This window comes from Sabethes cyaneus, chromosome 3, assembly GCF_943734655.1.
Source record: "Sabethes cyaneus chromosome 3, idSabCyanKW18_F2, whole genome shotgun sequence".
Lineage (NCBI taxonomy): Eukaryota > Metazoa > Arthropoda > Insecta > Diptera > Culicidae > Sabethes > Sabethes cyaneus.
Genome location: NC_071355.1, coordinates 17,471,857 through 17,542,750, shown reverse-complemented (window position 1 = coordinate 17,542,750; position 70,894 = coordinate 17,471,857). Strand labels below are relative to the sequence as shown.

Here is a 70,894-nt window from a genome sequence, read left to right as displayed (position 1 = left end):
GTTTTCTTGTATATCAGCACTGTTAATTTTTATAACTTTTTATTCTTGTCTGTTTTTTTTTGTATTGTAGATTGTTTGCTTTTAGCTATTTTTGTGGTTCAATTGTTTGGCACTAGAATACTATAAAATTTTTTACAATACTATCATTTCTCACAATGCACTTTTTCTTTTTAAACTAGACAATTACCTAATATTTCCTTTTAATTAAACACAAACAACATAGTCAACATTTTATCTCACCGACAATAAATTATTTTTTAAAAAATCACAATACGATACGCGCACTGATATCGTTCAGTTTTCCACACAACGAATGATCTCCTGTTTATCGAGCCTAGCCCTTTTATAATTTCGGTCAGTTAAAAATTGGAATTTTTTAAAGACTTCCAATTTTTAACGATCTTTTGTCCTGGCAACAATTATTTATTGGATAATACCCTAGGTTTTGAATACCTTGGTTGTATTCCTAGTGGTATCTGTGAGCAACCCTGTAGGGGGGATCCCTCCGTCTAACGTGGACGTGGAGGGTTATCACACTTGCAGAGGAATCTTCTGATTGTATTAGAAAAGGCTTTCCCGAGCGAATTGCCCCTCCGTCCCAGACGTGAGACGCCAGACGTGGAGGGATATAACTCACTCAGTCGATCGCATCACCGTTTCTCTTGCAGATTAGTGAGAAAGCTTTCCGCCGTGAGCGACTCGTCCGTCCCAATCGCAATGCGACAGACTTGGAGGAATATCGCTCACCTCGTTGACAGCTTTCTCAAACCTGTTTAGTTATGCCCGAGAGAGTTTTCCCAAGTGAGTGACTCGTCCGTCCCGGTCGCAAAGCGAGAGACTTGGAGGAATATCACCCACTCAGTAGACAGCTTCCTCAGGTTGTTTTAGATATGACCGAACAAGCTTTCCCGTGTGATTGACCGCTCCACCCGAAGGTTTGGAGCGCTATCAATCAAACAGTCGACAGCTTGCTCAGAGATGGACTTAGGGAATTTGGATTGGGAATTATGAGCAGATTGAACAAAAGCATTTTAAATTGGCAGAGCTAATTTTATATAAAATATGTAACCAACGGTTACAAGTTGCTTCCTATGGCAGGAAAACCGATGGATAACAACTTTCTTTTTGCAAAACACAAAATACTGAATTATGGCAATATGACCTCGCATATAAATAATAGCAGCAATAAATCTGTTTGGACGGCGTGTTGTCGTTGTAATAACTCTACCAAACTAACAGATTTCTCGCGGTTTGACAAGCATTTCAAGCATGACTAGATCCATTTGGATTGGTGCGCCATTTTGTATTGCTTATCCCGTATTTGTATTATACTTATGATAATTTTATAAGAAAAGTGGTACAGCCAACTAGTTTTATCGTGGTAGTATAAGCAACCACAATAAATTGGCTTTATTAACAGTTTTATTATGGTTTTATAGCTAGCTATAAGTGTGTTTTGGCTCGTATCCTCTTGGTACTGGTTAATACCACATTAAAACCAGAGCTAATGATTAATATCGCAATAAAACCTTTATAAAATTCAAGTAAAACGAATTGGCCTTAGAATTGTTACTTGGGGTTGTCTCTTTTGTTCTGGCATTCTTGTGACAGTTCGGAACGGAATTTCTATCTGCAAGCAAGCTACCAATTCTTTTTTACTGCTGCCAATGTTTGAATCTGAGAGAGCACAATAGTTCAGTGAGCTAGTGAATACTAGCGTGCTCAGAGCAGGGCAAATTTGTCGCTCCAAGCAAATCCTCAAAATGGCATCCTCAGAATTTAGTCGTAAAACTAAGGTAGATTTATTCGGATAGATATTGCATTTATAACGAAGTCAAGATTGTTTATTTAACACTTTCTATGTCTTTAGAATTAATTTTTGCGACCCATCTAATCAATTTTACTTTTTATTCCAGACTAATCGCTCATAAACGTAAAATAAATTTACCTAAAATTCTTTTTTTAATTTTAGGTTTCGTATTCTACTAAGACGCTCCAAAAACTTCAGTCAATAAAATAAATTGTAAAAATATCGCAATTAGCTGAATGCTTAGCATTTGTCAAAACATGTTTAAGCCTCCTGCAGGTATTTTAACGATTATTTTCATGCTTCCAATGTCACAGAGAAAACTGAAAGCATTATCTGATGCTTCTTTAACTGTTCGAATCTAAATTTGAAGCATTCAACATGTAAATGTTAATTTCTAGTACAGCTAACAATTTAAAAAATGTTTTCGTAAAATTGATAACAGTATCTAAAGCCTTCTACTCTAAATTTCAGAGTGAAATCGGTTTGTCATTTGCTTTATATGAAAAAAGTATCTTCTTGTGGCAGGAGCGGATCCAATCCTCGAAAATAAGTGACACATCAAAGTCACAGTTAACCGCCATTTCTCTTGCATAATGGTCAGAGTTTCGAAACCCATTATCCGAATGACAATTGAAATAATTTAATAGCGTCAATGCAACCATTCTACCCCACTTATCTGAGTATTTTAATTGTTAAGTATTGTTGCAAGTAGGTTTTTATCTGAATATTCAAGGCTGTAATTTTGTAGATCTGACGAGATCACGAAGATGCCGGACGATTGTGCAGTAAAATCTGTTCTCTTCAAGACCTCCATCGGCATTAGGAATAGAGGCACTCAACATGCTAGATGGCTCGACCGGATTGAAACCGATTTGCTTCTGTCGAGACGCTCAACGAATTGGCGACAAGCAGCCCAGGACCAGATACAGCGGAAAGTAACTCTAGATTTATCTCCCGGCTCTATGTTGCTATAGAAGAAAGAGGAGAGTTTTATTTTAACCACTTATTTATTTAATGCTCCAGTTTTTTTAAATTAGCCGAAATAGCGCGCCCTCAAAGCGGCGCGCTCCAAGCAGCTGCTTTTTTGCAAGAGAAGCGCCGGCCCTGCTCAAAACACAAACAAAACAAAATAAACAAAAGGTGAGGCCGGCGACCTTTCAGATGAATGTTTTGGCCTGGAAAATCGAGTACCGTGAACCCCCGTTCGTTTGACCGTTTTTAATATAAACACTTTTTAATTTGAACCCCGTTGGTTTGCACGTCGCGACGTGCAAATTAAAAATGGTTCAAATGTCATTCTCAAGTTCCAAGGGTTAGGAATAGAAATGAAATTGGACTTGGAATCAGTCTTGACATAGAACATTAAATTAGACGAGGATTTGGACAAACTTGGTTTTGAAGCTATATTTCAAATTGAACTAGAAATTGGACGTAAAATTTGAATTTGGACTTTGGACTTGAATTTGGGGAAATTTAAACTGGAAGTTTCACATGAAATCGAACTTAAAAGAGAATTCAAAGTTTTTACTTGAGTTTTGGATTTGAAATTGGAATTGAAATCAGATTTAGACTTTGGACAGATTGCACTTTTTCTTTTTTTCTGTATCGTTTTCTTGATTTTTGCTTTCACTTTTTTTATTTCGAACCGTTTTCACTCTTTTTTCTGTCCCATGTTTTCTGTCTAATGACTCCGTTTTTCTTTTTTTCTTGTTTCAGTTTTGCTTATTTCAAGTCCTGTTTTTCTTTTTGTTTTTCACTAATTTTTTTGGCAATTTTCATTCCCATCCCGTTTTCCGTACTTTCTCTTCCCTTTTACCTTTTACCTTTTTTCGTTTCCAGTTTTCGTCTCTTTCTAACTCTCCTCCTTCTTGTTTTTCTTTTTTGTCTGTTTTTCTTTGAGATGTCCCGTCTCTCTCTCTCTCTCTCTCTTGTTTTTACACCTTTTTGTCATGTTTTTTTACTTTTTCTTTTCTGTCTTCTCCAGTGTTGAAAAATTCATAGCAGCAGCAAACTCAATGAGATTTCAAGCACCATGAAATTTCAGGCTTGATCAGAAACGCCGAACTCACATATGAATTTCTCTCGCTATTATATGCGATGATTCTGTTGCTATGCGATGTGAAACAAATTCAGCTGTGAGCATTTTGCTTACTTCTTCCACAGCTGGCATTCCATACAACGAACCAGAGAGCGAAAGAGAGTTAACCACCAGAGCAAACATCAGCTGCGAAAAAAGCTAGCACACATTCATGAATTAAGATGGCAAACAAATTGGCAGAATTTACATTTTTCCTTCGTGGGAATCGACATTTTCTTAACTAGAAAGTAAAAAGCCTAATAAGAATTAGATAAACATGTAGTTTAAATGTGTGTTTTAGTTTAACTTTACGATTTATTTAGAGATTCATTCTCTTACGCTCAGTCACAGTTACGCATCGCACGAGAGAATGCCGATGCTGTTCAACAACCAATTTGTATGCATATGTGCATAGCTCCAGGTAGCAGTTGAAGCAAAGAAGAATTTGATCAAGCGGGAAGAAATATGTGTGAGTTTTGTTCTTTTTGCTATGAAAACAGAAAAACTCACGCGTGAGTTTTTTCTGCATAGGACCGTTTTTTCCCTTTTTCTTCCATTTTCAGACCCATTTTTGCTCTTTTCCAGTTTCGTTTTTCGTGATCTCTCTCATAAGCTCCTTTTCTTTTTATCTGTTTTCATGTGTTCCACTCTTCTTCCTATTTTGTTCTGCTTTTTCACCTTTTTTACCACGTTCAGTTTTTCGTTTGATCCCATTTGTCTTCCCTCTTCATTTTTTCCTTCATGTTCCTCTTGATCTGTTCTCATTTCTCAATTTTCCTGCTCTCGTATTTTCTCCTTTTCTTTTCGTCTCTTGCAATTCAGATTTTCCCTCATTTGTTCCGATTTTTTCCACTTTGCCGTCCAGTTTTTCCTCATTTTGTTTCTCGTTTTCCACGTTCTTCATCGTTTTTCCTTCTTTTCTCTCATTTTACATTATTTCTCTTCTGCTCGTCCTACTTTTTGGTTCAATCTATTCTTTGTTTTTCATTATTTCTCACGTTTCTTTTCTTTTCCGTTTTTTTTCTCTTTTTACATCACGTCTTCCCCCCCGGTTTATATTTTTTCTTGGCAGTTTGGAGAAAGTACCGTAAATGGGTTCATACCCGTTACCAAATTACCAAAAAATGGGTGAAAACAAGAGAAAAACAGGACTTAAAATAAGACAGGAAAAAACAAAACAGGAGTCAAAAAAACAGAAAACATGGGACAGAAAAAAAAGAAAAAACGGTTTGAATTAAAGAAAAGTGAAAGCAAAAACCAAGAAAACGGTAAAGAACAGAAGAAAAAGTCTGATTCTAAATCTGATTTCAACTCCAATTTCAAAACCAAAACTCAAGTTAAAACTTTAAATTCTCTTTTAAATTCGATTTCATGTCTAATTCTAAGTAAAACTTCCAGTTTAAATTTCTCCAAATTCAAGTCCAATTTCCAGTTCAATTTTAAGTCCAATTTCCAGTTTAATTTGAAATAAAGCTTCAAAACCAAGTTTGTCCAAATTCAGGTCTAATTTAATGTTCTATGTCAAGATCGATTTCAAGTCCAATTTCATTTCTATTTCTAAACCAGTTCCAGTCCAGTCAAGTCTAATTTCGAGTCTAATTTCAATTTTAAATCCAATTGCACTCGAAATTCCGGAGTTCGGATATGTAATAATGGATTCGCCAACTTACGATTACTCGATTTTCCAGACCAAAACTTACATCTGAAAGTTCGCGGCCCCACCTTTTGGTTATCTCTAAGGACGCTAGTGTTCACTAGCTCACTGAACTATTACGCTCTCTCAGCTTTAAACATTTGGCAGCAGTAAGAGATTTGGATTTGGTACGGCGATTTCTCAGTTGTCCGTTAATCAATAAATTTGATTTTTGGTACATTGTTAGTATGTAGTATAACCTAGTCAACCACCAAAAATCAACTTTAAGCCATTGCACATTGCAAATCATTTTCAAAGTTTTCGTCACCTCCCCCCTGGAAATTGGCTTGAAAAATCGGGGGGCAAAAAAATAATTTGTTGGATATGAGTTAAATTTTTTTAAAAAAATCTATTCTCTTTGGGCTCCACAGCCTGAAGAAAACGAAAAATGAGTGTACGAGTTGAGTTAACGCTTCTAGCATGAAATAGAAATGGAAATTCAAACAGCGGAATTTCCGAAACGCGGCCAAAAAAATTTTCTTTCGTTTTTGTCTTTTTTTGCCTGAAAAATAACAACGTATTTATTAAAAGCAAGAATAGATTTGGTTTTCACGTTTAAACTTTAAGTAAAAATGACTAAAATCCATATTTTTTTGCTCGATTTAAAAATTCCGTTTGTTTTTTATCGCCCCCTCCCCTTCAGTGGCCCAACACCGGAGGGACAAAAACTTTTTTAAATATTTGTAATGGCCTTATTGGTTAATGGACAACTAAGATATCGCGATGTGCGTACAGTACCACCCATCGCGTTATTCGGGGGATTCCTGTAATACCTACGGTTGAGAATCCATGGACAATCGGCTCTCGTCCTGAGGATATCAGCTAAAAGGATTACTCAACACAAATTTCTCCTGGCTGCACCACCTTCAAAGGGGCACTGGTTGTGAGTTCCAAATGCCAAATAATTTATGAAAAATTTAGTTGAAAAAATGAATCTCCAAGATCCTTACAAACTAAGCAACGGCCCTACGCGGATACAGTTTCGGCAAAGTTGCGGAAATTCAACAAATCACCCGAGCAAAAGGCGGAAAGTGGAGGTTTAAATAATTTTCTATGCGATAATGAATTATCTCAAGGTTGTCAAAACAGCAGGTGTGGGTATCTGTGCAAAACTGCTGTATGCTTCAAACGAGCGTATTATATTAACAGCATCGCACGGATACCTGATCCACCAACCACGGCGACGGCGGCGGTCGTTGGTGCCAGAGCTCTAGAGACGTTGATTCGTGGATTCGTTTGTTTAATAAGACAACAATGTGTACGGTTAACGTGCCGCACACGCTTATTACTACAGATTATTACGATTGCAACAGCAGCCGGCTGGCGCACCAAATGCTCCGTAGCCTCGGGAGAATTACATTCGTTCCGTAGCGTAGCACGAACGTTTGATGGCATCAAACTGACGCGAACGTGTTGTATACGTACCTACTGCTGCTGCAGTACTGCCATACTGATACACCCTGGGGACATGTTATGATGGGCATACATCATTTTGCTAATTAAAAGTGCTTCAGTGCAAAAACAAATGCTCAATTTCATAACAAGCCGATGTTTTGTGTTTTAAAATTCCTAAAGAACAGGTTTATTTAGCCGATTGTGCAGCAAATTTTTACTCGTTCTAATCTTAGTAATGTTGATGGCGTTATGAACAAACTTCCGGATGTTCTTTACATAAATTTAAAGTAATTACATAAATCAAAAACAGCTACAAACATATGTGAAAGGAACATGACGATTCAGCCATCAAACTCAATTTTCATAATTTTATTATGCCTTCTCTTATATTCCACATTTATACACAGTCAGTTCACAATCATGGGTCACTCACCATTATGGGTCATTTTAACTTTAACTGCCGATTAGTGCATGATTGTTATACTAATTGATTGACAAAATTTTCACACACAAGTAGCACTAATAATTTGATCAATTATTAGGTGATATTTAAACGGAAATTAGCTGCTAAAGCTGACCCACGACCCACAATTGTGTGTGACCTACGACTTATTTAAATTTGTAACAATTAACAGTTAACTTAATAATTGACCATGTATTAAAGTCTATTATACGCTGAGAACTAATGTAGCGTACATGATCTTTAAATGTCAAAGCGTCACTTTAGACTACTATATAAGCAATAGTTCTACATCCATTTTGGAATTATCATCATATAACAGGGAATCAAGTGATCAATTATTCCAAGTTTTTTTTTTGTATCCTCTATTAATATAATTAACTAGCTGAGTGCCCGTTCCTACTCGGGGAGCCTTTGTCTCACAGCCATTTGTACATCGGTTATTGTATCCGAAATGCTTATAATGCAAAAATACAACGTTTGTTCCTCTATCGGACGTTCCTCCCCATTTGTCAGTTCCCCCTCTTTTCTTTACAGAAATCCCTATAAAACCTTATAAAGAAAGAAAAACAAAATCATTTTTCCTATTTGCACCTTCCGCTTTCAACAATGCACTATGGTCCAGAAAGCCAAATTAGGTGTAAAAAATTGTTTACTCAGTAATCGTTGATTTTAGACTATTTACGTCTTAGCAAAAAAATCTTGTTTAAGGATGCCGCTTTTTTTGGCAAGAACTATTTTAGGGTGACCCTTAAATTAACCAAGATCCAGAAATTATCTTCAAAACAAAACAAGATAGAGCGATATTTACTTCGACAATTTTATAGCTTGAAGTATTTTGAGTAATATTGCAGAAGACAAAATCCTTCTATCTCGAACCGTTTCCATATTAGAGCGATTTTCCTGAGTCAAGTTAGGGTGACCCTGCTATTTTGCGATTTTTCTCCATAACTTTTTTATTTTGCATTTCTCGCAAAACACTTCCTCAGATGACTTTTGAGACTCACTAAGACGCAACTCTTGGTGAAAAAAGAAATTGGCTATCTAATTTACTTCTACACTTATATTAAATTTTATGATAAAAATAGGCCGTTTTCAAATGTTAGTATCTCAGAAAGGTGCAAGCAGAATTAAAATCGGTTAATTGCGTTTGAAAGATCGTGATTTTTTGTGCATAATATCAAAAAATTGGAGAGTGGATTTTTGTCTATCTCAAATAAATCAACTTTGAATATGTGTGGTTTTAACATATTTAAGTATATAAAAGTAAACGAGTTGCGCCATAACTCCGGAAGGCCTTGACTGTTCTTGATTAAACTTAGCGTACACTCTTCTTGACAGAAGTAAATCAGCACAGGGGGTTGACAAAAGCGGGGTGGTCGCTAAAAAGGGGAGGGGGAGGTACAAATAAGTAAAAGTGGCTGTAATTATCTTGCATTTAAACCGTTATAAGTTGTGTGAGTGGTCCAAATCTAAAAGAGAATGTATAAACTTAACCTCATGTTTGTTGACTTAAACTTCATAATGAGGTTAGACATTAAAAACGGTAGACTATCCAATAAACAGAGGGAATGGTAGACAAAGTAATGAAATCATATGTGTTTCATAGTATCATGGAGTGAAACTACCGAATGAGAAGTTTAAATAGTTTTCTACCCGCGACGGGGATTTCCGTGATTCGCCCCTCCCCTTTCATCAGAGGCCACCATTTTTTTGTCTTTCAGCCACTTGTACATCTGTTTTCGATAAGATTGAAAATCTCAGGCGAGCGAGTGTGAAAAGCATAGCATCCGAAGCTTACTCCACTGACGCAAGCCTACGCCAAACAACTGCTGGCACTGTGTGCATACATTCTGCTACCTACACACTCGCGAGTGTACAGCCTCATATCAACTTTCTACACATCCCGCCCGCGAATCCAACGAGCTGTCCATAGGACGTGAGCACGAGCGGCACACTTGGATGTATGGGTACGCATTTTACTTTTCTTCTTCATTTTACACCCTCGCTTACACACGCAGGTAAGTGTGCGGGCCAATGCGAGCGATGATAGGTATCAACTACTGGGTTGTAATGACGAGCGTAAGCAACGAACGTGGCTGATAACTAAATAGCAAAGCATTGCAAAGCCTAGGTGCTACATTCCGTTATCGAAACTTGACCTTCTGTTTTTTTATACGACAGACTTTGCAGCCAGCTGTTACAGTGCAGGACAATTGCAGGGCCAGTTGCTACGATCCTATTAACTCTATCAGCCTCTCCCAGTCGGGATTCGAACATATGACGACTGGCTTATTAGACCAGAATCATACCTCGAGGCCAACTGGGAGGTGATAACTAAATACGCTATGGCAAAAACTTGTCGCAGTGTATGAGAATATCAGAAAAGAAATCCGAGAGAAATGCTCATGCATATGTGTTCGTTAGAAGAAAATCGTGAGACAAAATTGGACCACACGAATGCGGGCTTCACAACACTACGTTTCAGTTTGCAAATTCTCATAATACAAAAAACAAAGCTTTTTTCCTCATTTAGACATATCTACCCCTCCCCTTGATTAGCTCTCCTCGGTCAGCGGCCCTTTTGTCTAAAGCAACTTGTACGTCTCTCCGAAGATAATGAAAGAGAAACAAAGCCTTCCTTATATTGTTCTACTTCCGTAGTTGTGACCCTCCCATCTTTTCACACGTTCTTCATCTTATCTCCCAGCCACTTGTACAACTTCTAACAGACCAAATGCAAGATATTATTATTATTATTATTCTATGTTTGAGAGGTTTTCAGCCTGTGGCTGGTTCGCCCCTTAATGCAAGATGATCGCAGCCACTTTTACTTATTTGGACCTCTTCTCCCCCTTTTTAGCGACCACCCCCTTTTTGTCAGCCCCCTGCGCTGATTCACTTGTATCAAGAAACTTGTACGCCAAGTTTGCTGAAGAGCAGTCAAGGCGTCCCGTAGTTATGGCGCAACTCGTTTACTTTTATATACTTAAATATGTTAAAACCACACATATTCAAAGTTGATTTATTTGAGATAGACAAAAATCCACCCTCCAATTTTTTGATATTATACACAAAAAATCACGATCTTTCAAACGCAATTAACCGATTTTAATTCTGCTTGCACCTTTCTGAGATACTAATATTTGAAAACGGCCTATTTTCATCATAAAAATTAATATAAGTGTAGAAGTAAAGTAGATAGCCAATTTCTGTTTTCACCAAAAGTTGCATCTTATTGAGCCTCACAAGTCATCCGAGCAAGTGTTTTGCGAGAAATGTAAAATAAAAAAGTTATGGAGAAAAATCGCAAAATAGCAGTTTTACCCTAACTTGACTCAGGAAAATCGCTCTAATATGGAAACGGTTCGAGATAGAAGGATTTCGTCTTCTACAATATTACTCAAAATACTTCAAGCTATAAAATTGCTGAAGTGAATATCGCTCTATCTTGTTTCGTTTTGAAGATAATTTCTGGATCTTGGTTAATTTAAGGGTCACCCTAAAATAGCTTATGCCAAAAAAAGCGGCATCCTAAATCAAGATTTTGTTGCTAAGACGTAAATAGTCTAAAATCAACGACTACTGAGTAAACAATTTTTTCCACTTAATTTGGCTTTCTGGACCACAGTGCAATGGCCACCCCACCCATAGGAAATGAATAATTTTGTTATTGTACTTTTTTAAACACAGCTTTTTATTTATTTATTAGTTTAGTCTTACATGCTATTCTAATAAAAAAAAGTATAAGGTGCAAGTGTTTCTTCCATGGATACAACAAACCTGTCATTCCTTTCATCTCACTTCAAGACAAAACTTGTTGGTAAACAATGTTTTTCGTGTCACCACCAGGAGCAAGTATGTACAAATTATTGGCTGATCACACTTTGGAGCATGCCACATAAAGTTTATCATGGGAAAAACATGATGTTCTCAGATGAACTCCACGCTATTTGAATGATTGCCCCTGTGACTCAAACAGAGTCGGCCAACAATAATTAGCACTAATGATCGAACACTTTTTATACAGGGCACTTTGATTCGGTGCATATTTACACTTGACAATTGTACAGCTGCGAGCGTTGCAGTTTAGTGTTTCGTATTCTGATTTTTTCTATTGTACGGATAAATTGTTACAGTCACATGGGCGTTACTCCCCCCTTCTCGTCAGCAACCTCCGGTTATCTCCTCCTTTTGTCCTACCGTCACTTATGGGAGAATAGTCCAAACATTTCGGTCCCCCTGTTGTCAACCCCTTCAGTTCTGATTCCCTTATGTCAAGGAACATGTGTGCCGAGTTTGATGAAGAACGATCAAGCCGTTTCGGAGGTATGGCCTCCCCCTCTATAAGGGACCCTCCCCCACCTATTAGAGAACCTTCCCCCTCCTTTTTGTTGACCCCTCATTGCTGTTTCTCTTATGTCAATGACTATATCTGCCAAGTTTGATGAAGAACGGTCAAGGCGTTTCGGAGTTATGGCCACTCCCCCTATTAGGGACCCTCCCCCACCTATTAAGAAACCTCTCACCCCCCATTTTTGTTGAACCCTCAGTTCTGATTCCCTTATGTCATGGAACATGTGTACCAAGTTTGATGAAGAACGGTCAAGACTTTTCAGAGTCATGGCCTCCCCCTATTAGGGACCCTCCCCCACCTATTACGGAACCTCCCCCCATTTTTGTTGACCACCCAGTGTTGATTCTCTTATGTCAAGGAACATGTGTGTCAAGTTTGATGAATAACGGTCAAGGCGTTTCGGAGTTATGGCCTCCCCTATTAGGGACCCTCCCCCACCTATTAGAGAACCTCTCCCCCCCTTTTTGTTGATCCCCCAGTGCTGATTCTCTTATGTCAAGGAACATGTGTGTCAAGTTTGATGAATAACGGTCAAGGCGTTTCGGAGTTATGGCCTCCCCTATTAGGGACCCTCCCCCACCTATTAGAGAACCTCTCCCCCCCATTTTTGTTGAACCCTCAGTTCTGATTCCCTTATGTCATGGAACATGTGTACCAAGTTTGATGAAGAACGGTCAAGACTTTTCAGAGTCATGGCCTCCCCCTATTAGGGACCCTCCCCCACCTATTACGGAACCTCCCCCCATTTTTGTTGACCACCCAGTGTTGATTCTCTTATGTCAAGGAACATGTGTGCCAAGTTTGATGAATAACGGTCAAGGCGTTTCGGGATTATGGCCTCCCCCACTATTAGGGACCCTCCCTCACCTATTAGAGAACCTTCCCCCCCCGTCATTTTTGTTGACCCCCCAGTGCTGATTCTCTTATGTCAAGCAATATTTTTGCCAAGTTTAATAAAGAACGGTCAAGACGTTTCGGAGTTGTGGCCTCCCCCCTATTAGGGACCCTCCTCAACCTATTAGAGAACCTCCCCCCCTTTTTGTTGACCCCCCAGTGCTGATTCTCTTATGTCAAGGAACATTTTTGCCAAGTTTGATGAATAACGGTCAAGGCGTTTCGGGATTATAGCCTCCCCCACTATTAGGGACCCTCCCTCACCTATTAGAGAACCTTCCCCCCCCGTCATTTTTGTTGACCCCCCAGTGCTGATTCTCTTATGTCAAGCAATATTTTTGCCAAGTTTAATAAAGAACGGTCAAGACGTTTCGGAGTTGTGGCCTCCCCCCTATTAGGGACCCTCCCCCACCTATTACGGAACCTCCCCCCATTTTTGTTGACCACCCAGTGTTGATTCTCTTATGTCAAGGAACATGTGTGTCAAGTTTGATGAATAACGGTCAAGGCGTTTCGGAGTTATGGCCTCCCTCTATTAGGGACCCTCCCCCACCTATTAGAGAACCTCTCCCCCCCTTTTTGTTGATCCCCCAGTGCTGATTCTCTTATGTCAAGGAACATGTGTGCCAAGTTTGATGAATAACGGTCAAGGCGTTTCGGGATTATGGCCTCCCCCACTATTAGGGACCCTCCCTCACCTATTAGAGAACCTTCCCCCCCGTCATTTTTGTTGACCCCTCAGTGCTGATTCTCTTATGTCAAGCAATATTTTTGCCAAGTTTGATGAAGAACGGTCAAGACGTTTCGGAGTTGTGGCCTCCCCCCTATTAGGGACCCTCCCCAACCTATTTGAGAACCGCCCACTCTCCTCATTTTTGTTGACCCCCCAGTGTTGATTCTCTTATGTCAAGCCACATGTGTGTCAAGTTGGATGAATAACGGTCAAGGCGTTTCGGAGTTATGGCCTCCCCTATTAGGGACCCTCCCCCACCTATTAGAGAACCTCTCCCCCCCTTTTTGTTGATCCCCCAGTGCTGATTCTCTTATGTCAAGGAACATGTGTGCCAAGTTTGATGAATAACGGTCAAGGCGTTTCGGGATTATGGCCTCCCCCACTATTAGGGACCCTCCCCCACCTATTAGAGAACCTTCCCCCCCCGTCATTTTTGTTGACCCCCCAGTGCTGATTCTCTTATGTCAAGCAATATTTTTGCCAAGTTTAATAAAGAACGGTCAAGACGTTTCGGAGTTGTGGCCTCCCCCCTATTAGGGACCCTCCCCAACCTATTAGAGAACCTCCCCCCCTTTTTGTTGACCCCCCAGTGCTGATTCTCTTATGTCAAGGAACATTTTTGCCAAGTTTGATGAATAACGGTCAAGGCGTTTCGGGATTATGGCCTCCCCCACTATTAGGGACCCTCCCTCACCTATTAGAGAACCTCCCCCCCTCATTTTTGTTGACCCTCCAGTGCTGATTCTCTTATGTCAAGGAACCCCCCTCCCCCCTCCTTTTGTCAACGCCCCAGTACTGATTCTCTTATATCAAAGAGCATGTGTGCCAAGTTTGATGGAGATCGGTCAAGGCGTTCTGGAGTTATGGTGGAACATACAAACATACTCACGCTCACTTTTATATATATATATATAGATTATAATAATTATTGAAAATAAGGATATTAGTAGCCAGTTGGTGTTTAGTTTAAATTACGGCTTATTTAGCCACTATATTTTCGGAAAACATACCTCTGTCAACGGTGTTTGGTTCGAAAATCTAGGATTCAACCGCTACATCAGAATTTCGGATAGTCCTGCTGGAGCAACCAGTGCACCAGTGCACATTAAACAATGTGAATGTCAAAGTAACCGAAGTAATTGTTTTTTTCTTTTTGATGAAAAGTCATTAATTTTTTTGTAAAGGACCATAATGTTTGCTAAATTCAATAAATCCCTTATTTTCTTGATTTTCTCTTAAGCCCATTGGGTTACGACCCTGACTTACACATTTCAGAATAATCTTAAATATCGACGCAAACTGTGATTGGTACAGAAGAATGCAGCCATATTTTATATAACGATGGTCTTTACTATAGACGAAGGAAACGGTGGAAGAAAGTAATAAAATCAAAGGTTGTTTATAGTATTCAAACAGAGTGGAACAAGGCGTGAACGGGAAAGAGCGGAAAATTAGCTAAGAGGGTCATTGAAGCAATGTTTACGTAGGTCCGTCTTTACTAGGCCCACCGTAGTCTTCAAACTTTCGCTAAGTGTACGTTGGGAGTCCCTCCAAGTAGTGTCTTATAGTAATGGTTCATACGTCTACGCCACTCTTCGCTATCCGCTTGTACTCCACCAAAAATAGTCCGCAACACCTTTCGATTAAATTAAATATGGCAAGTAAGTGCATGTATGTCTTCCGTAAGCAAAGTTACTGTCTTAAGTGCATAGAGGACTACCGGTTTGATTGGCGTTTTGTACATCGTCAGCTTTGTGCGACGGCGTATGCTCTTTGATCGAAGCGCATTGCGGATGGAAAAATAGGCTCGAATTCCAGCTGGAATGCGTCGTTGAATCTTCTTATTCGTATTATTGTCGGCGGTGACCAGAGATCTCAAATATATGATTTCATCAAACACTTCCAGTTCATCGCCGTCAATAGTCACTGTCCCTGGGAAACAAACGTTGCCTTCTCTGGAGCCTCTTCCTACCCTATATTTGGTTTTCGACGCATTGTTTTGTTACCCTATCCTCCTAGCCTCATTTTTTAGTCTGGCGTAGATTGCCTCCGCCGTCCCGGGGTTTCCAGTCGAGGTCGCTTGCGAAGGCTAAGAGATGTCTACTCTTGCTGAAGATCGTACCTCTCGTTTCGATGCCCGCTCGCCGGATCACGCCTTTAATTAAAATCAAAATCAATCAAAATCAAAATCAACGATATTGGTGCAAACAGTTCTTCAGATGAACATCCATCCACTATAGAACCTTTTGTTACATCTAAATGGTCCTGTACTTCAAATGCATCTTTATCCGAGAATCGGAAGCTCGGGATGTTCACATCGTATGGCGGTATCAGACGAAATACTACCGACTTAGATGCGGGTGAACTTGTTTGGGGAACACGCTTTTAAAAAAGTCAACAAACAGATTGGTAGCTTTGATGGCGGAACTGGAAATACATCCTTTGTATTCCACATTACTCGGTTTACGTTTTGATGACCTTTGGGTCCTTATGAAAGCCCAAAAGGTATATGAATTCCTTAACTACTTCATATCGTTCCTCATCCAGCTCATCCTCGGCAACAACATCGTTTGGACCTTCACGTTCCCTGCCTGTAACTTCGTTTTGCGGTGCTAATGGTAAGTCCCAATCTCGGTGCTTTCACGGCCAGTTACAATGCTCTACGGTTGATTCCGACGATATCGATGTCATCCGCAAAACCAAGAAGCATGTAAGATTCGTGATAATGGTCCCGTTCCTTCCACGTTTGCTCCTCGTATTGCATCTTCCAAGGTAATGTTGACCTAGCAGGTTGGAGAATGCATCCCCTGGCTTCAGTTCATCCAACGTTACGAAAGCGACTGAGGTCTCACTCGCTATTCTGACGCATGATTTTGACTCATCCAGCGTCGCACAAATCAACGTAACTACTAGGTCCTATTACTTTTTGGGGCATAAATTACACTAAATATTGAGATTTCTGCCCAATTAAAATTCATTAAAATTCACTTTTTCGCCGTCGATTTCTCATTATTTTTTTCGGCCATTCCATTCGTCACATCACTCGCGAGACTTAACTTGAGGCACAGAAAACTTTACCTTAGCACCCGAACAGTTATTTGGTAAGATATTGTAATGATTTTGCCCAATCTGTTCACTTGAATTGATAGGAAAAAGTTCACTTCGTTTCGATTGCAATTCCTAATCCGCGACCGTCGTTGTTGTACGTTGCTAAGGGAACGGACGTTTATGTATATGGAGTGATGCCAACGTAAACATTTGAGCATGAAATTGACCAATTATTTTCGCTATTAAATTAAGGGTCGTAGAGTGTCTTATAAAATTCACTGATAATAAATTTCGCCTTAAACAACATTTTATATGAGAATTACTGTCGGATCTAGTTCAACAGCAAAAATAGATACGCGATTCTACGTTTCATAATTGTTGATAACAGATCATTACCTACTACTAACAACTCTATTCTCAACAAAACGATAGTGGCAACAAGTACCTACTGAAATCAGTGAAAAAGCAGCTGGACTCTGACGATCTTCACCTTAAAGTCCAGAAGTCAAACAGTCCAAAAAATAAAAAGTCGAATGAAGAAGAGTACGAAAGATGGTAAAGATGCTTTAAGAAGAAAGGAGAAAAGTGAAAGAGGCTGGGGATAAGCATTAAGTTAGATTATTAAGGTGTTGTCTAAGAAAGAATAAAATGCAACTGCCAAAATCGTAAACTGTGCCTGAAGTAGTGCAGAGAGCTGTCTCCGAATTGCTGTGCTGTGATGTTCTACCTATCAACTAAAGCAGTAATGAAATTGAAAGAAACAAAAAAGCCTTGACTTTGATCACGCACAATTTTATCACAATTTAATTAAGAATTGCATAATTCAATGAGACTCAGAAGCAAGAAATACATTTTTTGTTCGTGCTGGATGTTTTCTAACTCCAATGTTGGTTTAATTTAAGTTTAGATGTCTTTAGATTTGTTAAAAGTTCGTTTAAATTTTGTCTTGATTTTTTTTTGAATATTGTTTGCCTATTTCTGGTTTTATTTGAACTTTTTTTTATATCTCAATTTCGTTTAAATGATTTGCTAGTTGCAAAAACATTTACTACACAGCATCAAAATTTGGTATTTTTCATTCTCTGATGAAAAACAAAATTGGTACGAGTTTTCTTACGGCCACAGAAAATGGACAAGAGGTGTGTCTAGTCGCTCTGACCGTTTCCAACCAATCGCAGATCGTTTCGAACGTAATTGTAATCGTAAAACATTTTGTGTTGTAACATAACCACTAATAGAATCCACAGAAATTTGCCCCATACCCATCGCTCACGCTTCTCACGTCAAACAAAGTATGTGAGTTATTCCGAACAGGTGGTCCTGAAGGCAGGCGATAATAACAATCAAATATTATGCAGCAGCCAGCGGTCTAAATACACGACGCTTTGCGGTTCGTTCCTTCGGAACATTAACCTACGTCAGGCAGTAAAAAGTGATCCGAAAGGGACAAAACCCGTTGTCAACCCGTTAACTATTGTCAATAATTAACTCGTCTGTTTTGCCCACTGCAGCTCCCAATCATAATTTTAAATCACGTATCCGTGGCCAAATCGTAAAACACAATCCCTGGAAAGACGGACTAGAAACGAAACCGTCGCGTCGGCGATGCTGAATAGAGTTAAAAATAGGCCGCATCAACCCACATAGCGAACCGTCATCGGTAGAGGATCAACATGAAGCAGACGTCGCGTCGGCTGGCAACCCGGCCAAGCCAACGGCCGGCCACTGCACGGTCCGGTGGTCTGCATTTAGGCGGCCAGTGAGTACCATCCGGGTGCCAGGACGCATGCGTAACCATTGGATCGTCCACCCTGAGATGCATTTCGGGACCAGAACGTTGCGTACGAGATTTTTCCGTGTCAGTTTTTCGTAACTCGTCTCTCTTTTCGGAACCAATTCGGTAGGAAAATCTGCGTGTCGTTCCAACGGTGTGGAAAATCGTGGCGAAGAAGAAAAAATTCCTACTGAGGCGTAAACTATTTTGCCTCAGTTTGGCAAAGCTGGTGGTTACTTAATTGATCCGGCGGAAAGGACACCAGACGGAGTAGAAAGGAAAATCAATCGATTCTAGCTGGTAGCGACTGTGACGGAGGGCGGAAGTGACAGAGGGATTGTGCTCTGGAAGGGCTGTGGTTCGTGAAAAGTTTAATGGAAAGGTGAAATTTGCACCATACCTCCATAGTGAGCGGAAAATGTTCTTCTCAGTGGAAAAAAGCGTGGGCGAAAAATGAATTAGTGGCTGAAAATTAGATCATTTTTTGCCTGTTGATCACAGTGGTAAAGCAAAGGAAAAATAAAAAGAACGAAGCAATAGTGGGTTAAAAATATTTTTCCTCTTTGAACTCCGTCCTCCGTCGCTGAAAACGACTAAAAGAAAGAAGAAAATCGAGTGGCTCGTCAGTGGATAAATCAGTGAAGAAAAATCGAAGAGAGCGTAACAAATCGTGAGATCGAGTGGATTCGTGCGACGCAAGAGCGAATATTTTGCACTTGCGCAAGTCTCCGTGAGCTGCAGTAACAGTGCTGGTGAGTGAGTGGTTTGGCGAGGAAAACCACCCGCTAATCGTGAAAACGTGTGAAAATCGCACAATTGTACACTTTGTAATTGGATATGCACGTCACCGGGCCATCTCGCTGCCAGCGATTCGTGCCTGTCAGTGTCATCTTTATGTTGTAAAGTTAGTTGTTTGTCAAGCAAACATGCACGCAGGGGGATTTAACGGCACGAAACGATACATTCAGTGATATGCACAGGTGGTACACCGTTTACCGACGTTCTTTGTTAGTGTGAGAAGTTTGCACATCATCACGGTGTAAATCGTGCATGAAATTCTCGGAAAGTCGGGAGATTTTATGCCACCCACCTGAGATCTGATACTGAAACCAAGTGCAAACAGGAAATTTTGGTGCATGAATGTGTTCTTGAATTAGGCGTTCTAGTAATTAGGCGTCCACCGATGATGTGATGCAGTTTTGCTACCCACCGACCGGTTCAAGGGTGGTAAATATTCACTCAGTTCAACAGCACTCGCAGTGTTCTGAACAGGAAATAAGAGAAAAAACTACTGATCTGTTTACTTTTGAGTTCTCACTCTGCTAATCGTATTAGTGACAATTATCCGTTCATCAGTGCATATTTCATGTTTTTAGGATTCTACCGGCTACAAAGCGTAGAGAAAGAGCAGCGTCGAATAACACGTCCGTTGCAGAGGATAGCAAAATTATGTGCTAAAGTAATCAGAATATGTGTAAATATTCGACTGTAATGCGAAGTTGAAGGGATTGCAGCAATAAGAACAAACGTGAAAGTGTAATCGAAAGAATACCGTGGATCGGCAGATTAAGATTAAAAGAGAATAAGCGAATACTTTCATTATATACTTTTCATTTCAATGGAATCCTATTGTGTGCACACTTGGAATTGCAAAAGGAAAATTAAATGAATCCTATAACCAGTGCGATCTATACCAACAAAAATTGCATTCCATCAATTATGTTTGTACAGTATATGCGGTGACTCTCTCTTCACTCTAGGTTTGGGAGTTCCTTTGAAGGTTTTCAACAGACCTCAGGAGAATGTTTGTCTTTATATAAAAAGAAATGAGTAGATGTCGGTATGTCACCTATGAACTCGACAATAGGTTAACGGACCTAAAAGATTTTTTTTAAATTTGATTGTATTTTTTGAGACACTTTACCATTACTATGACATTCATGCCTTTGTAAAGATATGGGCGTCTTTCAAAAAATTAAGCGCTTTTATTTCGTTCGTACCGATTTTGTCTGCCCCATTGAGTTTTCAAAAAGTTGAAAATTTTGCGCAACTTTTCTGCGGTTTGCAAAAGAAAAAAAGGGCCGATTATCATAACTCCAGTTTGCAATAAACTTGCGCTAACGCACTTAACGTAATTTTCTTTTCGGTAAATTGGAGATAACTGCAAATCAGGCAAGGCTTGTTGCAACGGACCAACCGGAAAGCCTCAGCAGCTATGCAATCGACGAAGCCGTTCGTGTAAGGAGGTCATGAGTCACGATGAAATACCAGTCCAGGTGGCCAGCTGCAAGTGACGTGGGATAATCCTGGTCGTTTTGTTGTCGCGAACAGCATATTTCCTGCCAATTCTAGAACTTCAGCAGCCGGATATTCCGTCACGGCAGCGAGCCGAGTGCTCCAGCTCCAACATGCTCAGCATACTTTCCTTTCCTTAGCAGCCGATGAACATGTCCGACCGGGAACTGCAGACGTGCAGGACTCGAGCGTAACTTTTGTTTGCCTTCGATGCTTCCTCCTTTGTAGCGTCCAGACAGGCCAATGAGATGTTGGCAGTAGCTCAGCTAGCGTTTGAATAATGCTGTTCGCCGGCTTACGTCGTGTTATATACCAGAGCAAGCGACAAGAATCGGTTCCACCTATTTTTCATGGTCCATCATTCCATCATATACGTTGAACAAACTGGAGCATTTCAATTTCAGCCTGAACAAAAAAGCAAAGTTGCCAGTGAGCCATTCACCTTTTGCTGTCTAAGAAAAGTTACGCTACGTATTGCTGTAGCATTGGTGATGGAGAGATTTGTGTTGCTAAAGAAAACCGAGTGAAAAGCCCTAAGTTCCAAGCTTCCTAAGTTTCATCAATTACCGAAAACCGTTCTTTTAAGATACTAAAACTTCTTCTTCTACTTCAGCGGTGTAGAGCCGGGGTGGCTCGTGCTGTTTCAAGCACTCGTCTCGTTTCAACTCGGTCTTGGGCCACTCGTCGCCAATTTCCTAGTCGTCTCAGAAGTCTCAAATCGCTTTCGACCTGGTCGGGCCATCGTGCACGTTGGACTCCCTGTTACTGGTGCCGGTAGGGTTGTTGAAGAGGACTATTTTCGTCGCACTGTCGTTCGGCATCCTTACGACGTGTCCGGCCCACCGTAGCCTGCTTCGAAACTTTCGCTAGATGTACGATGGGAGTCTCCCCGAGCAGTGCCTGTAGCTCGTGATTCATACGCCTCCGCCACTCTCCGCTTTCAGTTTGTACTCCGCCAAATATCGTCCGCAGCACTTTCCGCTCGAACACGGCTAGGGCGCGTGTGTCCTCCGTGAGCAGCGTCACGGCTTCAAGTCCATAAAGAACTATCGGTCTAATAAGAGTTTTGTACATTGTTGGCTTCGTGCGGCGGCGTACGCCTCCTGATCGTAGTGTTTTACGAAGGGCAAAATAGGCTCGATTTCCCGCTTAGATGCGCCGCTGGATCTCCTTACTAGTGTTGTTGTCCGCGGTTACCAGCGATCCCAAATACACGAACTCCTCTACCACTTCTAGTTCGTCGCCGTCAACGGTTACCGTCCGTGGGAGGCGCGCGTTTGTTTCCTTTGAGCCTCTTCCTTTCATGTATTTGGTCCTCGATGCATTTATTTTCAGTCTGGCGTAGATTGCCTCCGCCGTAGCAAAGTTCCTGGCTATGATATCGAAGTCATCTGCAAAGCCTAGAAGTTGGCTACCCTTGGCAAAAATCGTGCCTCTCGTTTCGATTTTGTCACTAAAACTGCTAATACTAATACTGCTTATATGAAGATATAAAAGATTGCTGTTCTCCGCTGATCACAATAAAGTTTATTGGGCCAGCAATATTCTTAAAATAAAACATTCGGCTAAGTTTTAATGCGTTTTCATGCGCATTTGTTACGGTGGATTAGTGTTTCATTTGGTGTTAGCTTGGTTTTAATCGCTATTATTTGTTCACGGCAGGCAATCTTTTAATGTGACGATTATTGAAATTAAAATGTCTGCGGCACCGCTCGTGTTGCCGTTGGTGGTACAGCACAATAAGGAATTATCAATGCAAATAGCAATCAACGAGAAATGGTTTAGTTTCATTTAGTTCTCTTGTAACTTTGTTATAGTAGAATTAAACGGAATTTTTCATCGACATCACGTTGATTCCTGAATCCCAAGACTTGTTCGAAAATAATTGGAAATTATTTCAACCAATCACGAAGTGACAATTTGTAGTTAGACCGAGTTAGAGTTATTTTCAATTTTTCATTGACGCGCAATAGTTTTCTATATTTTCCAATTCGATTTTCCGAACGATTGGTGTAAATATTTTGGAAATCTATTGAAAATTGACTGAATTATAAACCGAAGTGTAAAAACGCGTTACCGCTTTTGATGACGTCATTTGCCACGACCAATCACGAAGTGAAGATTTCTAGGTGGACAGTGCTCCATTATATCCAATGTTTCAATAATACGCACTTGAAAATCAATAGTTTTCTTTGTTGGTGTGGATGCGTAGAAGATTTTCCGATCGATTGGTGCAAAATATTGAAAATCGATCGGAAAACTGTTGAGCCTTTAGCGTTCAAAACCTATTATTTTTCGAGACGCTCGCATTTTTCGATTTTTTGGAATGACACCCTATCTCAAAAAGCTTACCGAAAGACGTAGTCCTACGTCAAAGGACCAGCTTGCTTTGACCTAAAGTCTGGCATACAAAAGTTACCAACGTTACCTTGGTAACTACCAAACACTGCCGCTGTCGGCACAGTGTAATATGATTAGGATTGCTTTTGTCGCGTACAATACGTATTGTATACAGCAGTGTGTCTTTTTCACAGGCAACAACATAGTTGTCATTAACATCTGTATCCACGATAACTTGTCTTTATCCTAGCTTTCATGCAATAGTGACAAACTTTCATCATACATTAGGCCGTATGAATAAAAGAGTTAGAGCAAATGCTGTTTATAACTGTTTTATTCATACCTACGGCCTATTGTCGCAACATTTTGAAGTAGGGACAATATCTTTATCTCTTGTGCGTTCGTGATTTTTGATTCCCTGATCCCAAATATTACATTTTATAACTTGTGCTTGAGTGGAATTGAAATAGTGGTTGACGATTCTCGCGTAACTCTTCAAAAGGTCCAATCTAACATTGAGTGATTCTCTTCAATTTGCCTCTCTTCTGATCATCACGACGACATAAACGTATTTCAGTAAGGGTAAGCGGGGCAAGACCGCCCACTTAAGCAAAACCACCTGTGTAAAAAAAAGTTGTGGCTCAATTTCTAATTTATCCGCTTTAAATGAACAATTGATCTATTACTTACATATAAAAAATAAAAATATAAATATTTGTAACGATTTTCTATTTTTTATCGCAGTTTGGAAACACATCCAAAAAATAGAGCTTTTTTTCCAGGCGGGGTGAAACACGCCCACCAACGGGGTAAAACCGCCCGCAGCGGGGTAAAACCGCCATAGCGTTTTTAGAAAATAGATTATAGATGATTCCTTAATGAAATTGAATAATTTTTCACATTGATAGGTTGCGAATAGAGTAAATTTTGGTTCGCAGTTCATTTTCTTGTAAATCATTAACTAATTTGTTTATAAATAAGTAATAAACCGTTAGGTGCATAGCAAGAAAAATATTTTAAATATGGCGACAAGGGTACACAGCTGTTGCTAAATTGATATTGCTATAAATTCAGAATTTGTGAACCGATTTGGATGGATCCGATGGCATTTGATTCGTGAGTTATTCTAATTTAAACAGAATAAATTACTTGGCCATCAAATGGCATACGGTCCTTACAATCCGTAATTCCGTAGAAGTGTCTAATGTGAGAAATAAAACTGCTGACAAAAAAGCAAAAAAAGCAAAGTCTAGGTGCAACATTCCGTTATCGAAACTTGACCTTCTGTTTTTTTATACGACAGACTTCGCAGCCAGCTGTTAGAGTGCAGGACAATTGCAGGGCCAGTGACTACGATCCTATTGACTCTAAAAACCTCTCCCAGTCGAGATTCGAACATACGACGACTGGCTTATTAGGCTAACGTAATACCTCAAAGCCAACTGGGAGGCCTTGTGAGTGACAATAATCTTGAAATTGATGCACTGGAGTATTTTCATTTAACGAGATTAATCGGGTTGGCCTATCTGCAGTAAATTTTTGTAGGTGCAAGCCTGGCCAGAAGGATCTAGTATTTTTTCTTACGAAATATGGGTATCAAAGCTCTTAGAATTTGTTCAGCGGGTCATTTTTTTGACAAGTGCTCTAATTGATCATTTTAGAACTGGGTGCTATAAGATCACGGATGTTAATTGACGATTATAGATAAAGCCTAGCGATACGGCCATGTCATTATGCCATAGCTGCAAGTTTCAAAATAGCCATTTAGAACTAATCTGTCCATATCGGTTCGAAATGACAAAAAGATTCACTTGACCCATTCTTATTTAGCCTAGGGTCCTCGACTGACTGTATCTGACCCACAGGAACAGATTGCGGAATTGCCAATTCGATTTATTTCACATAAAAAAATCACAGTCAGAATTTGATAGCCGTAGAGCGTGACATTCTTCCAAAATAAATAGTGCAGTAAAGGTGCTAAGTTTCAATCTTTTTAATTAATTATTTATTCATTAGTGCGAAAAATATTTATTGCGTCTTTGATCCCCGAATCAGTCTTATCTTAGCACCCGCAGAAACCATCACCTTGTTGAGCGCAGCTTTCATGAAACCATCGTCCACATTTAAAACATGTCGTCCAATTCTTTCCATCGTTTGAATCAGAAAATACATACCCACATTGGAAGCATAGTGAATCTAGTTCCGCCGGTAATGTCTTCGTGGGTTTTGATCTTTTTGTTTTTGGCTTTTGTGTTTTCTTTATTTCTTTTATAACTTTCGTTGCTTTCGCTGTCCTCAACGTCTCCCTGTAATTATCCGTAGTAATATCAGCTGCTTTTTGTGTAACTCGCTTTCGCTTGATAACTTGGGGACGAACCATTTTCGGCAACGGTAGAATATTCGCCGGAGAAACGCCAAATGAGTCCGAAAATCCTGCATCGATATTTTCTGCGATGGTTGGGTCCAATCTATTCAGCTCGTTCGTGCCTTCAACAATATCTTGTAAAGTTGCATCATCAATTTCGCATCGTTGGCCTGACGTTGGGTTCTCTGGATCTGGTGGTTGGTATGATACTGCTGCCGGTGCAAACATGTTTTCGTCGAATACGCTGGGATCTAATGGTACTAGGCCCGTCTTCCTGAAACCATTAATGGCAACTTCAACAGTGGCCGCTCTACTGAAAGCTGTTCTTACCAGACCAGAAACATCGTTTAAGCTTATAGTTTTTCCTGGTCTTTCTTGCATTAGCTTTTCTGCAGCATCGCTATAATAAACTTTGAAAGGCGCCATAAATGCGACGTCCAACGGTTGCAGCCTGTGTGTACAATGAGGGGGAAATACTACCACCGTGACGTAATTGGCCCGTGCTTTTTCTGTGAACGCGAGATTTTTGGTGTGGGAGGAATGTCCATCGATGAGAAGCAGCGCTGGGCAATCTTCCTTAGGACTTACATTTTTTAAGAAGTGGTCAAACCACATATTAAAAATTTCAGTGGTCATGTATCCATTTTTCGAAGCCACAAGCTCGGAACCAGGTAAAGCGCCATTTTTCCAGTGGTCACGCATCCGCTCCCGCGGAAATATCAAAAAAGGAGGAATGTATTGTCCTGTTGCGGACATACACAACGTTGCAGTGGCCGTTTCTCCACGCTCAGCGGAAGTAATTGCTCCGACCTGCCTTTTTCCCTTTAGTGCTGCGATATTCCTCTTTTTTGGTGGTACCTGCCAATAAGTCCTTGGAATTAATTTTTGCAATGGTAGAATATATGGTAGATTACTACTCACTGTTGTGATCCATGTTTCATCCGCATTCCAAATTTGCGATGGAGTAAATCCTTTCTGTCCGAAGATATTTTCAAGCATAGTGAAGAAATTGTTTACAGCTGGCTTATTAAAAGCATGCGCTCTTGCAATCGAAATAGCCTCTGGCTTCCGGAATGTGATAGAGGGATTGCGCTTAAGAAAACCTTTAAGCCAATCTTGACCAGCTTGTTTTTTGTCAACATTGAATGGGTGAGGGATTCGATTTCTTTCCGCCAGTTCAAACGCCAGGCTTCGAACATCACGCATATTAATGCCATAATACCTGCTTTCCATTTCCAGTAGATGGCGGGTTATTTCTTCTTCCTGCTTCGGAGAGAACACAGGACGGATTGAACCCAGTTTGTCAATCGGCGTTGGCTCGTTAGGCGTGCTCCAAGACTTCATACGGTCACGGAGAGTTCTTCTCGGTATACTTTAGTCAATAGAAGCCTTTCGTACAGACATCCCATTGGTGATAGCAGTCACCGCAGATGTCAAATTATTTTGCGACCACTGTAGTCTACCGGTTTTGCGTTTGTAGTGTCGAGGCATCTACAAAAGTGGAAACGGAACTAAATTGCGAGGGTTCTTACACGTGTTAAGGAAACAAAACTCACCTCGATGGCTGCCAGCGTACGAAAGAGGACGATTCTTTACACGCAGCACGATTGCTGCGATCGACAAGGACGGTTGCTATGGTTATGAGCATGTTACTACGATTGTAACTAAACTAAACTATTTTAAGAATTTAAATTTCATAAATTTTCGGATTTTCTCGGATATCTCTTATTTCAAAAACTCATTCGTCATCGTTAGCTTTTTAACCATAACTAAAGATAAAAAATCATGAAGGATTTATCGATAGAAGCATGGTGAACCAGAAAAAAGACGGAAAATGCAGTTTTTCTGCAGTGTTGTGTCCCGTTCACTAAGTTATACAGTTTTTCTAATTTTTTATTTGAGTTCTCTACCCCCGCAGACATTTTTTGGAAACAAATACTCCAGACACATAATTTTGTTGGATAGCTGGGAAAATGTTTCTTACATATACATAAAAAATATTTATTGTATGATGCTTGGTTCAACAGTGATGAATTTTATAAAAGGCATTGTCCGAAAAAATTACAATATTATTAATGGAGTTTTCTAAGGAAAATTACAGACTTCGATTCTATAAAATATTTTTTCGTCCCCAGGTTGATACACTCCTTTGGCCTAAACCGTGAAACTATTCTGAAAAATCTCACACAAAAATTAGGTATGGCGGTTTTACCCCGTTCCTTGCGGGCGTTTTTACCCCCAAATGGGCCATCAGCATATTTCACTATTTAAGTCAACAAAACTGTATGAAAACTCGTCTTTCTTTGACACAGTCAAATGAAGACAGGAACAGAGATACGATATGCGTTAGATTTTTTAAAAAAATTTGCTTTTTAAATGTAATAAACCCTAAGTTCTGCTCGCGCAAAGTTATAAAAAACTGCACGATTATAATGAAAAATGTGTTTTTATTTATTTCAGCGATAGTTTACGCATTACCGCAGTACAAAGTATTGCAAAATACTCCGAAGGGATTATGTAATTTGTCTGTTATCACAGTTTAACATCAATTTGAATAAAACACTGTAAAATCAAGGTGGGCGGTCTTACCCCGCCGGGCGGTGTTACCCCGTTTACCCTTACAGGATTCCTTAACCGTCCGTTACTCGCGCTGTTGTATTTTGTACAACGCCTGTGAACCGTTTACTTTATCTCGGTATATCTCGGGATTTCAGCAATAAAGAAAATTACTGTCTTCAGCAAATGATCCGCAGACTAAGATCTTTTAAACGTTGGAAAAAGTTTCATAAGTTTTTCAACATGTGGCATTAGTATTCGAGTGAATTCGGTTAGATTTTAGCGTGCCTATAAATCGAAGTTGGCGCGAGTAACGAAAGGTTAAGGATTAGCTAGCTAAAGCTAATGATGGCAGCAACCGATACTTATAAGGCAAATGCAATCAACTGCATTTGTATCTCCGTAACAATGCCAAGAGAACAACGACGAGGAGAATGAGAGCATTGTTAGGGTATTGTCGTTATCGTCGGGCCACTGTTATGGTCGGGTCATCACGATTTTACAGTTTTAGTAACTCATGATATCTATGATACAACCATTGTAAAACTTCTTACTGTGATAGCTAACTTTTCACAATATTGGGAGTTTCAATCGTGTATTCATAATACCCGTACTGAGTTCAGTGACTAAATCTTACCAAAAAAGTTTTCCAGGTGCAGTGAATTTTTCTTCAAGAAATGATTCATGACATGCAATTATCGAGATAAATTTTGAAAATGTATGAAGTGTGTTGTGCTGCACAACATGGCCCGACTATGACAACATTTTTTGTCTTCACGTAAATCCCTATAACTTTTTTATTTTTCAAGCAATCAGTTCAAAACTTTCCGGCAATACCTTATTCTTAGGCCTATGCAACGACGTATTTAGATTTCCAAACTCCCTTTTGAAACAAAAGTTATGGGCGAATTCCAAAACGTGGCCCAACCACGACGCCACTCCCCTACTCCTCTCGCTCGAAGTATCCACTCTGCTCGAGAAATACCCCCCCCCCCCCCCTCTTCAGTAAGGTGCTTGGGAAGGCTAGGGTGAAATACTAGAAAAGCGCTATTTGTAAAGGTCGGGCCACTTGAGTAGTCATAGTTGGGCCACCATAATTTTAAGCGTAGAAGCGCAATAATCGCTAGAGAATGTCAGTCACGTAAACTGTGATGAAATAAAGCAAAATTAATACGATAAAAACCTAGATTTATGTTGTTTTTTTCATTGTAGTTGTACACTTCGGAAAAGACGATTGTAGCAATATTGATTTTAGAAGATCGCCAAAATTTCGCAAAATGCAATTAAAAATACGGTGTTTATACCTATATGAGCCGTTGTTCACGGAATTCATTCTTTTCATGTCTTTATATAGAATTTCAATTAGTATGTCTTAGATTTTCTGCGGTGGCCCAACCTGTACAACATGGCCCGACTATGACAACATTTTTTGTCTTCACGTAAATGCCTATAACTTTTTTATTTTTCGAGCAACCAGTTCAACCACTTTCCGGAAATATAGCTTATTCTTAGACCTTTGCAACGATATATTTAGATTTCCAAAATTCCTTTTGAAACGAAAGTTATGGGCGAATTCCAAAACGTGGCCCAACCACGACGACACTCCCCTACACTGGACCTTTGGAAAGGTTAGCGAGAATTGTTTACGTCCCAAGTTTCCATCCACCCAGGGCTGCCCTGGTATCCAGCAGTATGTAACATTGCCCCATTACGAAAACTATTTTTTTTTTCATCAACGGATGGTTCGGTCGAACGATCTCCTTTAATAGCATTCTATCGCTGGCAGAGTCGGTGCACCAAATTTGGACTATTCTCTTTTACAGTAGCTTTCCCTATAGCGAAAGTTTCAGCCTACATGCGGTTAGGATTGGCACGCACACTTTGATTTGATTTTACTCATTTGACTGTGATACTCTATTAACCCTTTATAAGGCCGTGGCAATTATTTTGACACCAACGAAAAATATTTGCTTTGCGTCTATAATGACATCAATATAATTATAGAAGCAAAATAAAAAATTTTTGTTGGTGGCAATATAGTTGCCACTGCCTGCAATATAGTTGCACTGGTTAAAGCATTAGAGCTGGGTAGAATCCGTTTCTTGAAGATACGTAAAAAAGCACCAAAGTCGACAAAATTTTGCCGACATTTAGACAACCGAGCATTTGGTAAAATTTTTTATGATACTAAACGTTAGTAAAAATCCGTAAACGTCGATATGCACCACCGAAATTTTCACTGAACGCTTGGCTGTCCAAATCTCGGCAAATTTTGCCTATATTTACAATATAGTTTTCGGTCTACTACCCATATAAGTCACTACAGTTTCACAAGCGATCTATTTTACAAACCAGTGATGACCCAAGCAACACAGCTTGTTATAGAACAGTATAACATTACATATATCAGAACTTCTCTCTTACCAGAAAAGCGCAAGAAATTGAAGTCTACTGAAACAACAATCGGAAAGAAGTTTGTATCAGGTTATTTCATACCAATTTAAAACGTTATTATAGCGTAGGCTACAACTTGTTCTTCCAGTAGTTTAAATTTAGTAATAGTGACATAATAAACACTTCGTGTTGACATGTTGACAAAAACAAACATTATTCTTTTGATATGAGCTGTCAAATAAATTCATGTCATCACAAAACATCTCAAAACCTTAATAATAACGCCATATGTTTTTAAAGTACGTTTATAATACTCTTGAACAACTACTTTCCATGAATATTATTTTCTAACTTGTTTTGTGTGTTACTTGGGGAGCCCTTAGTGTCCTGGTCTACTCGTCGCCAATTCGTTGCGCGTCTCGACACATGCTAGTCGGGTTCAACCTGGTCGAGCCATCTGACACGTAGGGCCCCTCTATTCTTGGAGCAGGTGGAGTTCTTGAAAAGAACGGATTTCACTGCTTGGTCGTCCGGCATCCTTGGAACGTGGTCGGCCCACCGTACACCGTGGTCTCCCAACTTTCACCAGGTGTACGATGGGAATCTCTCCAAGTAGTGCCTGCAACTCGTAGTTCACACGCATACGCCACTCTCCGCTATCCATTTATACTCCGCCAAAAATAGTCCGCAACACCTTTCGTTCAAATACGGCAAGAGCATGTTTTTTACGAGTAGAGAAACCTGCTAAGCACTTGAGAAGATACGGTGCTATCAGACACCTGGGAAGACAACTCAGGTAGTGTGGGGTTGGGTATCCCGACCTCTCTAATGGAGCGTGAGGATCCCGGCCCACTAAAACCCAATCGTGTCTCCAGCCTTAATCCTCCCTGGTGCCATCTTATCGGTATTACTTCAGGGAGGGGTTATAGCGCTTAACTCACCCTCTTAGATAACTTCAGGAGTTAGGCTGTTCACCCGGCTCTCCAGCAGCGGTTTTGTAGCTCAATTACAATCTGGGTAACAGCCGCATTGTCCAATCCCCAGATCTCTGAGCTAGAACACATCCTTTGGACTAAGTTATCCGAAGTAGTGTCCTGTCCGCTCACTGCCATCAAGTTGCTTCTCGCGCCAGCGAAACGAGGGCATATGAAGAGAGCATGTTCTGCAGTTTCCTCTACATCCACGCATTCGAGACACGCGGGGGACTCCGCAGGTTCGAACTTATGCAGATACTGTTTAAAACAACCATGCCTCGACAGAATCTGTATCAGGTGGAAGCTGACTTCGCCGTGGCGCCTGTCGACCCACCCGGATACTTCCGGGATAAGCCGATGTGTCCACCGGCCTTTTGCGGAATCAAACCATGCCCGTTGCCACGTGGTCATCGAGGCCGATCTTGTGGTACTCCGCATGCCTCTTGTTCTACGTTGGTTTAAGCATTCTACGTCCTCGCTGATGATGATAACAATAGACATCATACCCGCTAAGACACAAATTGTGTCCCGTGAAACTGTACGATACGCACTAGCCACTCTCAAGCACATGAGACGATAGGTACTGTCTAGGTTAGCTGGGTAGCTTTCTGATAGATTCACCGTAGACTTCCAAGGTGATGTCCTCTGCAAAGCCGACTGTCGCAACCCCTACTGGGAACTTTAGCTTCAACACCTCGTCGTACATGATATTCCACAACACCGGGCCCAATATGAAACCTTGCGGAACCCCTGCGGTGATTGGAACGCAGTTCTGACCCTCCTCCGTGTTGTAGCATAGCACACGATTCTGGAAATAATTTCCCAGAATTCTGTACAGCGACCCCGGCACTTGGACGTTCTGAAGCGAGTTGGCTATGGAGTCCCAACTAGCGCTATTAAACGTATTTCTCACGTCGAGCGTGACAACTGCGCAATAGCGGATATCTGTCCTCTTGCGGTGGATTACCACCTCGGCTGTCTTAGTGACAGACAAGATGGCATCCACCGTATATTTGCCTTTTCGGAAGCCGAGGCTGTTAAGGATAACCCTCTCCAGCACCTTGCCGGCAGTATCGAGCAGACAGATCGGGCTATATGACGAGGGGACACCCGGAGGTTTTCCCGGCTTCGACAATAAGACCAGGTTCTGTCGCTTCCATCTGTCCGTGAAGTGACCATCTTCCAGGCGTCTACTTATTACTGCCCTGAAAAATTCGGGAGCCTCCAAAATAGCCGCTTTAATGGATAAATCTGGGGTTCCATCTGGTCCCGGTGCCTTGCTCACCTTAAGGGATTTAGCGATCTCAATGAGTTTCTCGTTCGTAACCGTCGCTTCCTCCCTAAACCGCCGTCGCCCACGTTACTTTGCATGTTCAGCAGGAGGCCGACCATCTTACGCTATGTTCTAAGATACTGGAACGTCGGCAGTGGGACGACTCAGCGGCCTGGGGTGGCGTGGCGCGGAAAGAGGCCCTCGATGATCCGCTCCAGCATCTCTGGCGATTGCTCTGCGGTCTTTGCCATTACGACCCTGCAGGCATCACCCCACGGGCTCGCATTGGCACTAGCACATAACCTTTCAAAGCAGGCTCGTTTACTAGCTTTAATCCCCCTCTTAAGCGCTGCGCGTGCAGCACCAAGTGCTATTCGACTTTCAGCCCTGCCTTCGTCCGAACGAGTGCTTTGCATAATTCTCCTCGCACGAAAGCACACTCCGTGGAGTTTCGCAATTTCATGCGCGTCGTTATAAAAGGGGTTTATATTGAGCCCGTGATCATAACATGATGGTGTTGCGAGCTTCTAACAAATAACTTGACAGTACTGCGTTAAACTTTCCTCTAACGATAAGTTCTACGTTGACGGCCTGAGCAATACTCTCACAACAGCTTGGCTATCAGAGAGAGAACTCCTTGTGGACATCCTTTGATCACCGATATCTTGACCGACGTATCTTCTAATGATGTTGTGATTTCTTAGCTCGAAAGCATTGCTTGAATCTAGCTCATTGAGGGTGGTGAATTCCGTTTTGAAAAAGAGCCGTAATAATTGAAATGAAGGACGTGTTATAGAAAGCTCCTTCAATATCAAGTAAAGCACAAAGTGCCATCTCCTGATATTTTGAAGATTTTCTGTAAAAAAAATGGGTAGAATGCCATCTGGACAGCGATCTAGTCGATCGCCCTGTTTGTGGATGGGACAGACTGCACCTTCCATCTACTCGTCCGGTAGTTTCTTCTTCTCCCAATTCCTTGAAATTATCCAGTGATGTTATCCAGTGAAGTGCCGATGCTAGCGGTTCTTGGACATTTTTATAGAGTTCTGCCGGGAGTTCGGTTTTTTCCGGCGGCTTTATTACTCTTTAGCTGATCGACTTTTCGCCGGATCTCTTCAAGATCGCGAGCCACGCTCGCTCTTGTCGTTTGTAGGCACTACGAGGTTAACTTCCGTTGCATCTCCTTCTGCTATATCGCCGTTGAGGTGCTCATCGAAGAACGGCAACGGTCGTAACCTTCCTGCACCAAAATTTTTGATAAGCTTGAATTTTTTTAAAATGCTTAGATTCATAGAAAAAATATTGTCTCAGCACAAAGTACTGGCATAGTTTGTTTATTTATGAAAATTCCTCGCCCGCCAAATGGCAGGGTTGAGAACTAGAGGGTTAAAAACCAAGCTCGTCGTTTTGATGCTCTCCAATCGTGTTTTGTTCCATCTGAAAGTGTTGTGTCCTGTCTGCTCTCTTATATAGCTGCAACCGCCAAGCCAAGAAAAAATAATTATAGGCTTTTTTGCTCGCTTGTTATTCACCTCCGTAGCTAGTTTATATGTGCGTGGTGAATGACCAATTGTTTAAAATCACATTATAATCAAAATAACAAAAAGTTTATAAATATGTGCATATGCTTTCTCTGTTTGGAAAGTTTAAAGATCGCGCAGAAACTGTATGGAGAATGTACACCTTCTCAACTATCATTCATTTTCACTATTTTGCCATTGAAATGTGATATTTTCTTTCAATGCCAAATAAATTGGCAGAAAATTATCTAGGAATAACGAATAGTGAATTTTTTTAAACCTTCAGGTGATGAAAACCTGACTTTTAAATTTTTATTTTATACCATTACCTTACTATAAGAGTTCTTCGTCAAAACTATATAAACCAAAGTTATTCGCTCAAAAATTATTTTTGGACAATTTGCTAAGACCCGTTATTTTTGTTAACATGCGAAAAATTTATGTACTTGTATTCAATTTATTAAAGCTTTGCCTTAGCTATTAATTTTGAAGGTGGTAAATGGTAATGGAAATGGCAAAGTGTATATACTTTTCCATTTTTATATTTTTTGTATCCCAGTTTGAGTTCCACGTGTACACATTAGATTCCATGAAAAATATTCCTCACCGTTTGATTAATACAAATTTATAGCCGTTTCCACGGCAACAATTGTTTCTCTGCAACAGTAGCCCGCACCGAACATATGCACTCGAGACCGGTGTTGTGCGTATGATGGAAAATCGTAATGGCCGCGATCGGAACAACAACAACCTAGCAACTGTCCTACCGAATGGAACGATCCTCCGTAAGCTGAAGACGAAATATAACGGCGAGTGTCTGCTGTGCTGGAAGGAAGCTCGCAGTCCCAAATGTCTGTGCCCTAAGTGCTCCAAGCAGTACTGCTTTCAGTGCATACGTAAGTGGCTGACAGATAATAAAATCAAATCCTGCGAGTGCCCAAACTGCAAGTGCCGATTGCCAATCGACGATCTTGTCCGTTGTGCTACCGATCTTCTGGTGAACGGAAGTGGTTCGGAAACCACCGCTGCGGAGAACTGTGAGAAACTGTATCGCACGAACGGAATCGAATCCGGCTCCATAAGACTTGTGGTGAAAGTGATCGAAAATGATTCTCTGGGTGATCGGTTAGTAAACGGAAACACCGATCAAATGGTTAATGGTGCGATACCGGGTAAAATGCTCGCCATTAACGGGCGCCAAACAAACAAGAAATCCAAGGAACCAAAAGCAAAACAAAACCATAATCTAAACCAATCAAAGCACAATGTAAAGAATGATACAACTAGCATTAAATCAAATATTTTAAGCAATGGTACTGTGAATGCCGATGAAGCGGCAGAGAAAAAAATCTCCAATGGTTTTATCGAAAATGAACAAATCAGAAAGGATGTCAACCAGCGTGTCAAAAATGGTTATAAGAAGCCCATTTTGGCTGCTCCAACGACTGAAACAACCGTACCGGAACCGGTAACACAAATCGAAACTAAACCTAGCGCTAATGAATTAAGTCCCGCACGCCGCACTGCTCTGCTACCGCTAGTCAAGGATCAGGACAGCTGCCAAAGCTTTTGTATGCTACATTCACTGCCACTTCTTTTGTTTTGCTTGTCCTGCAATCGCTGCATCTGTGAGACCTGTGCTTTCCGGGATGAATCACACACCGCGCACAATTTCCAGCAAATTACCACAATTTATGATGTCAAATTGGAAAGGATTCGCCAAGAGCTTGCAGCAGTCACAGCCTATCTGGAACGAAACGGAAAGGTGATTCAAAGTGTCGAACGTAACATCGAATGGGTAAAAACAGCGAAGGCTCGTAAGCTGCAGGAGCTCAGCCGGCTACTGCACAGCGAAGCTGAATGTATTGAGCGGCAAATTAATAGAAAGTTGACACTGCTGCAAGATCAGAAGGATGCCGTAGCTAATGAAATTTTTCGAGTGACTTCTGCTTACAACAAGCTAGAAACCGAACTGAAAGCCTGCTCAAAGGCAGAATTATTAACCAAAGATAGCGAATTTCTTAGAAGATGTAGCCTGCTGGTGGAGAATACCGATGGTCCATTCGGTCACCAGGCTGTGCCGACTGATTTGGAATGGTAATAAAAAAAAGTACATAAAATGTAAGATAAATTTAAATCAATTCTTCCCCCTGCAGCGACTTCATTCCTGAGTTTCGATCCGAAGTCTTCATCGTGAAAGATTACCGAGCAATCGAACCGATCGAAGAATGTCGAACGTCGGACGTTCTCTACGACGTGGTCGGTTTCGGTTGGCGGTTGCACGCGTGGAAAAGCGATCACCTATCGGTCACTTTGATGATGACCGAAGGTGTCACTGGAAGGTTAGTTGACCTCGAAAGTTAAGCCCTTCACGCGGCCGGGCGTGTGACTGATCGATCTTGTTCTGTACTTTCAGATACGAATACTGCATCGAGCTGTTGCACGAAACGGACCCCAGCAAATCGATCAAGCTCACCCAGATCGATCATTTCGAGTGGCACCAGACCGGACCGGTGCACGATCTGATCGAAAACGAGCGGCTAGTCAGCGAGGGCTTTCTGAGCGCCGGCAACGACACGCTCAAGATAAAGTTTTCCGTCCGACCGCCGACGATAGTGATGAAGAGTCGCTATCAGCAGGAGTACATCGACCGTACGCGAAAGGATAATGTTAAGTGAGTATTACCCGATCTATTTTCAGTGTATTTTGAACGTAATATGATTCACAGCTCTGGAAATAGGTTGGTTGACAACGAACAAGGGGTGCAGTGACCTTAGGACATTTTTTCGAACAATGAATGATACGCACTGGCTCGACGAGCTGACATACCTTTCAAGTTATGTAGAAACCACATTTCGCTGAGTGATGTTTGATATGTATTTTTCCGTTTTCACGGCCAAACTGCTGCTGCCGTGTCGCCACCACCGTGTCAAAGAGATGACAGAGACAACCTGTTGCCGCTCACGGGTTGCAGCGTATAGATAAATCAGTTGAAGCTGTGATTTGTGATTAGTTTAAAGAGGTTTTTTTGAAGCGCGTCGTAAAAAGTTAGGTATTTTAAAATGCCAGTAGAGTGTTTACTTCGAAATAGTTTTGCTATAAAAGCATTGATTAGTAAATCTCGATTCATCCAACTTATTTCGACATAAATAAGACAACTTCTTATTGAAAGTTTTCTTCGTTTGATATGATGGAAAAGGTTAACATTAATGTGTGGTTGGTTAACCCTCTAACGGGTAAGACCGTCTGTAGACGGCCTTCGCTTTTGGAGCTCCAGAGCCGCATACGAAATTTGTTTTTAATTGGCAATATGCAAAATGTGTTCAGAACAGATTTCTTGACATTTTGATACTAATATCATAACATTCTGACCATGCGTTCTAAAGTTGTCATCTTTCAAAAACAAAAATTTCAAAAAATTCTGAAAATAATTATTGGGCGAATATTCCCTTTTTTACTTTTGAAGGAAAACGACATCTAAAACAAAATGATTGACCTAAAAAATTTTTCTATGAGTAAATTTCATGTATTATTTTAATTTTGTAATATATTTGAATTGAAAAAATATCTGGGCAGAGCGTTAGGCATGAAAAAAGAAAAAGAGAAATTGGACATTTTCTTACCTGGCGCTCTTGCAGATAATTATTTTTGCATGAAAATCAGAACTTAAGGTTTTTTTGTGTGTATTTTCATGACAGAATAGTCATTAGCTTGATCGCATCGTGTTTACGGTGTTGCCCGTTAGAGGGTTAACCAATTTGGTGACTTCTAAATTGTTGTTATGAAACATTACTAATCGTTCCGACATAATTTGGTTGGTCATTGGGTTAGGAATTGGAACCACCAATCTCGTTCTCACTTTTGCCGAAGCGAAATTTTCTGTGACAAGTTGTCAGTTTTATCACTAGTGTTAATTGGTACTACGAGATATGAGAGCTCCTCCCTTTTAATCGAAAATCAGCAGCCGTCGCAGATAGAGATATCCATTAATCGTTCGATTAATTTAAAAATCGAATAACAAAAAAATATTCAAATTATTTTTAACCGAATACTACTTCCACGAATAGTTGAATTATTCAAATAGTTTAAAAGGAAATAACATGAATAATTGGTGTCTTGACACTTTAAGATGGTTGCCCCATCACGAGACTCGGTGCGTAGGCCTTGGTACGGCTACCTATCTAAACCCTAAAGCTAAAAAGAGTCAAGAAAATTCTACTCAGAACATTCGGCATGGACAAAGACGACGAATTAAGGACATGGAATGGAAACTCGCTACCTGGAACTGCCAATCGTTGAATCTCGTTGGTGGCGACAGGGCCACCATGGGCCAGAAATTAAAATTTCGGGACAAAAATGTTTACGGTTAAATGGCATGTCTCAGCACAATGTATTCTTCAGCCACTTTTTGAATAAAAAATTGATGCATATTTTGAAGGGGTCGTCCAATATTTAAGCGTTACTTAAACAATAATTTAAGTAATAAGTTTTTGAGTAAACTTTTTTTCATCTTTTCGGTTTCAAAATATTAAACATAAACCAATTTCAAGTAATTTTTCCTGAAGATATGAAACTTCTACCTTTTACCCATTTTCAGCAATAGACCTTTGTTTATAAACGATCCCTCAAATCACATTTCTTCTTGTAAAATGTTTATTTCAACAGACAGCTCAATGTGATGTTCTAGAAAATATTTTGCACATAAAAATGGAATATTTTTGCTGCAGTCTGTTTTACTTTATATGCATTAATTAATAAGATATACGTGATTTTAGGTTACAAACCGTCTGATGAAAAATCCGAATATCTTAGCCATCTGCAAGTATCTGCAATTAGTTTGCATACCAATTTGTAGGGAATTATTAATGCTATCTGTCCAAATGTGTATTTCTGAGAATACTTGGGAATACCATGGCTGGGAATACCTGGGAATAGTGCGGATTTTTTTTCGTACATTTTATAACTTAATAAATATGCGTCCTAGCGTCAAGCGGGCTTCACAGAAAATATGTATTTTACCATACTGAATAACTTTGTAGAACTTTTGAAAGCAATAAAATAATCGTGTGCAAAGTTATTGAGCATAATTGATTTTTAAGAACTCTTTTTTAACACATCTTTATATTTCACAACCGGTAAGAGATAGATAGTTACTTTATCCAGCAAAGTTGCTTATTTTAGTATGCTCTGCAACTTTTGGAGAAAAAAACTTTTTTTTTTAATTATTTAAGAAAACAAAAGTTTGTATCACCCTAATAGGTGAATTCATGGTCAGCCTAATAGTGCAGGAAGATGCGCTATATTTTATTATTTTACTTCTCCGAAGACACCACCCTTGAAAATATACATATTTTTCATCAGACGGTTTTTAACCTAAAAACAGTTATATCTTATTAATGAATGCAGAAAAAGCAAAACAGTCTTCAGCAAAAATATTCCATTTTTATGTGCAAAATATTTTCTAGAACATCACATTGTGCTATCTGTTGAAATAAACATTTTACAAGAAGAAATATGATTTGAGGGGTCGTTTATAAACAAAGGTCTATTGCTGAAAATGGGTAAAAGGTAGAAGTTTGATATCTTCAGGAAAAATACCTGAAATTGGTTTATCTTTAATATTTTGAAACCGAAAAGATGAAAAAGAGTTTACTCAAAAAGTAATTACTTAAATTGTTGTTAAAGTAACACCTAAATATTGGACGACCCCTTCAAAAGATGCATCATTTTTCATTCAAAAAGTTGCCGAAGACCACATTGAGCTAAATCATGCCGTTTAACCGAAAATATATGAGTTCCGAAATTTTAATTTCTGGCCCATAGTGCAGGGTGCTGCTCGATCTGTTAGAACCCGAACGTTTGGCATCGTGGCACTGCACGAGATCTGTTTCAAAGGCGAGATGGTGTGGAGGATCCGTGACGGCAAAGCACAATTTTTCCATTGGAGCCGGTGGTGCGGTGGAGCGACCACCGAGCTGGAAACGGGCTTCGTAGTTTTGGGCAAAGTGCAGGATCGCATAATGGACTAAAAAGCGATCAATGAAAGGATGTGTGTGTTCAGGATGAATGGCCATTTCTTCAACTATACCATCATAAACGTGTATTGTCCACACGAAGGTAGACCCGACGACGAGAACGGAGCGTTCTATGGAGAGCTGAAGGCAACGTATGACAGCTGCTCACGACGGGACTTCAAGATCGTCATCGGGGATATGAACGCCCAGGTCGGCAGGAAAGCAATGTATAAACCGGTGATCGGGCCCCATTGCCAGCACACCGACACGAACGATAACGGCCAGCGATGCATCAACTTTGCAGCTACCCGAGGCTTGGTGATCAGATCTCACAAAGATATCCATAAAGCCACTTGGAGATCACCTGACCAACGAACCCCATCGACCATTACCTAGTAGCAATACACGTGCGCTCAAAACTATCGACGGTTTATACATAGGCGACAAAGCCGCCCTCCTCGGTTAAACATTCGGCAGCTAAACAACCCGCTAGTTGCCGAAAACTACGCGCGCGTACTGGATTAAGCTCTGCCTTCCGCTGTGGATCTAGATGTTTCGACCCTCAAAAACAGATGGAGTATGATACGGTCGGCCGTCAATAAGGCCGCAACCGCGGTACTAGGAGTGGAAACCTCGAGTGCACAAAATGATGCGCGGAATGAGTTGACCACGATCCTGAGGAGGAAAAAGCGCCAGAAGGAGGATAGAGATCGCGAGGAGCTGGAACAACTATTCCGGGCTAATGACACGCGCGTTTACGCGTTTTACGAGAAAGTGAACCAAACTCGTAAGGGCTACACACCTAAACCGGACATGTGTAGGGATGAGGGAGGGGATCTAATCACAAACCAGCGCGAGGTGGTCGACAGTTGGAAGCAGTATTTCGATGAGCACCTCAACGACGATATAGCAGTAGGAGACGCAATGGAAGTTAACCTCGGAGTGCCTACAAACGACAACAGCGTGCCGGCTCCCGATCTCGAAGAGATTCGGCGAGAAATTCGTCAACTGAAGAATAATAGAACCGCCAGAAAGGACCGACTTCCGGCAGAGCTCTACAAAAATGGCCAAGAACCGCTAGCAAGGGCACTTCATTGAATAATTTCTAGGATTTGGGAGGTGGAGAAACTACCGGAGGAGTGGATGGAGGGTGTAGTCTGTCCCATATACAAAAAGGACGACCGGCTGGACTGCTGCAACTACCGCGGCATCACGTTGGTCAACACCGCCTACAAGGTGCGCTCCCAGATTTTGTTGCGTCGTCTATCCCCAATAGCAAGCGAATTCGTAGGGCAGTATCAGGCGGGCTTTATGGGAGCCCGTGCCACTACGGATCAAATTTTTACTCCCCGACAAATCTTCCAGAAATGTCAAAAGTACAACGTGCATCATATTTTCGTGGATTTCAGAGCAGCATACGATACCGTTGAACGCGAACAGCTATGGCAGATAATACACGAGTACGGTTTTCCGGAAAGACTGACGCGGCTGATCAAAGTTACTCTGGAGCGAGTGATGTGCTATGTGCGCGTTTCGGGGACACTCTCGGGTCCTTTCGAATCGCGCAGAGGGTTGCGGCAAGAGAATGCACTATCATGTATGTTAATCAATATCTCTATTGAAGGTGTGATCCGGCGAGCGAGCATCGAAACGAGAGGAACGATCTTCAGCAAGAGTAGCCAACTTCTAGCCTTCGCAGACGACCTCGACATCATTAATAGAAACTTTGGGACGGCGGAGGCAATCTACGCTAGACTAAAAACGGAAGCTAGGAAGATCGTCGAAAACCAAATATATGGTAGGAAGAGGCTCCCGAGAAAATAACATTTGCCTCCCACGGACAGTGACTATCGACGGCGATGAACTGGAAGTGGTTGATGAGTTCGTATATTTGGGATCTCTGGCCACCGCCGACAATAATACAAGTAAGGAGATCCAACGACGCATTCAAGCTGGAAATCGAGCCTACTTTTTCCTTCGCAAGACGTTTCGATCTAGGAGCATACGCCGCCGCACAAAGCTGACGATGTACAAAACGCTAATCAGACCGGTAGTCCTCTACAGACTTGAGACAGTAACTTTACTTACGGAAGACATACGTGTACTTGCCGTTTTTGAACGAAAGGTGTTGCGGACTATTTTTGGCGGAGTACAGACGGAAAGCGGAGAGTGGCGGAGACGTTTGAATCACGAGCTACAGGCACTGCTTGGAGAGATTCCCATCGTATCCCAAGTAACAATCCAATAGCAAATTGGTCTTATTCATTTCTTATAGTAGTTTTATCAGAGCATTTCAAAGTCTGTTAGGTTTTATAATGTTTCTCCTCAAGTGAACTTTATCTTATTTGACTAACATTTCTGAAGTATGACTGAAGCAGTCTTGAAGAATCACCCATAAAACTAAATTATCAATAAGTGTAATTCACGACGCTCCTTAAAACTTAACAATAGTTTTGACTTATGACGTTCTTCTGCAAGATTCGTTTATCTTAACAATACTGCCATAAAACTCTCTTACAATCGTATATTCTTGAAAGAGAAATTATACTCTTGAATAATAACATTCTAATGTAAATAACTAATCTGTCAAAATGGGCGTCTGAACCTGGAGAAAATTGAAGAATACAGATCTTTTAAACGAAAATTATGCGAAAATCTGTGTAATATTTTGAAAACTCTTTCATATGAACAATCAGCGAAGTCACAAAACAATAAAGATCTCTGGACTAACTGGACTGGGGAAGGACAGTGCCGGTAATGATGCATTTGCCAGATGCGGTGCGGGTTTCCTCTAGTCTAGAGCTTTTCGTATTTTTTAAACTAAATATAGAGTTCATAAATCAGATGTCTTTGTATAGACATTGTTTGAAGCAGTTGAAGCATAATTTTTAAAAACAGTTGTACCGATTGTAAATTAAACGCTTGGAACTGTCGTGCAGTCCAAAGAGCACAAACAACACGTTACGTCGATACTTCGTTGATGTTTTCTTTGTTTATACCAGAATGGTTATCTTGCAAAAACTTGGTGCCCTCAAGTAATTCAAACAATTCTTATTCAAGCGCAACTTGTCTTCTTCAAGAATACAATAAGTATTGATGAACTTATCGCGCTCTTGGAAAAATTTTCTTTGTCTTGTGCAAGAAATGTTAGTCTAATAAGCGCTTTCGGGTTGATTTAGATAAAACCATTGAAAAAATGGCGAACAGGGCTATTTTGATTACTTTTGAAATTGTAGTCAATTGCATATGGGCGCTTATAAATATGGTATTATGCAATGTCATTAGTGATCATGTCTTTTTAAATAAATATTTAGACCTATAAAAGCCTTTTTGCCACAATTAGTTAAAAATTTGGTAGCTTTCAACTTCTTCATGAAATCATTAATTTTTTTTTTAATTTAATTTTTCAATAATCTAGCAAAAATAACTGGCGCGTTAAAATTTTCTAACTTTAATGTCACAAAACATCGACAAACCGAGCGTGGCATGAAAAATTTCTCATTTATGAGCAGCAAAGCAGCTACTTTTATCACCATTTTTATTTTCAATTTTCATTTATACTTATTTCGAAATAGCAATATCTGTGAATGCTTATAGCTTATAACTCTTGGTCAATTTAAAACATTTAAGGCTGTGAAAAGTGTATGATGTCTTGCAAGTGTTCTTTAAAGAGACAACCATAAAATCATCAACACTTGTGGCGGTTTTAAGCGACTCTTGGAAGTCATTATAAATAGATATCGATAAGAATTACCTCATCCGGGGATACTTGCAACACCGGGGTTACTTGCAACACTTTGGCGCAACGCGCTTTTGACAGCTCTAACGCGTTTGTTTGTTAGCATAACCATTTGTACCCAATGCCATTTTAAAGAAGGGATATTTACCTATTGTTTAGTTAAGTTTAATCCATTACATCATTATTTTGCTTATTATTATACGATTGGAAAGTAATTTCACTTTCAGAGTAGGAAAAATGGATGTGCAAAGTTGCGTCAGTCCATTGACATGGAATTATTTTTTATTGTTTGGTTCCTGTACACAATAAGTGCATCATATAAGCTAACAAATAGCAACTTTGAGCTTTGTTTATATTTTGAACTTTGAGAAGAAACGATGAATTCGTGTTGTTACTTCCAATATGGCGCGGCTTGCAGTATGATGAAAAATGAAAATTATAGTAATAGACAGTATGTACAAAGTAAGTTTGCATCTGTACGATGTTATTTTGTCTACCATCATTTCCAGAAAAATTAAAATTGTGAAAAATTCCACGTGCCTTGAAACGGCAATTTGGAGTTCGCCGACATGCTGCATTTTCACCGAATATCTTTAAAAAAGCGATAGACGAAATTGGGAAACAAAAAACGCCTCCAGTACCTCTTGTTTTACTACAAATACATTCAAAATATCTCAAAATAGTCATTCGCGGTTTGAAATCAGATATAAAATCATAAGAACTGCAAAATCAGAGAAGTGTTGCAAGTAATCTCGTTTACTGGGTAACTTGCAACACCCCTATTTTCGGTTCATTCTGCAGATTCATTTAGTTTATATTTTTTCTCATAATCATAAATCAAAAGTATTCACCACTATACAAATTTTGGCTACTTACACTTGGACCTAAACGCTATACTTCGAAAGTTACACTAAGTCAAAGTTCAAAAGTGTTGCAAGTATCCCCGGATGACGGTACAAGTTTTAAAAGGATCTTTGGAAATTTTCTTGAGAACCTTCTTTAGTGTGGGCCTCCCTCGCCTTATAAGGGCTTTATGGGTCTTTTATCGCAGTTTTATAGAATTACAAGTTTTGAGATCGGTTTTAAGCAGCAAATGCTGGAAACCTCTTCAAGTGCACCTTAAAACTGAAATTGTTACTTGGAACACCTGGCGAAAGTTGGGAGACTACGGTGGGCCGGCCACGTCGCAAGGATGCCGGACGATTGTGTAGTGCAATCGGCTCTCTTCAAGAACCCTACCGGCACCAGGAATAGAGGGGCTTTACGTCCTAGATGGCTCGACCAGGTTGAAGCCGACTTGCGTGTGCGAACGCGCAACGAATTGGCGACGAGTAGCCCAGGACCGAGTACAATGGAGAGGAATTCTTGATACGGCAAGAGCCACCCCGGCTCTCGGCTGAATAACGATTATATTATGCCCTAAAATCTGGTGAAAAGCTATCGATGGACACTCTTTCGGATTTTTTTAAATCTTTGAAATTCTACAAGTTTTTCAAAAATATCCAAATTCTACAGTTTTTTTTTGTAAAACTAAAACAAAATCAAATTCTACGTATTATTTTGAACAAATTTTGTCATATAATTATTATTTTATGTATGTTTTTATGAATTATTATGTTCAATGCATGAAGGTGCATGGGTCGACCCAAGGAAGTTGTGTAGTTTCCTTTTGTCTAGCGCCTCTATGGTTCAAAGGTACAAGTACCAGCGAGCCACATGCCCTGGTGGGTGTTGTGGGTTCGAATCCGGTTATAATCTCAGATTACAGTTTGGTCCGCCCCATGCTCCTTCCAGCATTGGACAAAAGGTAGAAGTCACAATGACAACTTGTTAAGCGTAGCTACCAGTAACCCCCACATGCCAAATTTGGTTCCATTTGCTTGATTACTTCTTGAGATAAGAGGAAATTTGTATTTCATTTGTAAGGAAGCCGCCCCTTTTAAAGGGGAGAGAGGTCATGATTCCCTTCCTTAAGAGGATAGGGGTCTCAATTTACAATAGAAAAAATTCTTGCCTTCAAAAACACCCACATGCCAAATTTAGTTCTAATTGCTTGATTAATTCTCTAGTTATGCAGAAATTTGTGTTTCATTTGTATGGGTGCCCCCCCTCTTAGTTAGTTTAGTAGTTTTTGTATTCTATAAGGAACATACCGACAGACGGACAGACAGAAATGCATTTTTATAGGTATAGATATGGTACATTTCACGCGAGGTGTCCGAGACCCGTGTAATCGACCTTGACGGATTTAAACCAAATTTAAATGATTGTTCGCTTTTGGTCAGAAAGCAAAAATCCAAACTTTGGTGCCGATCGGACATTCCCTCAATTAATCGGAGCACCTCCATTTTTAAGGAAAATGCCCGGTTTTGTCAAAACCTCTTATTTTCTTTTGTTTATATCCGGAAATATTAGGTTTAGAAAGATACTATTTTCACATTTTTATAGGAAATTACACAAGGAATTCCCGATGTGGCAAAGTATTTTTACATTGCATAAAGAATCACTGCTTCAAGAAAAAGTTATTTTGTTCTTAGTTTTACAAAAAAAATGGGGGATTGCTTGCTTTAAAACGCTGTATCTCGGGATCGGCAACAAATTAAAAGAATTAAAAGAAAAATGTAAATTTAGTTTTCAAATTGAGTTTAAAAATATTTGGCAGGCTATTTTTTCGAATTCCTTGTGTAATTTCCTTCAAAAATGTGAAAAGTGTCTTTCTAAACCTAATATGTCCGGAGATATAAGCAAAAGAAAATAAGAGGTTTTGACAAAAACAGGTATTTTCCTTAAAAATGGAGGTACTCCCATTAATCGAGGGGATGTCCGATCGGCCTCAAATTTGTGGATTTTCACTTTATGGCCGAAAACGAACAATCTGGTAAAATTTGGTTCATATCTGTGGCATAAAATCTGGCACGTTTGAACTTTTTCTCGGTCACTTGACGTGGAATGACCCACATGCTTGACCGCATTGCAAGGTCAAGACTAAAAAGACAAGGTTTGGTCATCATAGGACACCGCCTCGAGTTTCTGATAATAAAGAACAGAAGTTGGCGCTAGTGTTTCACCATGCGTGAGAGTATGCTTGAAACTATCAATGTTCCCTTGTTGAATACAACAGATGTCGATACTTTGTAATGCATATTGTACATTTCGGAAACAGCTAAATTAACAGCTAAATAAAAGCTAAATAGTTGATAAGCATTGTTTTTATTTATCGCGTTCATGTTGCGAAATTTAATTTCTTCGAATTGAAATGTAGCAAACATATTCAGCTCCCGGCTCTCGTACGTTATCAAAATTACTTTACCGGGCTCTCGGAAGAATGGTAGTAAGATGATATGGAGAGGTATAGGAAAAGTTTGTTTTTATCAAAATTTGGCAGAAGTTATGAAAATTAAGTATAACAGAGTAACTGTACCACCAATAAAATGTGAGTGTGAATGTGATAAAATGTAAAACTCAAACAAATCAAATTCTACGCTTAATTTTGAGCAACTTTTCACATATAAACTTATTGCTGAGACCCAGCCGCTCTCGCAGGTATACATGGTTGTCGTCCCAGACTTGGGAAACAAAAATGTGCTGGCACGAGATTGGTTGATTGAACAATTAGGACAATGCTTGACGTTTTTGCATTTTTCAATAGTGATTATTTTAAAATGAATTGTTTTCACTATATCGTTCAATTCGTAGAGATATTCCTGATCGACTGATATAAATACCTTTCAAATCGGTTGAGAAATAAACGAATTATTAGCGCTCGAAACCAATTATTTTTTCGACGCTCACATTATAAGATTTTCCGGAATGACACCATGCCTTCGTCGTTATCTTCCTGTAAGACATAGTCCTACGTCCTACTAAAACTGGAAAAATCAGTGCATCGGAAATAAAAAAAACTTGAGCTCCTGGGTAATAATAACTGAATTGCACAGGTATTTTGTTTGCAATACCTAAAGTACACAAAAAAAGTCCAAGTTAAATCCAATCCAAGTGAATGTTCAGATTAAATTGAACGGAAGTCGCCTGAGGTTTAATCGTGGTCAGTTTTTTAAAAATGATAATGCCGCCATCCTTACTGCAAAAGGATTAGACAAATGGGTTTAAAAGCAAAATATCATCGAGAGATTACTCTCGTCTAAGTGCGTAACATTATTGTAGAGTAAGATTTTATCAAAATAGAATAAAGCATACAGCACACGTTTCAACCGGTACGGTCGATATGGTACGATCAGCAACCGATCAGCTGTCCGCGTGATAATTCCAGACCGTGGCCCACACAGACACCCACAACAAGCTTAGCAAACACGGTTGATTTGCAAACCCATCGAAGCAAACCACCCCCGAATCGAAGCATGCGAATCGAAAGCAAATTCGCTCACATTCACATGACACGGCTTTTTGCTAACGAAAAGGAGAAATACAGCCTGATTTGACTGAATAATTAGTGCACAAGTTTAACCACATCAAGGTTTTTCTCTTTCTCTCTACGTCTATCACATTCTCGTTCTCGCTAAAAATACCGATTTTACATAAAGATTGCCCCTCGAGCAGATGCCGGCCGTCGTCTTCGAAGCGGCCAGCATTTCTTCGCTGCGCGGGGGTGGTCCGGGAAAGGAGAACGCGCGCTGTCCGAATCCGGCGAAATCGCGGCAACTAGATTTTTTCGGGGGCAAAATGTTGCTACAAGGCGCATATTTGATGATTTTAATGATGCGTAAAACGCCGCTCCGCATTGCACCGCACCGCACGAGAAGCAGCAGCGGGGAAGACCGAAAATTCCACCGAAAGTAGCTGGCAAATTTGTTGGATAAATAGCGGCTCTTCGGCTCATTTGTGCTACTGGCTACTGCTTCGAGCATGCCGAGGGCAACCGTTTTGAGGATTAATCTGCACCGATTACGCGCCGTATTGCGGTCATATGTTGCGGACTAATGCTCCGGTAGTTAGCTACTGCTGCTGCCGCAGCGGTACGCGGTCTATTGCATAAATACACAGAAAGACCAGTTGGAATGATCGCCGCGCTGCGCTGGCGGACGGCAGCTTGCCGATGACGGTGGCATCGGTGAGTGTCAGCCCGTTTGAAGGGAGATGAAAACGGTTGATAATTAAGTGCCCACTTGATCCCGGAGGTTCCGAGACATATGATAGTCATCATCAGAGAGCTAATACAGTGACCCATTACGTTTGCATCCAGAAATGGAAAAACATTTTATTAATCAACCATCAATAGGATGGTTGAGTCGAAACGCCATTTAAAACAATTGTTGCTAAACCATTCAACCAAATATTAAAATATTAATTGAGTGAAATTGAACATTTAAATTTTTAGTAATCAGAATCGTCCCGACTTGATATAAGTTTTCATGTTAGTTATATGATATTTATATGGTTTATCGCTGATATACAATGTACCTCCATTTAAGCTCAAGAAAAAGTGGGCGCATGGTTGTTTTTAAACTTCAGTAACTAACTTTATGGCACAGGTAGAAAATCCATCAGTTTAACTCTGCCAAATGGTCGAGGATATGATTATATTACACTTATTTAAAATATAACCGAATCATGCAATAAAGAGCAGCTTGTCAAACACTTATTCGAGCTAGAATTTGGATTCCAATTCAGCTAGGTGCTGCCCTCCCACACGGCAGGCAATAATAATAAAATTAAAATATTAAAATTTTCAACAAAAACCACTATATGCAAGCCGGCAAGCATTTCTCCGCTCGACATTCATCGTTGGTAGCTAACCGATCGAATCGGGTCGTATCTAGAGTATTTAGAAGTGAGGTCACATAAGTCAGGGGCCCGTTGGTACAGGTTTTGCCAAAACAACAACGCTGCAAGCATCGCGCGCGCCATTTAGCCGCCAAAACACTCAGACCGGCTCAGAAAAATCCTCCATTCCGCGCTCAATCTCGAAGGCAGCTCGCACCCCGCTTCTGTTGCTGCTGCAGTTTGACACAACGTGCGGAGGGCGAAAAAAGCGCGTAATTTCACTTTCGCAGCCGATACAAAGTATGGGGAAACTGCTGCCGAGAGTAAAGGTGAATTTTTTTCTTCTGGTAAACGTTACTGAATGACGATGCGTCTATATGCATTTGGATAGGTAGTTTGAAAGTCAGCAGCTGTGTTATTTTTAGTTAGCTGGAAAGCCGCTTCAAAAGGAAAGAAATCCGGTTCAATAAAATAATCGCATTGCAAAAGTAATGAGTATTCAATGACTGAAGTTTTTTTGGAGCGTCTTAGTAGAATACGAAACCTGAAATTAAATAAAAGGGAAACTTTTCCAAATTAAGTTCTACTATTTTTACTTTTGCGACAGATACGTATTTCGCCTATGACTTGCAGGCTTTATCAGTTCGAAAACAGACACTGATGAAGCCTGCAAGTCGTAGGCGAAATACGTATCTGTCGCGAAATTAAAAATAGTACAATTTAATTTGGTTTTCTTTTTATTTAATTTCAGGAATTTTCAATAGTTCAACATCAAGAATCCATACTTTTCTTCATTTGGGCCAATTCCTAGAAGATTTTCCAATCGATCGTTGTAAGAATATTGAAAATCGATCGGGAAATCACTAAGCTATTAGCGTTCAAAACCTGACCACTTTTCGAGAAAGATTTTTTGGAATGGCCCCCTATACCAGCTACCTTCCTGAAAGACGTAGTCTTACGTTAAAACCCGATTTTATCTACCTAATGGTGAAAGTAACCTTTGTTATACCATCTAATTTGATGTAAACTATCTAGTCCATTTCATGGGCAATCATTTAGGTTGGCACCACTGAATATCCATGCATCGTTGCCTTGGTTATGTATCAAACGAACGATTACCGTGGATTCGAGATTTACGCAACAGCGACAGGGTGCTGCTCAAACAGCTAGGATCCGAAAGTCTGAAAAACTCATCCCAAAGGCTCGCTCTATGACTGTTTTGAAATGTTGTGCGATATGCTTAGTAGAATGCACTGGCCCATAATCGTGACGTAAATGCCTGAACATGGGTATCGGAGATCGAAGGACAGTAGGCAAGGCGAAGAAGCTGTGTCGAAAATGTTTGCAGAAGCATTTCGGCGCCTACCATGTTAAAACGTCGTGTGGAAAGGATTCATGCATAGTAAGTTGCTACATACAAATACAAATGCACAGGTCGGCCTCTATTCTAGCACAAACGACAATGGCCTGAGGCTAAATAACTTCTCTGCAGCCAGAGGAATGGTTATCTGTAGTACCCATTTTGCATGATGGGAACATTCGGAAACACCCTAATGGAGAGGCCTGCTCTCAGATCGACCAAGTTCTGGTTGATGACCGGCACTTTTCTTTCACTTTTCACGTCGCAGTAGCGCGATCCTTCCGGGGACCAAACTGCGACCCGGATCACTGTCTCGTAGTAAGCAAGATCCGCGCCCGGTTGTCCAACGTATGCAAATCGAAACCAACGAGGAAAATACGACTGACTGAACATTCGGCGGTTATCAGCGGAAGGAGTTGTTGCAGAGTACTCTCGGAAGACTGATGACTGGATCGGTGAACGACTCGGAGAGAACCTGAACGAACAGTGGAGACACATCCACGATGCGATCAGTACTACAGCGTGGGATGTGTTGGGTACCACTGCTGCAGCCACTTCTAGTGGTTGACCGCTGGCTGACTGAAGAGAAGAATCGAGCCAGAAGTCACATATTGGCTGCAAGTGTGACACGTCAGAGCAGAGAGAGATACCGCGATGCTAGAACTGCCGAAATGAGACTTCACCGTCGTAAGAAACGTCAGCACTGGGATCGCGTTCTTGGGGAGGCAGAGAATTGCTTCGAGAGACACGATTCGAATAAATTTTTCAATACGATGAATGGAATTAGGAACCGGACCGTGCCAACTCCTGTTATGTGCAACGACAAGGAGGGGATTACCTGATTTCTGAAAGATCGGAGATGGCTAGGCGTTGAAAACAACATTTCGATGCATTGTTGAATGGTGAATAAGACGGAGCGGTCAACAGAAACAGGATACCGATTGAGGATGATGGACAAGCTGTGGATTCACCAACTTTGGACGAACTTAGAAAAGCAGTGATAGACCTGAAAAACGGCAAAGCAGCTGGAAAGGACGGCATCCCCGCCGAACTTTTTAAAGTCGGGAGCGAACGGCTGTACTGCGCAATCCATCTGCTTATACTAAAGGTTTGGGCTGAGGAGGAATTACCTGCGGACTGGTTAGAAGGTCTCATATGCCCTATTTACAAAAGGGCATCGACTCGAATTCAGCAATTATCGAGGCATTACTCTCCTGAATTTTGCATACAAAATTTTCTCCCGCATCCTGTTTCTCAGACTCAGGCCGTTGCAGGAAACCTTTGTTGGCGAATACCAGTACGGTTTTCAAGACGGACCAAATGTTCACCTTACGACAGATCCACGATAAATTCCGAAAATTCAACTTGCAGACTCACCATTTGTTAATAGACTTCAAGGCGGTGTACGATTCTGTCAAACGAAATGAGCTGTGGCGGATTATGCTTGAACATGGTTTTCCAACAAAACTGATTAGGCTGATACGTGCTACCTTTGTAGTTTAAAATCAAGCGTCAGCATAACGGATCAGCATAACGGAGACATCGCACTCGTTTGTGACGTTGGATGGTTTGAAGCAAGGTGACGGACTATCGAATTTGCTGTTCAACATTGCATTGGGAGGTGCTATTCAAAGGGTAGGCGTGAGGAGAAGCGGTACCAAGCGGCCGATTACGAGGTCTCGTAGCCTACAACTCCGTACAAAACTCGCACTCTACAAGACGCCAATTCTCCCGGTGGTACTCTAAAGTCACGAAGCGTGAACGTTGAAAGAGAGCGACCGACGAGCTCTTGGCGGCAGGCGCATGAATCATGAAATATACCAAAAATATAAAGATGCGGATATTGTGAAGCGATTAAAACACGGCAGGCTACAATGGGCTGGCCACGTAGCAAGGATACCGGATGAAAGACCAGCGAAAAAAATATTTAGCAGAGAATCCGACAGAGACCGATGACTTCGAGGCAAACCCCGTACCCGTTGGATGAGCACCATTGACGAGGATGCTAGAGAAGCGGGTGTTAGGGGCCAGTGGGGAGCGGCAGCATGTTTTCAGATAATTCACATTTTATTATCTTTATCATGATTTTTCATGAAATCTTGACGTTTTTTCTGTCAGTGTAAGTTTTTATTGAATATGCACTTAATTTCTGACAACTTTTTTTGTTTTTAAATATTGACCTCAGTTCTAAATGCGTCCTTTTGAACAGTAACGATTGACGAAAAAATTAAGTTTCATGGAAAATGAATCCTTACGTGGTATCCAACACATGAGCAAAATTTCATTTCAATTAAAAATATGTAGTCAAATCAAAAATGGCTCTTTTTCCAGCGTTTTAAGCAGGAAGTGCTCTGAAATATTTCAATCGTAATTTTCTTCTCTTACTGTTACCCGCAATCGGAAATGTTTGAGGCGCTACTTTTGCAGTATTTTTTTCATTCCGGTCTAGTAAGGAAAGTACAATAGATGCTCGCAGTAAATTGAAGTATAAAACCCGATTTCATCCACCTACTGGTGAAAGGAACCTTTGTTATATCATCTTATATGCCATTTGATATGGGCATTTCCAGCTAAAATATTATTTTTGATTTGTATTTGAATTTGTAATTTTCATAAAACTGATAGAGTCAAATTATATACGCATCACTTTGAACTAAATTCTTATATAAACTGTTTCTTAGGCCCAGCCGTTCTTAAGTTATTCATATGTGAAATCCAAAAATTATCTATTAGAGTCAACACATGCAAAGTATCCAAGTAGCTGGCAGGCAGCCATGTTTTCCATGCCAACATGTTAGCGTTAGCGTAAACGAGAAATCATATATTCGCCACTCTTCACACAAGTTAGCTCTTCAGCTGTCAGTGGGGCCCACGACTCCTGAGCCCGCCTGATGTTAGCTCTCGTCAACGCAAAGCAAATGAGATAAAGGTGCCAGCTAGCTGAAAGTATCCGATAACCGTGTAATCGATCTTCACGGATTTGAACCAAATTTTGTCAGATTGTTCATTTTAGGTCAGAAAGCAAAAATCTGAAATTAGGTGCCGATTGATACCTCCATTAGTGATACGATTAGTGGTAGTACCTCCTTTTTAAAAAAGACCCGTTTTGTCAAACCTTTTTATTTTTTACTTACAGATAAACATGGAAATCTCGACCAACATGTCAAAAAGTCCAATGTGCAAATGAGAGATTCTCTTTGCATTTCCTCTCTTATGCTTATTACGGCGGCATAAATACTATTCAAACCAATTATTCTAAAGGATAAGCTTTCCAATAACACCAGTAAATGTTTCATGCAAAATAGATGCATTCAAGTGCATTTATGCCGCCGTAATAAGCGTAAGAGACGAGACGCAAAGAGAATCTCTCATTTGCACATTGGACCTTTTGAAATGTTACTCGTCAAATATTAGGTTTAGAAAGAAACTATTTTCACATTCATTTTCCAATTCCAAACGAAAATAGTCGAGTGAAAAATGGCTTTTCAGCGTTTTGAGCTGGAAATGATCATACAGAACTTCAACTGTTTATTAACGCTGTGCTAGTTATCATCCAAATGCATCCTAGCGATAAACAAGTGTATTTCAACCTACTAAATAACTTTATAGAACATAGGAAAGCAATGAAAACATCGTGTACGGAATTTTTGAGCAGAACTGATTTTAAAGTGGCTGTTAGCTTCGGGGTGCAATGCAAGCCTAACAAGCCAGTCGTCGTATGTTCGAATCTCGACTGATCGGTGCCGCTACACAGTTAATAGGATCTTTGCGCTAGCCCCGTAATTTTCCTGTACTCTAATAACCGACTGCGAAGTCTGTCGATAAAGAAGGGTTAAGTTCAGAAGAACGTTTACACCCATGGCTTTGCTTTGCTTGATTTTAAACTGGTTTCTTTAGACTAATCTCAAGTTTTTAGTCTTGACCTTGAAATGAGGTCATACATATAAATTAATATTTTTTGAAACGATGGTTCTACAATTGATGAAGGGACGGTATGTGTCGATAACCCAACCAAACGCGTCGCTATTCTTGAGAAGTGGATTTTGCGGTCTCCTTTTGTCCAGCGCCTCTATGGTTCATAGGTACAATTACCAGCGAACCACATGCCCTGGCGGGTGTTGTGGGTTCGAATCCGGTTATAATCTTAGATTACAGATTGGTTCGACTCATGCACCTTCCAGTATTGGACAAAAGGTAGGAGTCAAAATGACTACTTGTCAAGCATAGCTACCAATACCCCCCCCCCCTTCCTTTCCGCTCTTCCCCTCCTTCACCAAAAAATTTTCATTTCTTTCCCCTACCGTCCCTTCATCAATTGTAGAACCATCGTTTCAAAAAATATTGGTTTCTTTAAACAAATCACATCACAAACACATTTTTACTATATTATTCTGTTTTTGAGGTTTGGTCCCATTAAATGTTTGGCCATTAAAGTTTTCTTGAATAAATTTCATCAATCATTTTTAAATATCTTTTGATTAGTAGAACCAGTCCTTATGAAATTTGACAAATACATTTGCAGTGTTAAGACCTCTCGTTTAATACTAAAACAATTGAAACTAGATAAATTATCTTGGTTAAAATCGCTATAAAATATTGTAAATTTTAACGCGTAACTTCCATTGCTCATAACTTTCAAACGAAAAGTCCAATCAAAAAATAATTCAACAGTGATCTATCCGGCGATATTACCTTTCAGATGGGACTAATACCGCATAAATCGGCTTAGCCATCTCTGAAAAACAGGCGATAATTATTATCTTGTTAAAACACGTTTTTAAGCATAACTTTTAAACTACCTGTTTGTTTTCAATAAAACTTCCTGAAATTTTAGCAAGAGCTTTCATTTGGTACTAAGATCATTGAAATCGGTTGTGTGGTTCCGGAGAAAATCGTGTCACGTAGTTTTCACATTTTTGCTTATAACTTTTAGATGAAACATCGGACCACGAAACAATTCAATAGTGATATACTAGGCAACAATACCTTTCAAATGATACTAATAGCGCATAAATCGGTTCAGCTATATCCGAGAAACAGGCGATAGACAATGAGCTACACACACACACACACACACACACACACACACACACACACACACACACACACACACACACACACACACACACACACACACACACACACACACACACACACACACACACACACACACACACACACACACACACACACACACACACACACACACACACACACACACACACACACACACACACACACACACACACACACACACACACACACACACACACACACACACACACACACACACACACACACACACACACACACACACACACACACACACACACACACACACACACACACACACAGATTGCTCAGTTCGTCGAGCTCTATCGATTGGTATATGTGACTCGGCCCTCGGATCAACTTCGTGTTTTTCGACCAATTTCTAAACCTTTGTTATATATTATAACAAAGGTAAAAATATGGCTAACTGAATTATAGATACATATTCAGATACTAAGAAATAAATAAACAAATTATCTAGTAGAAAGAGGCCAGGTTTCGCCGCTAGGTGGATTAATTCGGGTTTTTTAATTTCACTTAGCTTAGTAAAAACTATTACAAATGCTCATAAACCATACAAATTTAGATTTCGAGTGGAAAATTTAAAGAAAATATCATAAAAGAAAAGGAATGTCAATATTACCGTTCAATTTCACTATTCCATCAAATTCTGTATTTTGATAACGATGTGCGATCTTCCTCAGTACCAATAAAGAGACTGTAGACTTAGTATTGGCACTGAGGGAGATCGAACGTCTTGATTGAAATACGCATCTAGAAATAATTAGATGAGGTAGGTCTGCTAAGACCAATCGATTCCGGTTACCTAATACTAATAATTATATTATTCACTGTGACAAATAACGTTCTTTTGGTTTCATCCTACCAATTGGAACGTACCTACCAATCGGGTTGAAAAACTATTAAGAGTCCAAATTCGTACTCTTTAAGGTCATTCTGAGTAGTTTCAACCATGTTTTACCTATTTCCAACTTATTTTTAAAAGTTATTTATTTTGTTTGAATAGTAAATTATATTTCTAGTTTTTCCTATTTAAAAACCATTTGTAGATCCTATCAAGACTCTCGAAAATATTTTTTTCTCATTGTCAGTCAATCACTGTTTACCTAAAACTTTTCTGTGCCCTCTTAGTAGGGTAAAATTATTATGATACATTCCATACGTTTATAAAAACGAATAGAATGACCTTCATTTGCCTTCTCCATAAAGGTACATATTACCTAATTGGAACACCAGTCTCTCGCGGTACAAGTCCCCATTGATGACCGAACTCGAACCATCCCCCGTGCGGCAGTACTATACTGATCCGACCTACCGTACCAGAAGCCGCTGCATCGTGCGCGATTTCCAAATGTGCACTTGAAACGTAAGATTACCTACTCGAAAAAGCAGTAGCACTTCAATAATAGGGGCTTCAAAAGCTATACGGAAACCGAATGCCGCACTCGCAAAAGGGCTACGTATATGTAACGAGAAGCTTAGCTGAATAGTAAGCCCTTGCCAGCATCATCATTACGTGCCGTACCGTGGCGTGTGTTTACCTTCCCCTTACCCACGGGCCCACGAGAGTAGCGTGAAACTTATGCATGCACCTTCTTCGTAGCGTTGAATCATTTTTGCGCGCGCGAAACCGTCATCCCGGCTAATGTGTGAAGATCAATCATAAAAATTTTAATTGGCCTCTCGGTTAATCGGTCCGGCGCGGCGTAGGTAAGCTAGGTGTAGGTACTTTTGATCGTTTGCATTCTCAATCGGGGACCGGGTTCGGGTGTAAAAATAGCTCCCCGTTACGATCTTGATTTTTCGGATCCGTTTTGTTTCGGTTCGACGCGCCAGGACGCATGTGAGAACTTAAAAAAATAACGCGATCTTGGTCATGATAGAAAGAACATGCTGCATGACAGGATTCAAGTTCTGAAGCAGAAGAAGTAGATACCAACGGAGATGATGCATTGGTTACGGCTGTAACATATTAATTTAATGGATGCTAATTATTGCTGCTTGTTTAGAGAGTGGTATAATAGATTTTTTTTTTTGCGATCAGCGTGAGACAAAGTACAACGCTAACGAATTCGTAGTCCTTGTCATGCATTGCCCCGTATTATTTACATATGGCATGCCAGTGCTCGTCTTGGCCGTCAGTCAATAGTGGTCGTGCTAAAATAAACATTGTTTAGAGAGCGATTCAATTAAGGCATAATTGAATCTAATTTAAATACTACAAATTTCAGGTTAACCACTTGTTCGACCCATGTGTTGTCGTCGTCGTTGGCGACGGCGACGGCGTCGGCGGCGGTTGGATGCGGAATTTGAAACAGTTTTGGATCTAGCGGAACGGCTTCTTGACGCACGGTTCGTGCATGAGGGCAGAATGGCCGCGGGGGATGCTGGCAGCTGAGCCGCATCAGCTGTGATCGTGACTGACATTTTAAAACTGTTTTAACTATACTGCTCGAGGACCGCAATCGGCGTCCCTCTTGTTAGAGGCGGTTACGTATGCGATTGTACTCAGTTCGGTGGTATAAATTTTTACAAATTGGATTGAGCAGGTCGATGACAATTTGGGATAAAGTAGGTAAGGGGATAGCGAGAAAATCTTTCTTATTTACGAGCTGATCACAAATATAAAAATCAAAATAATATTCTAAGGAATATCAATATGAACAGCCACGAGAGTGTTAGTTTCGTTTTATTTCAATCCATGCGGAAATATTCGCATTTTAATTGGGAAAATCATTTGCATTTAAAAAAGGCACCTAGGGTTTATATGGGTAATGCAATGTGAAGTCTAAAATTTTATTAGAGTAAAATTTTTGTTTTATTTTTAAATGTACCGTTTGTACATTTATACGAGAAATCGAGCTGCTAAAGATAAAAAAATCGCGGTAAGAGCTGCCTACCAGCAGAGCTGTATAGACATGGCCCAGAAACGCTGGCGGCAACTAACGCGGCATAACGCTAGTAAACGCCGCCTAAAAATGCTCCAAAAAGTAAAATTTATTAAGCCGGCTGTCACCAAAAGTACAAGGTTTCGTAGGGAATGATCAGACGGGCTTCATGGAAGCTCGTACGCACGCACTATGGACCAAATTTTTACCATCCGACAGATCTTGCAGATATGTCGGGAGTACAACGTGCCCACTTATCACATCTTTATTGACTTCAAAGCAGCTTATGATACAGTAGATCGGAACCAGCTATGACAGATAATACACGAACACTGGTTTTCGAACAAACAGGGCTATCGTTAGATCACTCTCGAGTTAAAACAAGGTGACGGCTTATCTAGCCTGCTATTCAACATCGCTCTTGAGGAGTAATCCGACGAGCTGGCATCGAAACGAGGCACGATTTTTAGTACCAAGAACTTTGCGACGGCCGTCAGATAAAATACGGAGTCTAGGAGGATTAGGCTAAACATAAATATGTTGAAGACAAAATACATGAAAGAAAGAAACTCGATGGAGACAAGCGCGCACCTCCCATTAATGGTAACCGTTGACGGCGACGAACTAGAAGTGGAAGATGAGTTCGTGTATTTGGGATCGCTGGTGACCGCGGACAACAACACTAGTAATGAGATTCAACGGCACATTCAAACGGAGAATCGGGCCTACTTTGTCTTTCGCAAAACGTTGCGATCAAGAAGCCTATGGCCGCCGTACGAAACTGATAATGTATAAAACCCTTGTTAGACCGGTCATTCTTTATGCACTTGTGACGCTGCTCACGGAGGACATACGGGTCCTTGCCGTGCTCCCAAGCAATAATGATGGTTTTATTGCACACTTATGATGGTTCTTGTGATAAAAATTGGTCATGAAAACCGCAATAAGGGTGCAATAAAACTCAAATTGTTACTTAAGGAAGGTGCAGCAGACGATATTTGGTGGAGTACAACCTGCAAGTGGAGAGTGTCAGAAGCGTATGAATCATGAGCTACATGATTCCTATCGAATATCTGGCGATTGTCGGTAGGGTAGGCAGCACTATTTAGGAACCCTATCGGCACTAGGTACAGAGAGACTCGACCATATCGAAAGTGATTTATGACTACGGAGACGTCTGGAAAATTGGCCGAGTGGCACAAGTTAAATAGACGACTGCTTGAAACAGCACAAGCCACCCCGGCTCAATACCGACGATGACAACGAAGTCGAACGTCTGTCTGTTACTCGGTTTTATGCTGGTTGTAAGATCATTATTTCAGATTTACCTTTGACCATTGTTTATTGCACGAACATTATCGAACACAGTCCGCGATCCTTTGCATCAGCCGCTTCCCCACTTTTTGTTACAAATAGTTCGGTAGGCAAATCCCAGTTTTGCTCGAACTTCTTCTCATCGCTTACAGTTCTACCCTTCTTTTTCAGTTTGCCCTTCGTAATCGACCGGTATTTTAAAACCAGTCTTAGCTCTGGTCTGGGATACTGGCCGAGGATCTCATTCCTTGGAAACCACAGTAATGCCATTGTCATTGTACCACAATTTAGTTGAATTTAAATAGTGACTGCTTGTTAAGTCGGATCAAATGACAACAATATCTTCCGATGGCACTCTTTTGATACATTTTCCAGTCAGTGTTACAGAAGCTACGAAAGCAGTCCGCAGCTACAGGCCGTTTGTTTGCTAAACTAGATACTATTTCAGGAGCTTTGATTTTACAACCTTCGAGGCCGGTCAGTAATTGGATTTGTTCAGTAATTGGATAGGAAAATCTCCAAGGAGTCCTAACAGTTCATGATCCATCAGTGTCAATCATTGGAGGTAAACGTTGTTTTCTCTGGAGCCTCTTAATCTCATACATTTGGTTTCCAACACATTAGTTTTAAGACCAGTTGTTCTAGATTCCGTTTTTAGTCCGTAGTAGATTGCCTCCGCCATCGCAAGGTTTCTAGTAATAGCATTAAATTCGTCCGCGAAACATAGGCGTTGCTGAAGATCGTGCGTCGTGTTTCGATGCCCGCTTGCCGAATCATTTTTCAGTAACGGTGTTAAACAGAATGCTGACAGGATAATCCATGCTCTTGCCGCAACCCACGGCACGATTCGAAGGGGCGTCAGTTTATTCGGAAACACACCCTGGTACGTGGTACATTATCTGCTGTTGGCGTTCGACCGTATCGTATGCTACCTTAAAATCCACAAAATGATACAACATGATGCGTGGGTATGTTGTATTTTGGACAATTTTTGAAGCCTTTGATGGATTGTGAAAACTTAATCCTGATGCATCCGTATTTACTGAGGAAAGTCGCAGTCTTTAACCAGGTATCAGTATCTTTACCATGAACAGCACGTTCCTCACAATCTAGTCTTCTATCAAAATGTCGGCGGAATGCATTCCAATACTAAAGATTATCGATTGGTTGTATCGGATCGCGGCTATGATGTCACTGTCATCATGTGATGTAAAACGGATGATTTTTGAGACCTGATTATGAAGTCTTCCGTTGTGGACAGAACCCTAGCAATAGTCGCAAATGAATCGGCGGTAGTGTCCTGTTAGCTGTCCGTCGTGGGTTGGAAGCAAGACCCATCACGGTCATAAAGATGAACGATGGCTTACATTTATGTGTACCATATACATCGCACCTGATCGTGTTCGCGACAAGGATCTAATTGACGCTCACTGTCAGTCAATTTACTCAGTTATGAGGGTTGGAACTTCAATCTGTATTCATGATCAGGTATTTCATGAAAATCCGTTCATAGCGGTTTTCTCTACCATGATTTTGAAAACTCTACAGTCCATGCTGGCGCAATGAATCTGTTTATCAACTATAGTGCTGCAATGCTCCATCAAGTTAATCATATCGTCAACGAGAACAACCGTTCCTTGGATCTCTGCTTCGTGAGTTCACAGATCAGTCATTCTCAGTGGCTCATTATCCGTTAATGAAGAGGGCTCCACATCATCCCGCTCTGATCATCTGTATTGAAGATAATCTCCTTCGGGATTTTGATGAGTTTCTTGCTGCTGATCAACAAAGCATCAATGATTGGGTGTTCAGTGATGACCTGATCCTGACAACGTTGAAGCTGCTGCGCGAACATTCACCCATGTTTTGAGATATGCTATCGATCGACACGTACCGAAAAGAAATTCCCGCAACACTTCTCATCTCTCTTGACATACGAATGAGCTACGCAGGCCGAAGTCGTACAAAAGAGCAGCATTAAAAGAGTTCACGAAGTGTCACACGCTTTTGCTAAAACTCCATTATGCGAGGCCAAATAGTTTGTGCAGGCGAGTCAGTCGCCGTCACCTTTCTGGGTATCAACGCAGCATTCAATGAAGACTGACGATTCATCCGAAGTTTTTCTGGAACTACGTAAACGAGTAGGGGAAGACGGGGTAAGACGGCCCCCCTAAGCGAATAAATTGATAGCATAAAATGTGTATGAAAATTCACCTTTTCTTGTTCCACACGTGGAAAAGCATTCATTTATCTACTATTAAAAATTATAAAAAGAATTAATTAGTCTATTTTTCCGTGATTTTTCGTCAATTTTCGAAACGTCTAAAAATTACTCGTTCACAACCAGGCGGGGTAAGAAGGACCACCAAAGGGGTAAGATGGACTATGGCGGAGTAAGGCGGATGGTGGCAGATTTGAAGGTTTCTCTGAGTTGTAAACACAATTTCAACATTATTAACTAAGTAAAAACAAGTTCTTAAGGGGTTTTTAGGTACATGCTTTAAGAGGGTATAGTTTAATTTAGAGACCTACTAAAAGAAGGAATTTTACTACTAGTTCAAGTTTGAAAATAAGAGTAGACGTTATTTTACTTCACTGGTTTTTATTTACTCTTTTCTTGGCGTTATTTTGTTGATTTGTCAGCAGGACTTTGACTCTTTGAATACGCTTCACTTTAGGTGAAGGCAAAGAAGGCAACACATTAAATGAGCCGTAAAGTGAATTGGAATCATCGATTTTTGATACCGTTAGATCCAAATTTACATTCATTGTGTTATTCGAATGGCACTTGTTGGTTTCTTTTGACGTGGGAGGCTGTGTGTTAGACAGGATGATCTCAGATTCAGGAATAATTTTTATTACAGGTGTACTCTAGTTCGAAAAAGACACTGATGAAGCCTGCAAGTCGTAAACGAAATGTGTATCTGCCAGAATAATAAAAAAGTTAGTCAAATTCAACAGGAAAAAAGTTAGTTTTTTCATTCAATATTTTGAAAATCTATTAAAACACTAAACAGAAGAACTTTAGGCAATTATGAGCACTATGACATATGGCCCTTTTACCCCGTGAAAAATGGCCCGTCTTACCCCTAGTTAACAATTTACATTATTTTGGTTTTATCTCTCAACCCGTACTGTGTTATATTTTCCGCCACCTTTTCCGCCATATACAGAACAAGAATTGCCCAATTAAAGTCAGTGGTAAGAGAAACGACAAAATACATAGCTTTTTTTGCTGAAAAACCTTAAATTTGTTGTTGCTGAAATTATATCGCGCGAAGACACTGCGAATGAAAAGTTTGTTTTGATCCTAGTTTTGACGTTGGATACGGCCGAGTGCCACAGGTTGTCTTGAAAGTGTTTAAATAGGCTAATAAACAAAACATACTGGGGCATTTGTAGAAAATTTAAGGATTTCTTGACGAAATCGATGTGATCCCTCTTACTCCGCCGGGCCTTCTTACCCCTTGTTCCCCTAACACAAAGAGACCGGGCTCCCGTCATCATTGGAATATCTCACTACTTTTCCAAAAAGATTGCAAGTGTTTTCACCAATCAGGTATTGAGTGTCGATCGTGTTTCCCTAGCAGCTAATATATGTCCCAATATACACTAGAATCTCTTTTAACGTCCATTCCATTTACGTGGTATCGTTTTACGTCACCTTTTTTTACGTCCAAAATTTGCATTAACGTCCTCTCGTTTTACGTCCATAATTTGAATTAACGCCCTCCCGTTTTACGTCCGGAATTTGAATTAACGTCCTTTCGTTTTACATCCAAAATTAGAATTAACGTCGTCGTCAAAAATCATTAGGTGGTTTTAGAAAATTCGAAATAACATCTCTTCTTTTTACGTCCAAAATTCGAATTAACGAACACTGTTTCACGTCCAACATTTGAATTAACATTCTCTCGTTTTACGTCCAAAATTTGAATTAACGTCCTCTTTTTTTACAACCGATTTTTCACATCCCCCATAGTGGGGGATTTGAGTGTATGTTCAAACGCTGGGTGCCATTGATATCAATGTCGAGATGATTTCGAAGAGTATAGCCGTGATTAAGTCGGCCTTGAATCCCGGACCCGATGGAGGTCCCTCTGGATTTCTGAAGAGGCACATGCCTGTTTGCTAACACCACGGTGCTCCAAATAGCGTTATTATCAAAAAAAATTCTCCATGAAATCTGAGTACACCATCCGATTTGTAGCACTTACCACTATATTTGGGTGAAATTTAAAAAAAATCGTAGGCACGGTTTTGGAGATATGCCCTTTTAAAATGAAAAGAGCATAAATCATAAGAAAATTGACGCAATAGCTATACAAATACGCTTGTTTAGTGCGCACAAGAGTACCAAATATCGGAAGAAGTATTTCAATATTTTTGAGATATGCTGCATGCAATATAACGGAAATATGAATGACTTCATGAGTTTTGAATAATAATAATAAAATATTATGTAAAGTCGCTTGCCATTCACTAAAGAAGGCTACAAGCCATTTTGGCTAGGACTTGTAGCCTTCTTTAGTGAGTAGTAAGCTTTAGACATAAAATATTGTAGTATTAAAGGGAGTTTTCCAATTTTTTCTCGAATATTAATGAATTTTGCTTTAATTAACTGCATATTTGTGAATATGTGTAGACTAAAGAGGGGCAAAAGTGTGATTCAATGGTTTATCAGTGCAGATTGCGCGTAATTTGACAATACGAATACTGAGATAGCTTGAATTTATCTCGTAAACATGTGTTGTTTATGAAGCATAATTGCTGAATTAAGTGTAAATGTTACTTTGGAGCGGTTTTGATGTAATATTTCGTTATATGGCAAATACGGCTCCTGTTAATATGAAGGCTATTGCTTGATGAAACATTGCAGCAGCGTTTCGCATCACTCAAACACCTTTTTTAAAAATGCAGTGAGAGAAATTCTCAAAATATATTTTTATTTCCATAATTTGATCAAACCCCTTAAAACGTCTTGTAGGGCAAAAGTGTGATTCATGGACAAGTTTTTTTGTCACTTTAACCAGCTTGGGTCACTTGTGACTTCTGCGGGGTTGGGATTTTAACCCAGGTCCTCGGCGTGAGAAGCGTGAATGCTAACCACTACACCGGGACTGACCCCTCATGGACAAGTAAATAATGCGTTGCTAATTATGAATTGGATTCAAACGAACTTTTGCCACGCTAGTGGACATTTTTAGTTATCGTAAAACTTTCCTACGATTTTCTTCGTGATTATCCATTAGAGTAAGATGGGGCATAAGTGCGACGTTTGACGTTGTCTTCAATTTTCATGAAATGAAGCACAACAGTAAACTATATTTAATATTGATGTACCAACTCAACATCTTCACATTCAGCTATAAATCATCTGGAGCAATAGTATTAAAATTCATCATTTTTCTGATCAAGTGCCGAATCGCACTTTTGCCAAATTAGCACGGAAAAAGTGCGTTGACCGCGAGGCAAAAGTTCGAAGTTTGAATTTATGAAATTAGTGCACTTGCTAATACACTAATTGAATTGCACTTTTGTCCCATTTGGTGCTTGGCGGGATTTGATTAAATTATGTTCTTTTTATGATAATGACAGCAGTATGATTATTTCAAATCATTTTGTGATAAAATAAGCACAATTGTATATGTATTTTGTCTTTTTCTACGAGATTTATGCCTTTTTGACATTAAATGGCCGTTTCTCCAAAACTGTGCCTACGATTTTTTTTAAATTTTGGCTGAAGATGGTGGAAAGTAATACAAATCGACTGGTATACTCGGATTTTATGGAGAATTTTTTGTGATAATAACGCTATTTGGAGCACCGTGTAACACCGTTGCTCCGTTTATTTCAAATGTCCATATCCAGTGGAACTTTCCCATCGTGTTAGAGATTTTCCCATATGTTCCCTGTCTACAAAAAAGGAAGTAAACGAGGAAAGGAAGTGTGTTCAACATGGCTTCATTTTCCAGCGCTCTACCATAACTAATCCGCTGTTTCTAACATCATTTTACTTAACGGAAAGCATGGTCCAACGCGCTCAAACAGATGTTTTATACACCAACTTATCGGCAGTCTTTGACGAGATAAACCATGCCATCACAATTACAAAACTACATAAACTTGCGATAACCTTTTGCAATGGGTTCACTCATATTTCACTGATCGACAATTGGTAGTTGACGTTGGAGATCTTCGATCCGAAAGCTATCTAGCCTCGTCAGCGGTACCTCAAGGAAGCCATCTAGGTCCTCTAATTTTTCTGCTTTATTCCAACGACGTTAATTGGGTCATCAAGTTCCCAAGACTCCCGTATGCAATTCGACCCGTTCGACTAATGACTGCCACATTCTTCAAAATCAATTTTAGGCCTTCGCCCCTCGGCACGATGTAAACTGTATGATGGTAAACCCAGAGCTCAGCAACCACATTTTCCCGAAAGAAAGATCCGATCCTGTTTCGTTATGAGCTCGGAGGCACTATAATTGAACGTGTCCGGCATATCAAAGACTTGGATGTCATTTTAGATTCGGGGTTCTAACTAATCAAGCAACACCCTGTTGCCACCCACGAATTTTAACGATCTGCTGTTCCAGGTATCAAGTTTCCATTCCATGTCATTATTTCGTTACCTTTGTCCATGCCGAATCTTCCGAATCGACTTTCCTTGATTATTCGTAGTGTGTTGGACAGAGTTAGGTTACTTAGGGTCACGCTGCCCAGACAACACAGTGCCTCTTCCCCGTCAGAATACGACCTTAGCTTCCTCCGGGGTTGGTATTCCGATCTTCATTAAGGTTTCTCCTATTCCGGCTGATATCACGAGGAGGCAGGGATAAGAGTTACTGGATAAAAGGCTAAGGACAACTATGGGGTCTGTTTTGCTCATTATCCAGCCGTTCGCCAACCCTTCAAGGTTTTTCCGACCCTGGCACTCATTGAAGCACTTGCCGCGAAAGTTTACTTGATGCACATAAAACTTTGGCTTACCACCCGAATAATTATTTAGAAAGATATTATAACCATTGTGTTCACTTGACTTGATATAGGAGAAATTTCCGATTGTTTCGATTGCAATTGCGAATCCACGACAGTCGTTTGTTGATACGTAACCAAGGTAACGAGCTTGGATATTCAGTGGTGCCAACCTACATAATTGTCCATGAAATGGACTAGACATTTTCGTAATTAAATTTACGTCGAAAATATGCTAACCAAAAACAAAAAACAAAAAAACAAAAGGACGGTTGTTGATCGTAAAAGTTCTGTATTCAGCTGGAAATACCTAAAACTATGTAATTCAAACTGTAACGAAACATATTATTTAGGCGTAGCAATGGTGCCTTATTAATTAGTTAATTTTTGGGAGAAATGAATAGAACACAACGAGTTATAAACGGTCAAAACCATTGGCGGAACTAGGGGGGGGCTAGGGGGGGCTAAGCCCTCCCTAGAAAAGATTTAGCCCCCCCTAGAAAAATTGACTAAGTTTTTTAATTTTTGAAAAACCAATAGTTAGATAACAATAGGTACGAAAAACTTCAGAGTAAAGTTTATTTGCATGACTGTTATAAGATTCCAGGCATTAATGTGCATTAAATTTTAATATGCCGACGAAATAAAATAGTTGAAAAAAATTCCGAGGGCTATAGCCCCCCCTAGGAATGAGCGCTAGTTCCGCCAATGGTCAAAACTCTATACTTTTGCACTGGTAGTCATAAATTATCACTCTCATAGTCACGACAATCATCGCAGTTTTAACCTCGCTGCGCCAGTTCGGGTAAACAAAAAGAATCCAACATCAATCAACAATTTGCTTTACCGTCCAAACTTGACAGCCATCAATAGAAAAGTTATTTGCATTTCAATATTAAAAAAGGGTAGTCTGTAAGCCACGATTTAGTTTGTCGAACTAGATCACCTTCTCTTCTCGGCTAAACCGGTCCTAGGGGATTGGGATTTTGGAAAATTTTAATGATCGATGATGTGATAAAGTTAAGCCGACCTACTGTATCACTACAAAAGCATAAGGCACGGCATTTTTTTGTGTTACATTGAACATTGTTGAAATTGTTGAATTGTTACCCCGTTTGGTCTGACTCCGAAAGACTGATAGGTTTACAGACGTGAAACAGAGGCGGACAGTTTGAGTTCATTTTAGTTAGACAAGATTGATAGCTGTTTTAATAGGCTTTGAATTTATTATACGTTAAGAGTCACCAACAATAATTCTAATTTGTGTTATAAAATTTATTATGAAATCATCAAGAATTTTAAGTTCTGCAAAGGGCCACTGCATTGACCTTCACAATTTCAACTGTGGAAAAACTTATTGGAAAGGAAATGTCCAATCACAATAAATTAAAAGTATCTCGTCTTATGCTTGCAGTGAATACGACAGCAACGTGATCACGATCTGCAACATACGTGACCCGACGACGTCCATCGTTCTCTCCAAGCAGTACACGGACACGGTGGGATCTCGGTGGCGCTTGAATGTGTACCCCAAGGGCAACAACACCAGCTACCGCTATCTGAGCACCTATGTGGAACTGTGTGACGGTATCGCAGGAAGGTAAACGATTCATTTGGGTCGCTCAATTCAAGGCATTGAACGTCTTTTTCCCACTGACAAAACTAGGTACCAATATACGGTAGAACTATTGCATGAGGACCCACATCGGCAGGTTAAGTTTCAATCGGAGGATCACTTTCGCGTTGGTGAAATCCGAGGTTATCAGAAGTTCATTCGGGTCAAACGGGTCCTGGAGGAAGGCTATCTGAACGAGGATGGTTCCATCTACATTCGGCTATCGATCAGACCGGCAACGTTGGCGCTGCGTTGTCAGTATCAGGAGGAATATCAAACGCTTAAGGAGGAGAAGATACTGTTTCAATTCAACAGCCAGCTGAGCCAGCATCTGACGCGAATTCGAAACCTGCGCGAAGAAAATGGCGCCCTGCAGAGCATAGCCTATCCGGAGTATAATTCGAACATCTTTGTGATGAGAAATTTTTCCGGATTGAGACAAACCAATGAGGACATTTGCTCGGATAACAGTTACGATGATTTGGGGTGCTGTTGGCGGTTGATAGTGTTTGCTAACGGGGACAAGGATGCACGGGATGAGTGGTTGAGCGTGTACTTACGTTTGCTTGAGGGGATTCCGGGAAGGTAAAACCGACTGTGGCCCGGATTTGATGATGGCACTACTAACGAAAGGTTTTCTGATTTTCAGCTATGATTACTGCGTCGAACTGTTGCACAACGATGAGACGAAGACGGTTAAGATGGAGGGTACGGAGACGTTCGAGATTCAGGAACGCTTCGGCTGGGCCCGCTTCGCCCGGCTGGACATGATCTGTGCGAACGGGTTCGTCAACGAGGAACACGATGCGCTGTATTTTCGTTTTTCGCTGCGGCCACCGAACTACAAGGCCAAGTGCGAGTATCAGCAGCTGGTGCGGTTGGACGTCAAACGGGAAAACGAGCTGCTGAAACGGTAAGTGGTGTTGAACAGGTGAAAGATATAATTAACGGACGATTAGAATTTACCCACGCGGAAATGTGAAAACTGTAGGTTACAAAGGTAACCATTTAACACGTAAATTAACTAAAATTTATTGTTTTGCAAACTGTTTATTTTGACACCACATCGTAAATTATTTTCTTTTCGCCGGCCTACTGCGATTGTCACCCTAAAAAGCCTGGGTTTAAACTTGGTGTAAAAAAACAGATTTATTTGCTTCAGCTGGACAGCACTTAGTGCAAAACTTAACGCTATCATTCAATTCCCTTCCCAGCGAACTGATCCCGGAGTTCAACACCATCACCTACACGATGAGGAACTTTTCCGAGCTCCAGCAGAAGGATGGTTTCGTCTATTCGGACCCGCTTTGTGACGATCTGGGTTTCACCTGGCGTCTGCTGATCTACGCCAACGGGCACAATGAAGGCAGAGCAAATCACCTGAGTGTCTACTTAATTCTGTTCGAAGGCGTTTCCGGCAGGTAAGGCAATAAAACAAAAACAAAAAAAAAACAAACCGAGAGTTGATCTTATGTTGATCGTTTCCGCTGTTCCGTCCTCCCCTTCCAGCCGGTTCGAGTACCGCGTGGAGCTGCTGCACCAGAACCCGACGGCCAACATCAAGATGGAAGGTGTTAATGTGTTCAAATTGAAGAAAATCTGGGGCTGGCCGCAGTACATCCACCACGAGCGGCTACGGGAGGAAGGATATCTGAGCGAGAGCGATTCGCTCGAGTTCCGGCTGTCGATTTGTCCGCCGGACATTAAGCTGAAGTGCGAATATCAGCAGGAGTTTATTAGAAAGCTTAAGGAAAACCAAAAGTAGGTTAACGTTAACGCGGTGGGTTTGTGCGATGGATGGTTGATATGAGGTAAAACAGAAAATACATAAATACTACAAGTTGAGCGAGCGAGCGATCGAGCGTGAGTGAAAGAGGAGAACGCACGACGGACGTGGGCACGGTTTAGTAGAGAATAAGCATCGGGTAAAACCCTGACGTGTGACGTGAAAAACATGAACTGGTGACACGGGGAGTTGAGTAAATTGCGAAAAATAGAATGAGTTTTCTCACAACAGCAGCGCGGGAGGAAAAGAAAGGAACTAAATGTTAAATGTGTGGAAACATGCTTTCCCCAGTTGCGTGTCAGTTCAACCGGAGAGGTTGCTAGAACGCTTATTAATAGCAAGAAAACGGAGAAAATTAATAAACATTAGAAACAAGCTAGGTGGTGCTGCAGCAGGGGTGTATCGCTGCTCATGGTTTGCAACGGAAGTATGCAGAATCAGGGATTTT

General features: G+C 40.5%; 1 protein-coding gene across 1 annotated transcript; it reads left to right on the top strand.

The window, feature by feature from the left end:
- Nucleotides 1–34,667: 34,667 nt before the first annotated feature.
- LOC128743770 (uncharacterized) lies at nt 34,668–70,425 on the top strand. Its single transcript, XM_053840432.1, has 8 exons — nt 34,668–36,055; nt 36,115–36,300; nt 36,375–36,632; nt 68,460–68,645; nt 68,712–69,245; nt 69,310–69,573; nt 69,875–70,081; nt 70,170–70,425. Exons 1-8 carry the CDS (start codon nt 34,668–34,670, stop codon nt 70,423–70,425), a joined length of 3,279 nt encoding a protein of 1,092 aa, XP_053696407.1.
- The last annotated feature ends 469 nt before the right edge of the window (nt 70,426–70,894 follow it).

Excerpts from the sequence above, each read along its gene's own strand:
- LOC128743770 (XM_053840432.1), top strand. The coding sequence starts at position 34,668 with ATGATGGAAAATCGTAATGGCCGCGATCGGAACAACAACAACCTAGCA. Across the intron at positions 36,301-36,374 it reads ACCGAAGGTGTCACTGGAAG|ATACGAATACTGCATCGAGC; the intron begins GTTAGTTGACCT and ends CTGTACTTTCAG. Across the intron at positions 36,633-68,459 it reads ACGCGAAAGGATAATGTTAA|TGAATACGACAGCAACGTGA; the intron begins GTGAGTATTACC and ends TTATGCTTGCAG.